The 60,948-nt window shown below is 36.8% G+C and overlaps 4 protein-coding genes and 1 pseudogene across 4 annotated transcripts in view; 1 reads left to right on the forward strand and 4 right to left on the reverse strand.

Annotated features, from left to right (window-relative positions):
- The window catches only part of LOC149844680 (protein MIS12 homolog), a 4,616-nt gene extending 1,405 nt beyond the window's left edge, over positions 1-3,211 (reverse strand). The window contains exons 1-3 of the mRNA XM_089985861.1: positions 3,090-3,211; positions 2,921-2,978; positions 2,085-2,204 (exon numbers count right to left, since the gene is read on the reverse strand). Of these exons, the coding sequence (XP_089841987.1) occupies positions 2,085-2,204; positions 2,921-2,978; positions 3,090-3,211 (300 nt within the window). The remainder of the gene's footprint in view (positions 1-2,084; positions 2,205-2,920; positions 2,979-3,089) is intronic.
- Positions 3,212-7,953: 4,742 nt separating this feature from the next.
- On the forward strand, positions 7,954-8,796 carry LOC149844681 (putative pentatricopeptide repeat-containing protein At3g23330 pseudogene; annotated as a pseudogene).
- A 12,906-nt stretch (positions 8,797-21,702) lies between these two features.
- On the reverse strand, positions 21,703-29,052 carry LOC149844682 (protein disulfide isomerase-like 5-2). The gene is made up of 5 exons (XM_089995080.1): positions 28,700-29,052; positions 25,902-26,005; positions 25,316-25,686; positions 24,606-24,913; positions 21,703-22,277 (listed from the first exon to the last, which is right to left on the reverse strand). Exons 1-5 carry the CDS (start codon positions 28,910-28,912, stop codon positions 21,969-21,971), a joined length of 1,305 nt encoding a protein of 434 aa, XP_089851206.1. The 5' UTR covers positions 28,913-29,052; the 3' UTR covers positions 21,703-21,968.
- A 4,278-nt stretch (positions 29,053-33,330) lies between these two features.
- Positions 33,331-38,859, reverse strand: LOC149844683 (calcium sensing receptor, chloroplastic-like). Its single transcript, XM_089995084.1, has 6 exons — positions 38,524-38,859; positions 37,519-37,764; positions 36,113-36,317; positions 34,346-34,487; positions 34,133-34,264; positions 33,331-33,751 (listed from the first exon to the last, which is right to left on the reverse strand). The coding sequence occupies exons 1-6, from the start codon at positions 38,779-38,781 to the stop codon at positions 33,502-33,504; spliced, it is 1,233 nt and encodes a 410-aa protein (XP_089851210.1). The 5' UTR covers positions 38,782-38,859; the 3' UTR covers positions 33,331-33,501.
- Positions 38,860-41,292: 2,433 nt separating this feature from the next.
- On the reverse strand, positions 41,293-51,594 carry LOC149844684 (golgin family A protein). The gene is made up of 6 exons (XM_089995093.1): positions 51,184-51,594; positions 47,877-47,999; positions 45,434-45,610; positions 45,266-45,347; positions 41,881-41,945; positions 41,293-41,769 (listed from the first exon to the last, which is right to left on the reverse strand). The coding sequence occupies exons 1-6, from the start codon at positions 51,463-51,465 to the stop codon at positions 41,392-41,394; spliced, it is 1,107 nt and encodes a 368-aa protein (XP_089851219.1). The 5' UTR covers positions 51,466-51,594; the 3' UTR covers positions 41,293-41,391.
- Positions 51,595-60,948: the final 9,354 nt, after the last annotated feature.

Genomic DNA, 60,948 nt, shown 5'->3' on the forward strand with positions numbered 1-60,948 from the left:
ATCACAGTTGTATGTACATTTATGCAGAAGTCATTGACCACCATTCACACAGAAGTCAGTTCATCTGGTTTTCTCTAACTATTCATATCAATGGTCCATCTACAAGTACTTGACCTCAAGAATGTTATATATAGATGAGAAGAAGCCAGGTGCAAGTTGAAGGAAGGTCATAAGAGGGATCAAGCAATGATAGATATTTTAGCTTTATATAGGTTGAACACTGCAATATGAAAAGCAATGTTGTCCAATCTGAATGAGAATAAAAAAAAGGCCTGATGATGATAATGTTGATGATCTTTCACCCAAAATGCAAAGGTTGAACTTGGTAACCTGTCACCTTGGTGAAACCATTAGAAACCTAGCCAAGCAACCCAGTTGAGGTCCTATATTGTTGGGTGCTGAAGTGGCTGCCCTTAGGACTTAAACCTGAGCTACATAGTTGACAACCCAATTACCTACTCAAGCAGTCATGTAAAATCAAAGAGATGTCCCTGTTTGCTTATCTAGCAGTAGACTCAAACCAAAAATGTGGCTTATGAACACATCGGAGTTTTAAACTAGCCACATCTCCATCAAAATTATGGGATAAATATCTGACTGTTGATAGACCCTGATTAGACATTGGTCAGCCCTACACTGCCACATCTGATTGGCCAGAAGTTACAGCACCCACTTCCTAAAATTTTCACGTGTAAATTTTGTGAATTCAGGCTTATGTCCAGCTAAGCTGAATTGAACACAAGTTCATGTCCGGCATAGCCACATCCATCCAAAATGTAAGCCAGCCACCATTTTTTTATAATTCACATATATAAAAGATGTCCAATCCATCTCCAAGTCGAATATGCCCTATCAAAATTGATTCCTGACCCACCCAGTAACATCCTTAGACCATCTCACATATTGAACAAGGCTCTTGTTAAAGATCCTTGCATCATGACCACCAGTCAAATATGACAGCATTCAAAATCAAAAGGTAGCCAGCTATGACACAGGTATATGCAATATGACAGAGGTGTTTTACAGAAGGGTGTGAAGCTGTGACTGGGTTGTGTATGTTGCAAGCATGCAAGACACACGTATAATATACATAATACATTAACTACAAATGAAGATCTGTACCTCAATGTGCAAAGAAAATACACAAAATATAAATTGTTAGAAACATAAAATATATCCATGTTATATATTATGTATATGTCACACCACCAAGATCACACAGCACCAACACCCAGAATTACCAATATCTACATGGGTAATTTGCGCATTTAAAACGCTCATGTTACATAGGTAGCCACATTCTCCAAACTATGCCACTTCTTAGCCCTTATCCAAATCCACCAAGCAAAAAAGACAATGTTGCAATCTAATGTGAATGCATCTTCAAGCTATCATGTACTATGCCAAGATGAGCAACAATGAAAGATGATGTGTGCAGCAAAGGAATTATTTCCCAATTCTGGAGTTGGAAATAGCAAATACTTACAAGGCAAAAGTTTTCCCTTATTTATATGTTATGCAAGTCCCACAAATGTTATCAGACCAGATAAAGGTCTTATCTCTTAGCAGGGCGCTCATGGACCACAAGACCTATCCAACAACTATAGCTAGCAAGAAAAACAAACAAGGTCATTTGAACTATTCTTTTTCACACAATAAAGTTATTTACCAGATGATTAATATATAATCCCTCAAGGCCAGTGACACAATCTAATGCCAAAGTTCAAAACCTAAAGATTTCTAAAACTTCTGATATATCTTAATAATAAATCCATCCAAAGATGTCAAATTCCAGTTAAGAGTTAACAGGCTCAATATCTAGAGCACTAGTTAACAAACATAAAAATTCAAGTTTCCAACCCTTAGCTAAAACTAGAATGACCTTTTGAATAACATGAAGAGAAATAAATGGTGAAATCGCTTATTAAGGTTGGAAAACATCAATACCCAATACACCAATTCTCCTAACAACATGTGCAACTACTTAAAAGAGTCAATAGTGATAACAATAGTATCATTATAGAAGGCATGTGGAAACTTAATAAAAAAATTGGGAAAAAAAGTTTCCAGTACAAGTAACATACGCTTTTGGGCAAAGAAAACCCTTCCGGCACAGAAAAACAGTGGGTGAGGCAATACTTCTCCCATATATTCAAGTGCTTGTATAAAGATGATTGTATTAAGTGCTTAATCGCTGAAACTCCCTGCAAAATAAATAATTGTAGAAGGATTACCTCCAAAAGTAATGAAAGATATGATATTAAACAAAACAAAAGAACTGCATATCTTTGTTAACATGATAAATTACCATATCTTGGGTAACACAGCCATCTAGACAAAGCATGAGATACAAACCAACTGAAGGCCTATACGAATAAAAGACCAACTAGAGCTTCAAAGCAATTGCAGTTGAAAGTGCAGAGTGTCTAATCGATAGAGCAATTGTAACTCAGTATATAAAATGTCTGACATATAAGTCCAACACCCATCTAGTACCTCTAAAAGGCATGTTCCAACAGATATTTATAAAAATGCCTTTCTGATCAGAATGTACTCATATTCATCTTTCTACAGCGCAACTCTGCAACAAGACTTAATCCAAAGCAATTTGTTCAAACAAATTGCCAACAACTACACATTTTACGCTTGTAATTAAAAATTTTCTGTTCCAAGGGTTCGATAATCAAATCCAAACAGTTCAGCCTCCCAAGAGGCACACATTTACAAATGGTACAGTTGGATAAAAATGTGAAACCGTGTTGCAAATCACCAACTAAGCAGTGAGATTTTACTCCAGTTAACGGCTTATGAATTAGCATACACAAACTGCTATTTGAAGGAGATGAAAAAAGCACAATTACAAAGATGAAACTGTGAGGACAGCATCATCCCAGTCCTAGAAAAAAGAACAAAAGCATACCTTGTTTAACTCGGCCAATTTAGTTTCATCGGTAACACCCAAAATCCGAGCCGCTTCCCTGCAGAACCCACCAACAAAACAACCGGCGCATTTTGCAACAGATTTTTATCCAAGACCAGAAAATTTTCAAGCTCAAGAAAGAGGAAAAAAACACTTGCAGAAGGGCTACCTTTTGTAGAATTCAAACCCACCATCGACAACGTCGTCAACCGAATTGAGAACCTCATTGACAAAAAGCTGCGGGTTTAGATTGAGAGAATCGAAAACGGCCTCGTACTTGCTCCCCTCCATAGCCACTAAAAACCTGCGTTTCGCATCTAACCATTTGAATCAACAGGAAAAAGAAACCACAAGAGAAAAGAAGAAGAAGAAGGAGAAACGCAAACAGATTCACCAACCCACAAGAGTACAGTAAGCACAGAACATGCAAAAGAGCAAATCCAGTGTACCCAATTTCTCAGAACCCCGAATTCACAATTTGTGGGTAATAGGAAGGAAATGGATGGAGGGGTCAATCAACCAAACATTCCCTAATCACGAAATCGAAATAAACAGATCTCATCAGAAAGAGGCTAGTTCTTACTTGATCTCGGCGACCGCCTCTGGAGCTCAACGAGTTTGGGTCCTCTCGGAAAATTCAGATTCGATTGCATGAAATAGACTGCGGGAATGTACGATGAGGGATTCGAATTCTCGGAAACAAACACGCCTCAGCATCACACACACAGGAAGCAACGAAAGGGCGGGAAATGGAATGGTGTGCCGTACAGTTTGGGATGGTTAAGTTAAACCAGGGTTAGGAAAGCTGACAAGAATGAGAAGGGGTGGCAATCGGGTCGGGTCGGCGGGTTGGCGGGTTGGGTTGGCTCAACATGAACACGACCCGTTTATTAAATGGGTCGGATGTGGCAAACACGAACACGACCCATTTATTAAACGGGTAACCCGACACGACATGGTTAACCCGTTTAATAAACGGGTCGGGTTAGGGTTATATATATATATATATATATATATATATATATATATATATATATATATATATATATATATATATATATATACGGGTCGGTGGGTTTACGGGTTCGTGTAAACGGGTTGACCTGCCCGCCTAACCCGTTTATTAAACGGGTCAAACGAGTTGGCGGGTCAGAGTTAGGGTTAGATAAGTTAATATATATAAACGGGTCAGTGGGTTGACGGGTTCGTGTAAATGGGTTGACCCGCCGCCTAACCCGTTTATTAAATGGGTCAAACGGGTTGGCATACCCCTAACACGAACACGACCCGTTTAATAAACGGGTTAGGCGGGTTGACCCGTTTACGACACGAACCCGTTTAAGCCAAATCCTAGCCTGGCTAAGAAGCGGGTTGGCGGGTCGGGTCAGATTTTGCCACCCCTAGGTGTGAGGGTATATCTGAACCAAATCAATGTACCAAATAGATCCAAACCAATCCTATTTTGATAGACCCATGGCCCATGGGTTCAGGTTGGGTCTAAAATCTAGACACGATTTTAAACAGGCCGGATTTTTGGTAAAAAAACATACGAAAAAATAATTGTATTGTACGGATACTTTGATATGATTCATTAAAAACCCTATAATTTTCAATATTCTCTTAATGTTCAAAATCTTAAATATCTAATATTGTTAGGACCCTTTTATCCTTCATGATTATGAATTAGGGCTTTTTGTGATAAAATTGCACCGCTCATCGGCTAGGTCCAACTCCTACTTAAATCTAGAATCATGATTTTTTTATGCGAACCTTAGAAACTCGCATAAATTTATTTGCAAATTTTTAGTGAAACTGAAACCATCAAAATCCCAAATATCCTACTTTTTTGTATATACGTCAATATTTCACATAAAATTATTTGCAAATTTCTGGTAAAATTGAAACCACCAAAATCACAAATATCTTATTCTTTTGTATATACGTCAATATTTCACATAAATATATTTGTGAAACACCTATAGCAAATATCTTACTTTTTCACATATACTTTTCACTTAAATTTATGTGTGAAACTCCACTTAAGGGTATGTTTGATGCACCATTCCCAGCGTGATTCGGACAAAAATCTCATCAGGTACAGTGATTTCCAACAACCGTTGGACGTGACGGACGACATCCATCGCATCTTTGTACCGAAGCAGGTTATATGTCCCCCCCCCCAAACAGGGGAGTTAGCTACATCTCATGTTCGGGGGTCCCAAAGAGCACCACGTATGTAAGCATGTGCGTCTCGTATCCCCATGTTTGTCAGCATTAATTAGCATTGGAGTTTGATGCGATTGCAAAGACTTAAGTACCCTCTCCTCCATTGGTGCCAAAAAAAATGACGATTCTTGAAAAGGAGTGGTTGTAAAGACTTATGTGCCCCGAAGATGATTATTTAAGACCCAGTCTCTGCACTGCAGAATTATCCGAGAAAGAAATCTCCCCTGGAGGAGGCCATGAACATCAACCCTCTCACTCTCTCTCTCTCTCTCCCTTCTCTTTTTGCTTCTGTGCACATCCAGCAGAAGATCATACATTGCTCCATCAAGCACCGACTGACCTGCACATTTACTGTTGTGGAGCCTGATTCAGAGTTTTTACCCTTACAGGAGGAAGGTTTGGGGGCTCCTCCCAGCGTGGGTAGCATCATTCAACTAAATGAGTTGTAGATCCTGATTCAGAGTTTTTACCCTTACAGGATAAGGGTCTGGGAGCTCCTCCCAACGTGGGTAGCATCATTCAACTTGAAGAGTTGTGGAGTCTGATTCAGAGTTTTTACCCTTACAGAAATGGGGGTCTGAGGGCTCCTTCCAGCGTGGGTAGCATCATTCAACTTGAAGAGTTGTGGAGTCTGATTCAGAGTTTTCACCCTTATAGAAGGAGGGTCTGAGGGCTCCTCCCAGCGTGGGTAGCATCATTCAACTTGATGAGTTGTGGAGTCTGATTCAGAGTTTTTGTCCTTATAGGAGGAGGGTTTGAGGGCTCCTCCCAGCGTGGATAGCATCGTTCAACTTGATTCGTTGTGGAGCTTGATTTAGAGTTTTTGCCCTTATAGGAGGAGGGTTTGGAGGCTCCTCTCAGTGTGGGTAGCATCGTTCAACTTGATTCGTTGTGGAACCTGATTTAGAGTTTTTGGCCTTACAGGAGGGTGTCCGGGGGCTTCCCCAGCATGGGTCCCGGGTGTCATGGTCAAAAAATGCACAGGATATCGTGGTGAGAAAAACATATTTTTGTTCCAAGCATGGTTGGAAGAAATCAATAGAAAATCCAACAAGGAGCATGCCAGAATCAAGATATGGATGTCAAGCGGGATCCGCGCCGGGAGGAAGCCCCCGGACCCCCCTTCTATAAGGGCAAAAACTCTAAATCAGGCTCCACAACTTATCAAGTTGAATGATGTTACCCACGCTGGGAGGAGCCCCCAAACCCTTCTTCTGTAAGGGAAAAACTCTAAATCAGGCTCTACAACGAATCAAGTTGAACGATGCTATTCACGTTGGGAGATGCCCCCAAACTCTCCTCCTATAAGGGCAAAAACTATGAATCAAGCTCCACAACTCATCAAGTTGAATGATGCTACAGTCAGTGTGCAGGTCAGTCGGTGTTTGATGGAGCAATATAGGATCGTCTATTGGATGTGCACAGAAGTAGAGAAAAAAGGGAGAGAGAGTGAGAGGGTTGATGTTCATGGCCTTCTCCAGGAAGAACTCTTTGCCTCCCTTGATTTCTTCTCTAGAGAGAGAGAGGGTTTTACAGTGTTTTACGGAGAAAGAAGAAGAAGACTTTGAAGAGTCAACATCATCCTCGACTTTCTGGATGGAGGACATGTTTGTCCTTTTTTAAAACTGTTTGTTTTTTCTTTTTTGAATGAAGGGCATTTTTGTCATTTTCTCAAACCATCACTTTATGAGAATAATAGCAAGAAAGGGTACTGAAGTCTTTGCAACCACACAAGATTCCAATGCTTAGTGATGTCAACATACACGGGAATACGAGCCCCATGTGCTTGTATACGTGGTGCTCATTCAAAGCCCCGAACACAGACGTGGGATTCAGTGAATCATCCGAGGGGAACATACACCACCCTCTCTCTTTGTACACATGACTTTTTCATTTCACCCTCTCTCTTGTTATAAAAGTAACAGAGAGACAAGGGGAATGTTCATCTCGATGGGCATGCCTCATTTTGTCTCGATGAGTGTGCGCTTGTTGAGATAGCATCGATACGATTAGCAACTTGATGAGTTTTTTAAGAGAGAGAGAAGAGTAAAAAAGAGAGTTTCATTTTCCAAATCAGATGTAACGAAGATGTTTATTGAAGCCATGGGCCCCGTTGGTGCACAGTAGAGCAGTGCAGCACTCATGCGAGCTCATTGTTTCCTACACTGTATAAGGATGTGACCCATCATCCTCTAGTTTTGAAGACCTGTTCTTCCATGTCGGCACCGTATAAGGACGCGGCCCATCAAACACCAAACAGATACATACCCACATCACCAAAAATGCCCATCTATCAGAAAATCTCTTCGTCCACAATGGTTTGCTGTATTTGTACTGCACCTGCGGCTATTGGGATGATGTGCACCAACTATTTGATAGAATGCCCCACTGAAGTTTGGTTTCTTAGAACACCATGATTGTTGGGTATTCGAAAATTGATTGGAAAAATTTCATTGCAGCAGTTAAAAATGGAGGACGAATCAGTGCAATGTTGTTGTATTGTCTCATGTTGGATGAAGAAATTCCGGTAGACAATTTCACATTTATGACTTTGTTAAGAGCATGTGGCTCTTTTGGGGGTTTTAAGGAGGGAATTCAGATTCATGGTGATGAGGTTAAACTGGGATTTGAGTTTGACGTCTTCATGAGGAATACTTTGATTGATATGTATGCGAAATTTGGTGAGATTCAGAATGCCTGCATGTTGTTTGATGGATTTCCTTAGAGGGATTTGGTAGCTTGGAATGCGTTGATAACTGGTTGTCAGGCTGAGAGATATTGACTAGACAGAGTCTTTGTTTGGTAAGATGAGTGAGCAGGATATTGTGTCATGGAATGCGATGATAACTGGATATTTGCAAGGAGAGCGAGCTAATGAGGTTTTGGATATATTCCACCAAATGCAGCTTGCAGGTGTGTGTCCAAATGTTGTTTCTATTGTTACAGAAGTGTCTGCATGTTCCTTGCTTGGGGCTTTGAGCTTAGGCATGTGGTTTCATCTTTACTCTCTTGGACATGGTTTTGGATCAAATGAATATGTCACTGCTACGCTAGTAAAGATGTATGCAAAATGTTGTGACATTGAAAATGCAATTTGTTTTTTTAATTTGATGCCTCTAAGAGATGTTGTTTCTTAGGATATAATGATTGAAGGCTTGGCCATGTATGGTAGAGGTAAAGATGCATTAGAACTTTTCTCTAAGATGAAAAATGAAGGGGTTATTTCTGATGAAATTACCTTCATTAGTGTGTTAGGTGCTTTTAGTCATGCAGGTTTGGTAGAAGAAGGCTTTGCACATTTTGATTTTATGACTAAAGAGTATGGAATTCAACCTAAAGTTGAGCACTACGCATGTCTGGTTGATCTTCTTGGCCGAGCTGGTCGATTGCATGATGCACTACAAATTATGAAAAGCATGTTGATTGCTCCTGAAGGTGTTGTGTGGTCTACATTGCTTAGTGCTTGCCGTATTCATGGCAATGTTGAGCTTGCAGAGAAAACTGTCAAGACCACCCTTCAGATGTACCTAGAAAATGCTCCAAATTATGTTCTACTCTCAAATGCTTATGCTGCCAGGAGTAGGTGGGAGGATGTTGCTAGTGTAAGAAGGCTGATGAAATTAAAGGGGATCGATATGAAAGTAATTTGATCCATTATCTAAGGTTGTCCAAGTTGTCTACACATCGTCATCAAACAACGAACATTTGGAACATAGCATTTGAGTACGGTCCAAACAAACGTTGGACTTGGAACAGTTGTTACGGAACGAACAGAACCAATATTATGTTCCGTTCTTTTTATTTATTTTGTCCAACCCTAGATAAGCCATCAAACATACCCTAAAAGAACCAACAAAATTGCAAATATCCTACTTAAATATTTGTGAATTTTTTATTATATATAATTTTCTCAATATTTATAATTTTATTGAATCATATATATTCGCTTTTGTACGAGAGTTTCTTCTTCTCATTTATATCTATAAAGAACTTCTTTGTAAAACCTTTATGATGATTTCTGCATTTTGAGGTAGTTGTGCTATCATTCTTGTGACCGACTTTTTCATCTACAGGTTCGAAAGATGAGTTTCATACAATATATGCATATGTATCTCCATGCGTATTTTTATTTAATATGACAACCTACAATTAGGAGTGTGAACAGATCCAGCTTGCGATCATTGAATATGTTTATGTGTATTTGTGTTTGGTTGTTGCTATTGATATATTTTGTATGTTTTATTATACTTTTATTGAGTTTTCCAGCCACCAAATTCATCGTTTAGGGTTTACAATGTTTACGGTTTTTGTCATAAAAATATATATTGTTGCAGATGATTTCTTATTATTTGTTTATCCTTTAGTTAATATTTGTTGTTCTTGTATTGGTGTAATATGACTAGGGTTCATTGTACACAAGCATTGAAAGAGCTAAAGTACATTATCGCAGTTGTTATAGGTAGTTAATGATGGCATCTAAAATAGCTAAAGTACGCTATCGTAAGTCTTATTACACTAATTGAAAATCTATAGTAGTCTCCAAAAATGTTATTTTTAAAAAAAATGCGACTTTGATGTTTCATAAAACTGGGTATGTGGTAGGCTTATTGAGCCTCTGGTATCTCCAAACTTAAACAACCAAGAAATATGGATAGATATTGAAGATGATGATGGCGTAGAATCAATGTTATTTATTATTGATGTTTACTTGAAAATATGCAAAGTTAATGAATGGGCAATTAAATAAGGAGTGTTTGATCAATAAAATGATGTGAATCTCGTAGAGAATGTTGTAGGTACCACCTATCGAGCCGAATCCTTTGTCGATTATCCAACTATCTCAAACAGTGGACAATATTAATGTTGTACATGATCAATGGATCACTGGAAATGATATTTTACCACTTGGGCAAAGAAGTGCCAGTGATCTTCATCGCAATAATTTGAATGACTTGCAGCCTTTTCGGGCATACAACAATACTAGGTACAAGTTATAATTTTGATGTAATTTATAGTTGAGATGTAGGTGTGATGATGAATATGATATTTTAATGATTAATCATGAATGTTGAAAATGTAAGAATGATGTATGCATGGAAGCAAATGAAGCGATAGATATAATAAATTTTGTTTTAGTTGGTATAATTGAACAGTCAATTAGTGGTAACAACGATCATTAATGAGTATACAATGTTGATAAGAGAGGATGAAGATAACGATCACATGAGACAAATAACAGCAGGTGAAAGCAATACACTAATGAAATTTGAGAATGTGAACCCTTGGTTCTCGTTTAATGGGTTCTTATACAATGAAGAGCAATTAAAAATCATTGAAATTGAGACATTTGATTTGTATGAGCAATTGCATAATAAAAGGCTTAATGATTTTGAACAATTATAATGGCTATCAACACATTCAAATGATCGAGAAATTGCTTTGGGCGAGTTTTTGAAAAATCGTGTGATTAAGACTAACTATAAAACAAATTTTTTAAAGAGCTACAATAATAGAGTCAATATTGTATTCACGAGGAAGAACGCTCATATAACGGTTGTGTTGACCCTTGAAGACTCATTACACAAAGGTATGTGAAGCAAGTTTCTTTCAAGTGAAGAGGTAAGACAACGAGTATACATGTAGTGGATCACTGGGCAACCTTGTAGAGAAGAAAGTACATTCCAAGTGGATTTCAAATGTTATTCACAAACGCATGCATGATAACCTAAAGATAGCTCTAAGAGAAATCATGAATGACATCAGTCACAAGGAAGATGCAAAGGTTACTTACAAACAATCAAGACGTGAATGAGCACATACTAAAGTTGCATTGTATGGTTCATTCAAAAAGTCCTTCAAGATGCTTCCTACCTATTTAGATCATCTTATGAAGGCTAACTGATGATCTCTAGGGTATATTAAGCTTGACCAAAAAGATTGATTTAAGTATTTGTTTTTATCGTTCCGGCCAAGCATTGATGAGTTTTTTAAAGAATGTCCTCAAGTTCTTATGGTAGATGGTACGTTCCTAAAAGAAAGATATGTAGATATATTATTGTCGGCTTATATTATTGATCTTTGTGGTGAGATGTTTCTAGTAACATTTGCAGTTATTGATAAGGAGTCAAATGATTTAAGGACATGATTTTTAGATATATTAAAGCATAAATTCATACACTTCGAAAAGTTTATAGAGAGAGAAGTAATGACATTTATCTCAAATAGGCATTTAAGTTTAAAATATATTGTCCCTTACACATGGCCCAGTGGCGGAGCTGGGGGGCAGGACTGGGCTGTAGCCCAGTCCTGCCTCTCGAAACAGTTAAAAAAAATAATTTAAAAGCCCAGTCCTAGCCCAGCCTTGATTCCATATGAAATAGATTTTTATCCATTTTTTTAGCCCAGTCAAGCCCTAGCTCAGCCCTGACTGCAGCAAATAGTTTGATTTGTCCATATGAAATAGATTTTTATTAATAGTTGTAGGCATTTTTTATTTTATCTAAAAAAAAATTCGGGGGCGCTGCCCCCAAACCCCTGACTATCACACCATTTTTTTTTGCTACACCCATGTTTGCCCCCCCCCCCCCCCCCTCACATGAATCCTAGCTACGCCACTAACATGGCTTATACGTCGTGTTAAATTTTGCATAAAGCATTTAATGGAGAACTTTTTGAATAAATTTGGTTCACCACTAAATGCACTTTGGTGGAGTGTAGCTCAAGCAACCACCAAAAAATAATACAATTATTTTCTTGACAAAATTAAGGAACAAAGCACATACATATACAATTATGTTGTCACTGACGTGCATCCAAAATATTGGACTATCACTTTTCAGCGAAAAGATATGGCTACATAATATCCAATATAGCGGAGAGCTTCAATTCGTGGATTCTTGTCCTACGTGACAAGCTCCTAATTCCACTTATTGAAAAGCATCATCTCATGTTGATGAAACTTTTTTAGAAAAAAAAATTATGATGCAGTATGTGACAAGCGTGGTATCGAAAGTAAAAGAAAAGCTAGAAGAACTGAAGAAAAAGGCAAAACAAATATGTATGCAAGTAGTGCATTGCCTCTAACAATGAAAGCTGATGACTGATCTCACGATTACAGTATTGATTTTTAGAGACGCTTGTGCTCTTGTAATGAATGATAGGTTAATGAAATTCCTTATGAACATGCGATCGCATGCATTTTGTATGAGGGCAACCAACCAAATGATTACTGTGACAAGTTCTTGAAAGTTGAATCATATTGAGCTGCATATAATCAATATCCATTCTTTCTAATGACGGATAATGTCTCACACATTGCTCCACATACTTTTATAGTTGTTTATCCATCAAAAGTGGTTTATAAATTAAGATGACCTAAGGTTAATAGATGAAGAACAAAACACAAAGATGTTGAGACATACAAGTGTCGTGTATGTGGTGAAGTTGGCCACAATAGGAGAATGCACGAATAACAATACATATAGTGTTGTTTAATGAATTGTTTCTTTGTGTGTATATCCAGTGTTGTTTAATGAATTGGTTCTTTGTGTGCATATCTAGTGTTGTTTAATTAATTGCTTATTTGTGTGTATATTTAGGTAGTTTGAGATGTATAATCATAAAAATTTTGTGGTACAAGGAGATTCAAACAAGCCCAAGGTTCGAATAACATGGAAATATCTATCGTATATTAGATATAAGCAATATCTTGAATCATGTGTGTATATGTGATTAATCATATACAATTTATTTTTTTGTTAAAAACAGATTAATGAGAAATAAAAAGTTATATAACAAAACACCCCAGATTTGAAAGAGTATGGGTTTGGAAAGGAAACTCTCTTGGCAAGTGGCATAAGTTTTAGTTTTGCATGTTAATTTATTTATTTTTTGTTACATTTGCACATAATTTTGTTTATTCTTACTTCAAGTTACTCACAATATGGACATAAAAGGAGACATGTTTTATGCCCCTAAAAAATGTTTATGATGCATAAGTACAATTTGGATTTATGATACATGTTAGCATGATGTTTATGTTTAATATGATGAAATGCATATTGAATGATGATGTATGTACTTCATAATGTTTATAATGAAAAACATATTATGCAATTATTATTTTATGATGGTTTGAGCAAGCATGAGTGACTCCTAACCTTGTGTACAGTCAATTGGACTAATATATGTTAGTGCCTTAAATGGGTGGCCGATAATTTCAGGATGGGTTAAATGAAATCATACGTTCTTGTGCCTGACAGAGACTATTGATTTTGTAAAAGATTAAATTATTGCTTAAAGTATGTATGTCAAGAGAATTAAATGAATGATAAAGAATGTATATGTTAATTCTCTTGTAGCTTACAATGAGAGAGTAAACATGTACACTGTGTTCCATGGGGTTTTATTAAAGTACGAAAGGTTATTTCCCAACTACGGATAAAAGAGGATTGTTGTCACTGGTGCCGCTGGGTGGTAGTGAAATTATTTTAGTTAAAAGTCAAGTTTGATATATCAAGATGTAGGTGTTAGGGTTTCTCTCTGATTGATTCGCCCCTCGCTAGAAAATATGAGAAGAGAAGAAAGACCAGGGTAATAAGATACCAATTAAAAAGCTTCACCTCCAAAATAGTTTTTAGAGAATCGGGTCAAATTAGTATGATCATTTTTTGAAATATATATATATATATATATATATATATATGTTAAACCCGTTTTGCACCTGACCTAATGCTAGGGATGTCAACCGGTCGGATTCGAGTAAGATCTATGCATTACTAAATCCAACTTAATCGGATCTAACACAATCAGATTTAGAGTTGGACAAAAAAAGTTAGAACTGTATCCAACTAGTCCAAAACCTGATATTAGCACTTAATTAGATTCATATCTTAGTCAGATTCAAATTTTAAGCATATTTAGATTCAGATTTTAATGAAAAATTAATACCAAATATGAATCCAATCTTAAATCATAACTGGATTTGGCTCTTGAATCCATGCATGATATTTTTTAGGTTGAAATTTTGCCATTAAAATACAGTCACTAAGGGCAAGTTTGGAAGCAAGAAAAGCTCTCATAGGAAAAAAAAATTGCCTATGAGAAGTTTTGATATGATACATTTTTTAAATGAAATTTTTTCACTTGTTTGTGTAGCATGAGAAAAATAAAAGGAAAATGCTAGAAAAATGAAGAGAAGAAGAGGAATTGGTGGTGGTGGTGGTTCTTCTTCGTTGTCTTCTCTCTTATAGTCATTAGCTTGTCGACGGCCCATCCACGGCATCATCCCTCCTTTTCTTCCAGTCTGTTTGTGACTCCCCCACCTACCTTGGCGAGTCCATGAGTGTTGCCTCCACCATGCTCATGTACTTGCAAGGCCCCGATAGTTTGTCCGTCCTCATCCTTTCCGCTGCTCTTTTTGTCATGCCCGAAGACATGAAGCCCTCCAAACTCCACCTCTTTCTCTTCGCCTTCAACCCCCAATAGTGGTGATGTTGGGTGGTGATGACGGTGGTGAAGATAGATGGTGGTGGGTGGTGGTGAAGATAGATGGTGGTGGGTGGTGATGGTAGTGAGATGGAGATAGAGAGAGCCCACAAATTTTTTCTGAAAACATTTCTTCGCCCCCGTGAGGAATGTTTCCTATCAAAAAGTGTACTTTTTATAAAAAGCTCTCTTAAAGAGAAACTTTCTCTCATAGGGTCAGAAGAATTGTACTAATTTTACATTTTATATCACTTTTCCTACATCTTTCCTACTGTGGCATGTTTGAAAGTGAGAAAGATGTAGAAAAACTGATACAAGGTGGAAAAATTGCACATTTTTCATCCCTTTTAAACCAAAAAGAATTTTTCTCTCTAATAGTTTTTCTAAATAGTATACTTTTTTCTAGGAAACAATCCCACGAAAGGAATGTTTTCTACCAAGAGAAAATGGTGTTTTACACTCCCCACTGCATCTCACCACCACCCACCATCTCACCATCACCACCACTATTGCCCATCTCCTAAAAAACCGTTCTTTCCATAATTTTTCACCATCACCCACCTCACAAAAAAACTCTGTCAGATAAGCTTCACCGCCACACACTATAATTTTTCACCACCATTCATCTCAACACCCACTTCCTGGAAAACTGCCCTTAACACTATCCATCACCACCCGCCTCTTGAAAAATGGTACCAGAAATATAACGACCCCAACTCCTACCCCTGAAAAAAGTGCAAATTTTTTTTTAATCAATTACGAAAATCTTTCCATAAACTCGAGGCCTTTACAGTTTCATTCTCAACTGGATAACTCAATCAACCACAAGGGATCTTACACCTCATCTTTTAAACCAAACCCAAGTTAAATCAACTTTATTAATTCAAATTAAATAGTCTGAGACAAGTGCAAAATAATAGAAAAGCAAAGTAAGCCAAAAAGTAAGTCAAAGGCTAGAGCTGCATTGTCCCTAAGTGATTTGTCCAACAGTCATGATGCACTCATAACTCTACCAGAATAATGTCCTCTCACTGGGTACCTGAGGTTGCAAGATATAAAAATATGGGTGTTAGAACCAAAATTCTGAGTACAAATTTCTTTAATGAAACAAATAAGTATAAAGAGTACAGATAAGATTCATGCAATAATATAAAGAGATACTACTGTAATAAGAACATAATTCAGATAAGCATTAAAAATATTCAGCATGCAACACTATACATTATCATTTAATTAATGATACAGGACAAGTAAAGAAGTAGGTAAATATGCATGATCTAATGCATAACAGAAAAATGCATGAATTTGATGCATGAATAATCTTATTATCATTAATCAAGTCATCTTTCATATGCATGTGCCTATTAGAATGTACACACATTTAAGTTTCACTTTTGATTATTACTATTGCCCACAGATACTTAAAATGGGTAAAAAATCTCGAAGTCAAGTAGGGTTTCTAGGGTAACTTAGCACACAAGTTATATTTTATTATTGGGTTCTAAACTTAGCCATCGACCAAAACAGCCTTGTATTTTATTATTTAGTTTCAAACTTAGCCCCCTACCAAAACAACCCTCGAAACATTAGACCACACATCTAATGTCTGGACACCAAGGTCCACCCATCCACAAGTGTTACTTTTCTTGGTATACCAAAACAACAGATGTGTCTATACACCACCCCAGGTAAAGTGGCGGAAACTTCCTAAAATTGTGGTCAGGAGAGGAACCTCAATATCAGGTTCAAGGGCAAAAACAATGCACATAGAGTTTTAGCATCCTTACGGTTTTCCAAAATCGTAACTTCAAAAGTCCCATACTCCTGACGAGACATCTTAGAAAGTACATTACACTGTTTTTTTCTTTATGTCATTATTACTAGTCATTTCATTAATTTATAATTTAACATGCCAAATTAATATCACCAATTCGTATTTCCAAATGCGAGACTCATCATGGAACCGCCCTCTGTGAAAAATACAGAACAGTGCAATATAGAATATCAATATCAATGCGATTTTTGCGATGCATGCAAAACAAGTAGGAGCATCCAAGCTCAAGGCTCACCACGCCTGCAATGATCTCTTTTGATCATCAATGCATCATATGCAAAAATCGAAACAATCATGCTATCAATGCAATGATGTCAACATGCTTTTAAAATGTACACTCATATATGTCAAATAACAACGTGCATGCATTAAACATCCATATGCATATGTTCACAATATTCATGTGCATGTGCTCTCATGTGAACATCTTCACAAACATGCATCCACTCATGAATCAATCTAATTTAAACAGGTGAATATTCATACATTCGTGCATATGTGAAACACACGGTAGTTCATGTATACATGTGCATTTGAAACAAATTTCATGTTGCATAATCCTTAAGCAAGTCACATAAATTCAAGCATATGAACTTCCTCATTCACAGTATGTATCAAATCATCACACATGTAACCAACCAAGACCTTGGAATTTAGTGCACACAATGCACCATGTCAAACTATGTGCAAGCATGCACATTACTCATGGTCCAAACCATTACCTATCTTGAAACCTTGTAAAAATATGCATGATCATGTATTCGCATAAAAAAATCCAGATTGCAAACTTTCCAATACCTTTCTTGTATACATAATTTTGTATAAAGATCCAGTACAAGGATACTAAACAAATTTTTTTTTAAAACATTATACATATTTGTTTCAAAATATTTTTTTTTTATCATATGAAAAGGCCAGTGCCTAGCCGACCCAGTCAGCTGGGCCTGACATGGGCGCCACACAACCTTACTAGGCCGGTGCACTCTTTGTCATGCTACCAAGGTCTAACAGTCAGTCGAGATTCACTCGGCTGGTTGCCAACCATCTCAAACCCCAAACAAGATTTGGTTGAAAAGTTTTATTGAAAAACTTTGTTTTATAAAAATTTTGTTTTTTAAAGGAGTTTGTTGCCCAACAGGTGTGGCAGAAGTCCTGACCTCGAGGCTTAGTTTGGCCCAAGCTGGCCAGACTGCTGCCTAAACAAAACATAGCCCCCCTTTTTTCTTTTTATTGTTTCTGGAAAAAAAAATTAACAAGGCACACTCCCAGCTGAGCCCACTCGGTTGGGGTTGAGATGACCCTGCACAGGTCAGGCCTGTGCAGGTCTGGCAGGGCCCTCCCCTCGTCACTTAGAGGACAGTCAGGCCTAACAGTTAGTGTACAGGCCCTGCCAGAGCCTGTACAATAAACTGCTAGGGCTTGGCAGTCAGCCGAGCCCTGCTCAGCTGGCTGCAAACCAGCTCCAATGCATCCCTTTTTAAAAACCAGACTTCAAAAGAAGTCTTTTTTTTTTGCAAGATCCATGATCAGCACTTTGGTTTGTTCCTCGAACTATGAACACTATGAATCCCAAATCTGGTACTTCATGATTCTTTATCTTTTAATGACCAGATAGGGTCAAGACTCCTAGTCTTATACATTTTTTTTATTGTTTCTAGAACAAAACTTTTAACACACACATGAAACCAACCAACATTTCCTTGATATTGCAAACATGGCTAGTAAAGTTAGTTTTTTTGTTGTAGAACATTTAATACTTTAATCCAGTGAATGCTTATGGAAAAGATGCTTTCAAGTCAATCACCATGTGACGACTATTTTGAAAGTTTATGCACACTAAACTGCCTTCAGTAGTTCAGAATTGTAGTTGCAAGTCATTATATCAAACTTCAAAATATAATAACCACAACGAACACCTCAGTTTTAACATAGAAATGTTCATAAAAATAGAATCAATATTCAAAGACTTCAACAATGATTCGATTTTTTTAATACTTTCCTCTACAATTTGTCTTATAATCAACCAACAACAGCAATATATTTCAAACTACAAAGTAAAATTCTTTGTGATTCACCTTTAGATGAAAATCTTTTATAGATCTAGTTTATGAACGCTTTATCAGCAAGAGGACAAGCTTTCGGCATTAGATGCAATCATTCTAACATAAACAAACACTACACAGTGCTCTTTGGATCATGATAAAAATCTATTTCAATAAAAAAAAAAACTTGTACAGAAATTTTTATTTGAGGAAAGATCAAAAGAATCTCATGGAATTCGACATCCATCAAAAGAAACATCTAAATAAGCATGTCTATTACCAATAAAAAATTTGTTTTAGCATATACAAAACTTTTATTGCATAAAAGAGTGAAATTAATGAAGAACACAATCATGAAGGAGGATCTAAGCATCACCCTCCATGTGTCTTTGCAAAAACATAGATTTGAATACTCTTTCTATGGATTTTCATTAAATTATTGCATGGAAATCCAAATCTATATCAATTTCTCACTTGTTTCAAGAGACAAAACTCATACCTTGAATAAAAAGTAAAGAAAAATAGGGGTGAAAGTTGAAAAATGTGAGTGGAGGGCTGGAGCAGCTCTCCTCCTTCTCTCCTTCCTCTCTTTTCCTCTTTTTTTTTATTTTTGTCTCTCTTTCTTCATTTTTCTTTCTCTTTCCTACCTTTTTTTTACTATATATAGACAAGAGAGAGGGTGAGCCCCCCTCCTTCTCCAGCGCTCTTTAATATGGGCTGGAGAGGGAGAGTTTCCTCATAAGAGGACTCTCTCTCACCTTCCTTTCAAAGAATTTCCAAAACTCTATCTTTTTTTTACTTTTTTAAATTTTCCAAATTTTTTAAAAGTTCCTTCTTAAAACCTCTAAAAGTATTTTTAAGCATGAGTAAGGACTCTATTAAGAAGTTCTTCTCAACCCTAAAATACAAATTTTAGAATTAATAAAAAAAAATTATTTATTTATCTATTTATTGAATATTAATTAATTAATAATTATCTAAAATATTTCAAAAACATCCAAATTAAATTATGAGGCTTTTTAACCTTATTTAACTCCAAATTAAAGCTTTTAGATTAATTTAAAGCTCAAAAATCATTGGGCATGAATTTGAATATGAATCTGGATCCAGATCCAAATCCATCTCCAAAAATCTAAATGGATTTTGGACTTGTCCAAATCCAGATTAATATGGGTCTTGGATAGAGTCCAGATTCATATTAATTCGGACCAAACCCATTAGATCCACTTTGATCCAAATCTGGATCCAAACTGATAAACTGTTATTTTTTAGAAAAACATGATTTTTGAGCCAATCAAAACTCAAATTTGACAAAATAATATACTGTTGCGCTCGGCATTTTGAGACTCATCTAACGACATATTACACGAATATCAAATTCTGAATTTTGCCTAAAAATAACTCAAATATCGCTCAAAATTTTGCTTGAATTTAAAAGTTGAAAATAAAACTCATTCTCGTGTTTTGATTCGCTCGTCTCAACCTAGCTGATGAGGGTCAAGCCCAAACTCAAAAGCATCGGTTTAAGATTGAGGTTCAAATGATTTTTCTTCTATACTTAGCCAAATTTTTGAAAAACCTGAAAATGGCTAAGTATGAAAATAATTTAGGGTTTTTTGGTTTATTTATAATTTATTTTATTGTATTTTAAGGTTTTATAATTTGATTAGAAACTTTTTATTTTCTTTGGTTAGGGCTTTCGTTTTTCTTTGATTAGGGTTTAAATTAGGGATTTTTATGTTAAATTTTATGATTTATTTTTCTTGTCGTTTAGAGTTTTTTTTAGTTTATTTATGGTTTAATTTTCTTCTAGTTTAGGGTTTTTGTTTATTTATGATTTATTTTTTTGTAGTTTAGATTTTTTGGTTTATTTTTTTATAGATTACAGTTTTTTTATTTATTTTAAATTATTTTCTTGCATTTTAGGGTTTTATGATATATTTATGTTTTTTGTATTTATATTTTTATTGTAGTTAATTTGATTAGGTTTTTTTTGTCTTTGAGTAGGGTTTGAATTATGGCTTTTTTAAATTTTATGGCTTATTTTTCTTATAGTTTAGGGTTTTTTTATTTATTTATGATTTATTTTATTACATTTTAAGGTTTAATGATTTAATATAATTTGATTTTTTTAATTAATTTGATTTTAGGGTTTGATATTTTTATGATAAACTTTCATAATTAGATGTGTATGACATTTGATTAAATCATTTATATATAAAAAAATATCAATTCTTATTTTTTCTCAAATTATTCAAATTATAAATATTTTTTAATTTTTATATCCAATCCAAGATCCATAGGGCTAAAATCCATAATAAACATGTTAACACTCATATGGTCAGGCGGATCAAGTCTTACAATCCAAAACTAAGTTATCCAACCCATTATCAGTGTATGTTCGCCAACCCATTATCAGTGTATGTTCGCACTGCATAAAATGTTAGACACAAGGAACTCAGCCTGTTGTATAGTTAACAAAGTTACATAAAGAATGTTTTCATCCAATCCTGGAAAAGCCATCAAACAAGCCCCAATAGAATCAACGTTTACATATGACCAGGTCGGATCTAATCAAACTGACTCAAACTTGGATTTGGATCCAGACTCACATGTAAATTGCTAAAAAACCAAATCCAAGTCCGATTATCATTCAGATCTGGTTTTGCTTACTGAAACCAAATAACAGACAAACTCAAACCGAAGGAACATCCACTAAACCCCAAAGGGGTTTGGTGTAGTCTGATGGGACCTAGGACGCTAGGCAGGTGGTCTTGGTTCAAATCCCATGGGTGTCACCCCTTGCACAAGCCGAAGCATGCCCTGGGGGCAAGGGATGAGCCCACGGAGTTTTAGCTGCCAGGACAGCGATTGGAAGTATGGCAGGCAAAGCCAGCACAGCTAGGTCTCTCTGATCCTGGGGGTTGGTTTCTTCATGAAAATATCAAAATAACACTCAACCAACATGCATGCACGCATACACACGCACAAAATGTCATGATTCAAAACTTTAACTGAATACTCTCTTCTCATGCTTTCTCCTATGCCAGACGGAAATCAGAAATTTAAAATAATTCTATTCAACCAACTCGTGATCAAATCACCAAATTTAAAATAATTCTATTCAACCAACTCATGATCAAATCACCTATTAAAGAGAAAACAGAAAATCATAGAATAACAAATTTAGCTGGTGCTAGATGAATGAGTATATATTTTAGAGAATATGAACAGAGACTAAGTTGGCCTGACCAAGGTTTGAGAATGGCCTGATCAGACCTCATTGCAGCTAGTTATATTAAAAGTAAAATATGCCTCTGATTTTTCTTCCCTAATATTCTTCACTCAAAAACTGAAATGAATCATTCATGTAATTAAGTTAAGATTCCAACGGCACAAAACAATTTAAAAGAAGCAAACGTGAGAGAGAGAGAGAGAGGAAGGAGAGCATGGAAGCTCTTTAGTCCTCCTTGTCTTGAGGTTTGCTCTCTGTCACTAAGCTGGTTGTGCCTTCAGTGCTCGATCCAGCTTGTCTGCTAGGAGGGCCTTCAGCATCATCATATCCACCTATGCTTCGAATAAGCATCACAATAGCGACAATAAAGACGATTAGGTAAACGGTATTGATGCTGATTAATGAATTTATATAACCAATTAGTGAAGGACCAGCAATCGTCTTTTTAACAATTCTTCCCTCCCTATATCCTTTAAGAAAACGACTTATCTGAGATCCATGATCCTCGTCGACAATACTTTCCGAACCTTCAACCTGTATGCAAGCAACCCAACCAAGATCAGTCTTCTCTCTAGGAAACAAAGATGTTTTTCTGTTATATTGGAAGAAAATGACCGAACAACTCAAGCTTGAGTCTAAATTTTGACCATGTTGAAGTCGACTGTATTAATTACAGGAAGAATTGCAATCAGGATATTGTTGTTCTTCCAAATGAGGCAATTGTTGCATGCCTTGATGCATGAAATTCACATACAAGTTTATACAACAATCTGAACAAACATGCATTAGAAAATATATATAACATGATCAAAATCTCATACATAAACTTGGCAGCAGGATTTGACATATTAGACTAAGCAGATAATGTTTTTGTTGGCACATAAACAATGGATATACCATCTTGCACTAGTAATTGATTGTTTTGTGATTAGCCAATATTTAATCCATGGATCAAAAAGTAGCGACAATCTTTCCATGTAATATTTTTAAAATTACTAATTGCTTCATAATGAACTATTGTAGCCAATCAAGGTAAAATATTGAGAAAATCTTCAAATGGAAAAAAGTTCACATGTTCTACGAATTGAACTGTATCTGTTGTCAGTCAAACTGATCAGTACCTGCTAAAAAAGAACTAATGTTTTAAAGTTTAAATTTAACAATGAGATGAATTCAGAAAACCCACAGAAACAACAATGTTCTGAAACACTGATACAAATTCTTTTTGGTAGTCAAACTTAAACTTACGAAACACAAATGGAAAAATCAGATCCATAACTCCTTAGCATATATATATATATATATATATATATATATATATATATACACACACACACACGGGAAGGGGGCCATGCAACCAAAGGAAGGTGCAACATCTATAACCAATGATGATTGGGACGGCTCTCCTTCTCCAATGTTCGAGTGTTTCATCAATCGGACCTTATATACTTGTTTTTACAATGTATTTAATAAGAAATCTGTTTTACATGAAGATTTTATAACATCTAAACATGTTTTTTGAAATATGAAAAATGGATGGCTCACAATTTTACATTACTAAGTATTGTTGATCGTCATTTTTTATCATTTTAAAAAATGCATCTAAATATCGAAAATTCATAATCTAAAGACTAACATATGTTGCTTACTAAATAAATGATAAAAATTCAATATGTAGAGCCCGATCGATAAAAAACCTGATTGTTAGAGAAAAAGCGTTGTCCGATCATCATTGGTTACAGATGTCGCACCTACCTTTGGTTGGGTTCCCCTTTCCTATATATATACAGACACACACACAAGGAAACACCCCCCCTCCCGCCACCCCAACCCCCACCACCACCTAAAAAATCACTGACCGCACATTGGCAGGCCTCTGGTTGGCTAAGTATAGAATCTATACTTGATAACTGAAAATTAACAAATTTGACAAAAAAACTTGCTTTGACGATATGTAAGCTTGAAAATTCTTGGACAAGGCAACTACCATTTAAATGGACATATCCTTCTACCATGGATTATAGGACAAACAGCACTCCCATCATATGTATAAAGACATGTAAGAATATATAAAGACACCGTATGGACACTTCAAACATGCATCAGACAATCAGATATGGCCAATCATATAACTTCAATGTGCCTTTAGATATTTATCCTTTATTTTGTAGTTATTGCTGCAGCTTCTAGGCTTTTAATAATGTTTGTCCTTGACTATGCAAATTTCAATTTTAAATTGGTTTGATCCTTTGATATTTGTTACTCAAAATGATGCAGAATTGTTGAACTTGCACTTTAGATGGCACTCATAACTTGTTGGTGAATGCTCACATGCACGCATGTGCACACACACATTCAAGTTATTTGGTGGTTTTTATCATGAACATGCTGGTTTTTTCTAAACCCATGTATTATACCAAGTGTGTCCTTGCTGTTCTTACCCATGGCTGTGTAAACGTGAGGAGTAACATATGAGATAACTGAAGAAAACAACACTAACAAAGAAACAAAACTACATAAATTCCTTTTACATAGCATTTTTGTCCAAGTTATTTGGTAATTTTTATCATGAACATGCTGCTGAAAATCTTCTGCACAGAGCAAGCAAGACAGTTTTTTAAAACAAATGAAGAAAATGTCTGCTCCAAATGAACAGATTGAATTGTACCGACTTCCAGGTAATTCAAGACAATAAATATGCATGAAACTTTTTTCTATCTATCCACTACATTTACAGGATAATACAATGCAATGATGAGGACAAGCAGTGAATGTTCATAACAATATATGGCATTTGCCACACGTTACTAACTTTAGAATGAGGAGAAAACTCAAACAATTTTTACTCTTACTAGTACTTACAGTATAATATTCTTCATTGCCATCCCAGATGATCATTCTTGGTAAGACTGTCCGCTTGTTTATCTCAAATGTTTCAGCAAAACCTTCCCAGTGATTCCATCCCACATAGGCAAATATTAGGTCACGATTTGCAGATGCAGCAGCTCTCAACATCTTGATCAATTTCAGGGAATTCTCTTCTGAGTCATCATTCATAATGGTCAAAACTATCTTCCTGTCATCATCTTTTAGCAGCTTAAGGGTGTCAATACTGAGGGGTAGACAAAGGGGGAGGAGACTTTGTTTGATGTAATCCTCCAAGAACTTATCTACAAATAAATAATAGAATCTAGGTGAGCATCAACTACATTATTCATCTGATAGTCTTCAAGATAGCATGTTTGATAGAACCAGTACAACTGTTGATACTGCAGTAACTTTTTGGAGGTAGTGGAAGAGAGGAAAGAGCCTAAATATGGAAATTGATCTCAAATGCACCATCAGCAACCTACCGATTTTGACTTATAGCAAACAGAATTAGATAATCTAATTCTGAAAAAAAAAATAAAAAAAGTTTGAAAAATGAAGTGAACTGTTTCTGGAAAATAAATGCCTACAACGTGAGCAAAAATGAGGTTATAGGACAGTAGAGCCATGCACTAACAGTTAACTCATGAAACATATTAACTGTGGGAAAAAATAGTTCAACATCGTGCAATGCAAGTCCTCACCTTCAAAGGGCCCATAGAAGACTCCCAGCTCATTATAATTAGGATGAAGGGAAACCAAGGCAGGAACCTTATCAAAATTATACTTTACCATAACATCCTCTGAAAATTTCTTAGCTACAGAAAACCAGGCTTTTTTCTTATATTTAGTGGAAAACCCTTCTATTAATGATTCATTAAGCCCAAAGCCAATGAATATAGGGAAATATGTCCCAGCTTCTGTAACAAAATTGCTGATAGCATCATCAGATTCAAGAAGTGAAATATCAGGTGCCACAAACTTCTTCAGGTACCGCACAAGCAACTCTGCGTTGCGTGGACCGGTATATTCTATTGGCAATCCATGCACGAAAAGTTTCAGAGTTGGGAACCCGCTGTATTACAAGAGACTGTTGTTAGATGCAATGAGTCCTGATGCTCAACTTAAAAAAATGCAAATAACACAGAAATGGGAAAGGAAAATGTGTTAACAGCTCAAGGTTTACACAGAAAAGGGTCCAGCAGTAAATATAAGAAAAATAAAATCACTACTATTTTAAATATGAAACTGGAAGTAATAGAGTGAAACAATAAGTATGAAGCACTATACTCGACTTCGTATTTTGAAGCAAGACGAGTGTATTTGTCAGCATTTAGTTTAGCAACTGCAATTGGTCTGTCCAAACCTGCCAATATCGGTGCAGCAGCATCTAACTGCCAAAATTATAGTGGAAGCATCAACAAATTTTCATACATGTAAATTCACATTTCATATAAATAACAAAAGCATACAGGTAGGCACAAAATCAAGATTTACATATAGTAATAAGAAACATACAGTATGCAATAAAAGGGTAAATATCAACATAAAGAAACGGAAAACTGAATAAAAGATAACTATTCCAGAAATGTGTTTAAAAAAAAGATATTTAAAATAAATCATCCAGATAGCAAATAAAACATGAATGATGAACCTAAACGCCAGTACGAAGCCCCCCCCCCCCCCCCCAACACCACCACCACATCATGGAATAAACAGACCTTACATCCTAAATGCTCTTGTATCTAGAACCAATAAGGTAAAATAATTCCTCTCAAACAAAAAAAAAACTCAAAAAATAAGGTAAAATACTTAATAGGGACACAATCTGTGGAGATTGTATGTAACCTATTAAATATGAGCTTTCTAAACAAATTCGAACAAGAAGAAAAATAGCCATGTTCTCAGTCTTTCCATTCTATAGCTCAGCAATCAGTTCACCAAGATAAAGAAGACATACTTGTTCAAATCAGCTTTCTTTGGTGCACATTAGCAAGTTGATCAATTATTGTGCCTCTAGTGATTATAGCTTCATAAAGATAAGCTGTTGGTTCTATACAACATTTTTAACCACCAAACACAATCAATTTTACAGAAATACAAGCAACATTTACTAGTTGTTCTTAGGAATATCAAAGGCCTCTTTTAAATGTGATCTCCACATTTTATAACGTAACTAAAATACAAATACTACAAGGCACCGAATGGTTATTAAAAAATTATGACGGACAAAACAACTTAATGATCTCATTAATGTCCACAAACATATGTGCATATGTGCTTGTTACTTAATTTATAATTCAGTTCAGTATTGCCATTTGAAGCTTCAACTCATACATATGCACGTGTGTGTATTATTCAAGCTCAAATTTAGTTTGGTAATGTTTTGAAAGATCACCCCCTACACAAATGCACAAGTGAATATAAGGACATCTAGAATTAATATTTAATTGCTTCCCAAAGGTAAGTATGATGTTTCTTGAGGCCAAGATGTTTAGGATAATGGCTTGCCATTACTGTTCCAGCTCCAGCACCTTATAGGGTTGGTGGAAAATAGTTAGATAACCCTTCTCTTCTGGAAAGGAGCACAATGATAGCATCATCATCCTTATATAGGATCAGCATATGTTCTTGAACCTTGGTTTCAATGCCCTCTCAATATCCGCTTAAACTCCCATTTTTCCTTTTTAACAAAGTAGAAAACATTCTTGCCCGTCATTTCTTCATTGTGGTTCGTTTCTATTTTATGATAATGCTCATATTCTTGGTTGGATTCTGGAAAACCTTTTTTCAGTCTGTGCAAGTAGTTTGTTAACAACCTTATGCATGCCTAACAATGTTAATCTATGACGCAGTTATGCCTCCTTCAGAGCCTCCATTTAATTTAACATTATAGGTTCAATATTGGAATACTTTATTGCAACAAAATAACTTAATAGTTCCTTTCCCATTTGCTTTCCTACTAAACGTCCAATTACCAAGAAAACCTCCATTTTTTTCTCCATAGCTCCAATTTCTTGTTTGCACATTCCCTAGCTTGGCTTACGTGCAAGAGTATGTGCAAGAAACACGCAACAAAAAAGGAGCTCCCCTATTATACACAGAATCGGGAAACATATGCATGCTTGAAGCAAATACTTGATGTAGCCTGCAAACCCTAACAAGAAACAAATTTGTCATGCTAATTGTAGTTACAATAATAGTTTTTGGCTTTAGTTTTTAGCTTTAGTATATATGCTTTAAGTAATTCCAATGCTTCCACTGTAGGAACAGCAAAGCCAAAAAAGGAAAAAAAGAAACAACGAACATGACCGAATGCATAAGTGTAGTGTTCTGGAAGTGAGCTCCATAGATAGTATTATGGTAGTTATTTCTGAATGCAACTTTCAAACACTCAATGAAAGTCTGATCCTGGTCCAGGATGAACTCTGGTGGCATGATTAACACATGCAAGTCGGATGAGAGAAGTGGTGTTTCTAGTGGGGGACAGATGAGTTATGTGAAAGAAATCAAATCTACTACCTTCAAGTATTTGTTCAGGTATCAAATACGACAGCCAGATTGGAAAAGTCACAATTCTTAGCTGAGGGTCAGATTCAAATCCTACCAGGGGTTATCATCCAGCTGTGATTACCCAAAGAAGATAGGGAATAAAAATCCTTCTAAAATCCAGATATATCATTTTCTCCATGACATTCAAAAACAAAAAGAAAAAGAAAAAACAGGTGACAGATGGTAGAAATGAGGACTGCTGAAAAAGGCACAGTAAAATCTCCCAAACAGGTGGGGGCGGGGTGGGGATGTTGGGAACTTAACATTCGATTGCTAAGTTACTGAATTTGAATTTTATATTCCAAAATAAAAGAAAGAGGGGAAAATCCTAATCTGCCCATCGGACATAAAGTAAGTCACACAAGAGCAGACTCTCTCTCTCTCTCTCTCTGAGATCAAGATCGACACAACTCAGAACCGAAAAACCAATAGATCATCAACTCATAACAACAAAACTAGAAGTACCTATCAACAGAAACGCCTTAAACGTCGAAAAGGAAACAAAACCCGCATTAATTTAGAGAGAGAGATGTGACCTCGGGAGAGAGCCGTTTGCAGTGGCCACACCAGGGGGCGTAGAAATCGACGAAGACGTAATCTAAGGAGGAGATGGCGGAGTCAAAATTGGACTCATCGAGCTCCAAAACGCTACCATCTATCCTGAACTGATCAGCAGCGGCGAGAGCGGCCACGCCCACCAGTTGCAGAGCAACCACCACGAGGGCAGCCCGTGAAGATCCCATCATCATCAACACTACTTTTGTTGTTACAGGAAACCCAACATTCGCATCACCGAGACACCAAAAGCAAAAGATGAAACCAATAATTTCTTGTTCTTCTTTTTCTTCCTCTTGGCAGATTCGAGGATGCGTTTTCACTTTCGGAGAAGTCACCGAAAGGATTGATGCTTGGTTTTGGTACGTATGGTGCGTTTATTTAGTGGGAGTTGGTAGCCGATAACTGCGGGATCCAGTACCCGATCACCGCTACTGTTGTCAGAATCGGTTTCCGAGCCGAATCGTTTTTTTAAGATTCAGAAAATCGGATCGAATCGAATCAAATTGTTTTGAATCAATATGTTTAGAAACAATGTTGTCAATGCTGGTTTCGGACCTTCGGAGAATCGGCCGGTTCATACTCGATCCGAATGGAGCTGAATCAGTCACTTTTTTTTATTTAGAAAAGTCATTAAAAATTTAAAATTATTAAAATAAGGGCTGATTCAACCCGATTCGAGATGACATGGATGGGATAGCTCATCGATGGGTGTTGACTCGTGTGCATTTGTTTGTGGGTGTTGACCCATGGTGCCCCGAAAGTGGTAAATGTTATAAGACAATGAGTGTGCATGCAATAACATTCATACTCATGCATCTCATATCATATATGTCATACTTAGAATTCTAACACTATGACTAACTTAGAATTCTAACACTATGACTAACGTGATGATCCCTCTTCTGCTTAGTTGTAGATTATCGGGATCGATACATAAGAAAGATGAGGAGTGAGATCATGATGGTCAACACCTCTTGTGTCCTTGTGAGATGTTGTGGTTGAAGGTCAACACCTATGAGTGAAGGGTTGACTCTTTCTTTCTTAGGATTTGAGTTTTAGCCGCAGTTAGCTTTCTAATAGTCCATACTTGTAATGCTAGTCTTGTAACTCGGGTTGAGTATTAAATCATACTGAGACATGATGTATCTCATTTATTTATTGTTTTGTTTTTGAGATGCTCAATAGGAGGCAAGCAGATGCTACGCATACCTTGACTTAGGATTGTTTTGGGGAATTGTTTTTGGTTTTTGAATTCTTATGTGTACAGATGTATTTAGCAAACTTTTATTATGAGAAATGAATGTAAATAGTTTAAGTCAAATGTTGTATGATCGGGAAAAATGTTTTGGGTATTGACCCAATGCTAAATGGTATTTTAGGATTGACTTAAGGTCGGTGTTGAAATAATACATGTGAACATTGTAATGTTGACACATTATAATATTGACCTAAAGCTAGTGCCATATAAGTATGTAGCAAAAAAAATGGGGTTGCAAAGATGTGCAAAATGTTGATTTGCCAAAGGGAAAAAGTGTTTTGAGAATTTTGGTCCTGGTTTTTTAACTCATGTTTTAAAGGAAAAAGGGTTTTGGAAAATCTTTTGTTGTGCGCTTGCCTTTTGAAAAAAAAAATAAATAAGTTTAAAAAAAACTGGGTGTTACATGTTAAACTTGATCTAAAGGAGCTTACATCTATGTATTTTTCTCTCTTTTAATGTTATCATCAATTTTTAACTTATTTAGATTATTCATGACCCAAAAACATATGTAACTTAACATAGTCAGCTTGCAAAAATTATAACTTGCAACATTATATCATAATTCTACAAATTGTGATGTGTTGAAAAGTTTATTTAATTCTTTAAATTCTATCATTTTATATCAAAAGCAAATTTATCTTCTTTCATGTTGAAAATTGCATGAAAATCAAACAACTCTTATTTTAGTATATTTTGTCACCTATTTAAATAAGCTTTATCTTATGTGTTGTCATAATTAAAATTATGTTAATGATGATTTAATGATTGTTGATGATAATTATTGGCTTTGCTTTTAATTACAAAGTATAGATTATTTGAAATTATATCTACTTAAATATGCTTAAATGTTTTAATCAATGATATACAGTCTTGTCAGTGTATTAATTTAGAATATCGCAATACAACAAAAGGGCTTTACGTTGATTGATGGGAGGGGCAGTCACGGTATTTATAAGATCGGTTTAAAAACTGCAAACGGACTTCTTTCCTTGCATGTGCTCTCTCCCGCTCTCTTTCCTTTTTCGTTTGGGCATACTATTTGAAAGCTTGGCCTCCCACCTCTCTCTCTTTGCAGTATAGAAGACGATGCCATCACCGAGATCGTTCCTTGCTACCTCAGGAGGAAATCGACGGTGACTCAAGGGCAAGCACTCGGCAGTTAAGAGTTCTGTGTGGCTCTATCTCTATAGGTGGTTTAGGGTTTCTTTTGAAAAGATGAATGAGAGGAATGATTCTCTCTCTCTCTCATTTAACTCTCATTTTTAGAGTGTTTGTGTTCCTGTAGGTTCTTAGCAGTTTTGGGTATGTCATTCACCGTGAGCCCTCTCTCTGTTCAGAAGGAAGTTACCATAATCTAACCAAGAGGATCTTGAGTTCACGACATTTGCTTCATTTTAGATCATTTTAAATTTTCAGTTATTTATTCTTTTGTAGATTTTATTTGAGGATTGTGTTCTTGTTTTATTTTTTGCTGATTCAGTTGTATTTTTGTGCTTGGTTGCGATTTTGTTGAAACCAGAAGAAGGGTTTGGATACTAGCCAAAGCTGGATTTTCTCTAGGTAATTATGAAAATAAATATATTTTGGACATGTTAAATATAAAAATAGATGCTTAATGTACCAATATGATAGTCAGCCAAAGCTAGCCTGCAGGGGACAACACATATAAAAATAGATTCTTAATGTACCGATATGATAGTCAGCAAAAGTTAGCCTGCAGGGGACAACACATATAAAAATAGATTCTTAATGCACCAATATGATAGTCAGCCAAAGCTAACCTGCAGGGGACAACACATTCAGTTGTCAATTGTGACATGGTGCTTCAAATCTTTCTGGACCTTATTTGTGTTTCCTGTATGTTGTCTTTTCTTTTTTTCTTTTTAGCTTTGTTCTTTTTTGTGATGTAAACAGAGTGGCACCTCGTTACATGGTTAATCTTTTGTTGTGTTCTTCCCATCATCAATACATTTTCTTTCCTTTGGTTGAAAAAACAAATTGATGAGAGATGACATTAGGATATCTAATCTAATTGCTATATTCAGATTTTTTAAGTTTCCCATATGTTTATGTGTATTCATGATCAAATAATTAACTTTGAGCATCAACATCATAGCTAAATAAATAATCTCTAGCGCAAGCTCAAGCTCTCCTTAAATAAATAAAAATTATATTGTTTTCATTTTTAAAAAATGTAAATTTTCTTGTTGAATGAGCCAGCTCAAGCTCAGCTCGTTTAACTCGGGCTCATCAAGCGCTAGAGCTCAGCTCTCCTTAAGAAGGAACCGACCTTGAACTGTTGGAACCTTCTAGATTCCTCAATCAGGTTTTGGTTGTCATGAACCATAGGGCATGCGCCAAAAGGAGGTCTTAAACGTCCAACCTTTGTGTCTTCACATGCTCTTTCCTATTGAGCTATTCCAACCCCCTCTCCTATTGGGGATCCTTCCAATCCTCTTATCAAAACCATTTTTCTAGTTCAACCCTTTTCTACCATGTCCATGGCCTCATTTATGAGCAACCCTGAAGATTGAATTTATCTCACTAACCTATAGATAATGCCCCATGAATTTCGTAACCACCTCTATAACCAGATATTGGTTACATATGTTACCACTGAATGTGGGTGTTGTAAACTCCCATAAACCTCTAACTGCACTAAGTGAGCCCACCATGCTTGTGGTTCATAGAATTCCTTTTGTGAGACTCTATGGCCACAATTTGGATCTTAGCCATGAATCCAACATCTTCCACTTGGCCATAAGGGACGAACAAGCATTTCTTATCAATTATCGATTTCTCCATGTATGCTCATCTTGATTCTTATTCAAAACAATCAAACTTTCTCAATGCAAGTCATGTTATACGCATTGCAATAAAAGTTTTAGTTTTGAGAAACTAGTGTCCAGCCTACACTAACCAAGTGGTTAGTGGTGAAGCCATCATGGCCCTATTATTTTGGCCAACATGAACAGCCCCTGTTTGACTGGTTTGGCTTATTTACCAGCCTTATATCCGAAGTACCCGTCAGAGCAATTCCTACACCTTGGTGATGGACCAAGACCTTTACCATTGGTAGATACATATGTAGACAAATAGTGAATGGTCACCATCACATCTGAATTGTATGCCCTTAGTAGAAGAAGGATCATGTTCTCAGCACCTCCATGAATGTGATCTGCATATGAACTATTCACTGGTTCTCATATTTCGTTTAGAGAGTTCCAATTTCTTCTCAGTCTAAGCTACCGATTCTAGAGTCATATTATCCTGTTCACTTTGAAAAAAGTTATGAAAAGTTGAAAGAAATTGCATTTACCATCAAGGTACAAAGGAAAGCAAGTTCACTGAAGAGAAACAAAACTTCAGATTCAAACAATAATATCTGTTTTCTGTTGTACATTGGATTGCTTGGCATTGGAAAGCGCTTTCCAGGAAGAAGTGGCCCAAAAAGCTTACACTTATGGTCATTCACAGGGGACGCATGACTGGCGTGCATTAAATTCTTCAAACAAGAACTTCTCAATCATCCACACCTCCTGGAAGAAGCTTCCTAGTTTGTTGGAATGACGTAGTACCAAAACTTCTGACTGCAGCAGGGATAACTCTTGATGGAGATATAACTTCTGCAAAGGAGACATTGTATGAATCTGTCCCAAGACGACTTTGCAACCATCCTCTGCTGCCAGAGAATCCATCAGCCAGGATCCAACAGTTCTTGAAACCAAGAGAAGTTAATGATTTTGCCACAATTTTTGACATGTCAGTATACCTGTACAACCAACTTAATGTTAATAAAAGTGACTAAAAGCATAACCTTGATCACAGACTTTTACATTTATGGTTCTATAGAAATTTCAGAAATAAAAGGAATTAAAAAAATAAGCAAGTTGCAAAAATTAGACAACAAAAAATATGAAAATCTTGTAATGTGTTGGAAGATAAAGAAGAAACAAGTCTTTTGCAAAGCCCAACTCTCATGAATGTGCACCTCTGAAAAAACAGGGATTCTCTCAATCAAAACTTTTACAAGTTGAACTGGCATAAGAAATTCCCTTTTTTCTCAATGCATATTCTCTACGAGTTCAACTAGCACCAAAAGTGTAGGAACTTGGTATCAGTGGCAGCTTAAATTTAGTAACAGTAAACTCACGAGTCCATGATCACGATGTTCGATCCTTTGTTAACTCTTTTAAGGTATGAGATCTTTAGAGCTGCTATTTGAGCTTCCACTTTCTTAGGATTTCTCACAATGCTTCTTATCTTAGCTGGAAGTTCTTCTAACCTGCCTTAGATGATTAATAACAACCATGAATAAATCTACCCATTAAAAGTTCGGCTTAAATCATTAAAAAAAGTAACTTACGGTACAGAGATAAGCTTATTTTTAGCACTAGATGGTAAGCGAGGAATTCCAGCTTTATTTTTCTCCTTCTCTGAGCGGATGTCTATAAGAAGCTGACCTTGTGAACAGATGAGGTCCAGTGCTTGAGCAGGACTGAGCTCACCTTAAAATATAAAGGAACATAACAAGCATTTAGCTTTTAAAGTAAGAAACCAGAAAGATGAAAACTGATACACTGAGTATCAGGATAGTAGGCAAGTGCATGCATAACATTCAGGCCTACATGAACCAAATTAGCCCCTAATGCACCTAATTGTAGATTTCTGGAGAATACAGTCAGATAGGGCCTTAGAAAACAATGGCCATTATGGGCTCACTGAGTGTTCTAGCCAAATACATCCCCCCACATACATGATCTCTTCACTGATAAAAATTGAACACAAGCATAATCTCTTATTCAAGATAGCAAGACCAAGCATAATCCCCGATTGACGAAATCTCAAGTTAGCCAGACAAGCATAGGTGGCATGCCATGTTCATTCTAAGTCAATTTTGAGCAACAAACAAGTCCAAGGAATCATGGATAGTAAGATGGGTACCATTCTTAAAACCAAAAGTGCTAAGATAGATCTAGCGCCGGAAGGAGTTGGAAAAATCAGCATGTCCAGGAGAGCTTCTGAACAGGTTCAGATTTTCTGAGACACTTGTTTGTAAATGTAGTTTATGACTACGGCTCTAAATGCTCACCTGTACATATTTCAACTTGCACTTCCACCTTCTCCATCTCAAACAAAATTGCTTGTTCTCATGTGGCAGCCAAATGTGTCTCCACAATGAGTTTGCAACCACAAACCCCATATCAGTACATAAAGAAGAGCATAAACCTAAACAACACTCCAACATGATTAATATGACCAGCTTCACCGAACCGAAACCTAAACCCAGACCCAAATCCAATTCCAAAGTTCAAGTGTCATGTCTCATATGGGTCTTGCCTATAAAAGCAACTCTACCCTATATAAACCATGTGAACTGTGAAGATCCCTCTTTTATTCAATCTAGGACTAAACATTTGAAAATGGTGTAGTTTTCCTCCAATGGCTTAGGAAAAAGATGGATAATAGGTGGACAACTTAGGTACAACCCACGTAATTGAGACAAAACCCTAACACTTTTACCTTGAACTTCCAGTCCATCTGCATTGAGTGATGCATCTCATTGTGTAAAAAAAATTTGGCATATAAGATCCACCAAGTTTGCACAGTTTGAATTCAAATAACAAATTGGACCAAATAGGACTCTGCCATCAACGGAAGGAGCAACTTGCTAAAGGAAACAAAGACCTATTCTCCAAAGTATTTGCTGTACTTTAAATTCTCTGGCAGATAAAAGTACCAAAGTATAGGGTGCTCAAAACACAAAGACAGACTTTTTATAGAAGTTCCAGATAATCTCTAGATGAGAGTAGATTTGATATTAATAGTCATTTTCCATGTTATTCTTTTAGAACTCTTGCATAAACCTATTCATAAACCAAATTCTTCATCTGTGTCATGACTAGTGATCGCTCTTTGTATTCCTTTTACAATGTTTCCTGGCTCTCCTATTCTTACAATGAATATCCTAATTGGAACTCATGTTTACATGTGCACTCAAATTTGTGGGCCGTGTGTGTGTGTGTGTGTGTGTGTGTGTGTGTGTGTGTGTGTGTGTGTGTGTGTGTGTGCGTGTGTGCATGCAAGCATAAACATTTGTTGTTTCAAGTTCATATTTTAGGGCTTCCAATACCTTTGTAGCCACGCAGGGTGAAAGAAATTGCAGAACCAATTGGAGGAAGAATAAGATATGACAGAAAGACTGCCCCAACTGCAACTAAAATTGCTATTGGATCTGATGAAGACAATGTCTCTACCGTTGTTGATGCAATGGGCTTTGCATGGTCAAGGAGTCTGCTCGTTTGTTCTGCTGCACCACCAGCAGTTTCAGCCACAGTCTGCATTCAAAATGCCCTTTAAGTACAGAACTTAAAAGAATGAAAAATCAGACTATAGAAATATCTGCAGCAATCAACCCCAACAGGCAGAAATCCGTGCAGAATGTCAACTATCTTAATGATATATCTGCTTCTCAACTAAATTATTTTGAAGGTTACATATTTATTGCTCATTGACTTTGACTCTCTCAATAATGAAATTCCATCATCGTCTTCTCAAAATGCATTAGAACATTCCATCAAGAGAAAATTTGAGAAATGTCCAACCATATTTTGAAATCGTGGCATGCTGCCAATAAAGCTCTGTTTGGAAGCCGAGAACCTGAGGTGATGTGGTTTCCCCTATGTGCTCTCATTCTCTCTGTTGTTTGGGAGCAGTGGTGTTGCCAAAACACTGCATTGAGAATGGAATGGGCAGCCTAACACCACATTTCAACACCATTAACACGAGGATGTTTTTGGCAACTCCATCCTCGCCACCACATTTTACCAACACAGAAATGGTGTTTCCATCTCAATGAAAGGCTCCCAAACAGAGCCTAGATGAAAACTGTAGGCATTTTTCATAATCCAACCAAAAAAAAATGAAAAAACAACGGATCTATGCAATCCTACAGAAATCCATTCAATCTCAACAACTATTGTAATAAAACAAATCCATATATCATATCATAATTGCAGGAAGCTTCTTCCTACATGGAGAAACTCGTTTCCCAGGAAGCTCACTTGGGAAGCGAGAAACTCTTAGCTTCCCGGAAAGGAGGAAAAGCTTCTGGAAACCGTTTCCAAAATATGGGAAAACCCAATTTCCTTTAGTGAGAAGCCTGCTTCATCTTCATTTCCCAAATCGATTCCCCCTTTGCTCTCTCTTGCTTCTTATCACTTATGTTTTTTATATTAAAAATTTATAATTTTTCTATAACAAGCTTTCATGTTGGTTTTATATCGTTTTATATTTGTGTTTACCTCATTTCTTATTTGCTTTCATCTGGCCTTCGTATTGCTTTATATGTGTTTCCTTTTCATTTTTCATGCACTTGCATAATTTCTTAATAACAGCCTCCGCTTCATACTACTTTTTAACACTAGAATTTCTCACTTATGCTTCACTCATCGCATATCGTAACCATTTCGTTTCCTGGTCCTATGATTCAGATTATCCAATACGAGCATTGAGCAAAAAAGAAAAAGAAGAAAAAACCTTTGCTGCACTGAGTACTGGCTTGGGATCAACACCAACGCTCTGCAAAGCGGATTCAGCCTGCTTGGTAGCTTCAGAAATCACAGGCGAAGCTATTCGAATTGCCTCACCACCGGCCTTCTGAATATAAGGGAAGGCCACATCAACTCCTGGCTTAACAGCCTTTAGGAAGCCATCGAGAAGATCCTTAGACACCGCAATTGCCGTTGAAGCACTCTCCTGTGCTTGCTCTACTGCACCCTCCACCTAAACAAAGTAATTGGTCACTCATTTTTTATTGTCAATCTAACCACCGTTCACTATCTTATCAATGAACAGATCTTTTTATTTCTACCACTTGTATATTTCATATTTCTCGAAAATGTGATTAGAATGGTGGGATTTTTCCTTTAGGAAAAAAAAAAGATGGATTGGATTTGGTAGGATAATAGATAATATCAATAACTTGATATTCAGACCTTTCATTCTTTCTTATAATGCTTTTTCTTTTTTAATGAGAAACCATTCTTACAGTTCAGACGTCCCGTCAGGGGCTGAGAGGTGCCACGTTGTGCCGTGGCCTTGTCTCGGTGTCTGTGATGTAAAACTCAATCCGTACTGTGATCGGGCTCAGTACTTTACAAAGTACTCGAGCCACACAAAACATTGATTTGTATATGAGCAGTAATTTTCCGTGTAAAATACAAAACACAGAAAATTGCTACGCCCTCGGTGATTTTCTTTGTTTTGTGTGACGGGAGTACTTTGTAAAGTACTCGTGCTCGACCATCGGATCTGCTATGCCACTCAACGGGGATACTTTCCTCTTTGATTCCACCTTGAAGCAAGTGACGTGCACCCGAATATATGTTTTTCAACTTGAATGCCTTGAGCTGACCTATCTGGCTCAGTGTTCCGAGCCCTTGTGGCCTACAATCTATTGATTTGAGACCACCACCCAACTTTTTTCAGAAAATTTCCTAAATTGTTCCAAAGAAACTAGAGAGAGAGAGAGAGAGAAGCCACCTGTGTAATGGAGGTGATGATGTCATCCTTGGTGAGGGCGTTAGCGCTGGGCACCGAAACAGCAGCAAGAAGTGCGTGTGCTGCTGAGGAGATGGTGGTGAATTTCGAGAATCGGTTGGAGTTGGAGCGAGCAGGAAGAAGGGTGAGGGTGGGAGTGCAGCTGCTGCTGTTGGCGGCACTGGAGAGCTTGGGGTTAGGAGGCTGTGAAGAAGCAAGAGAGGGAAGCACCGCCGCTGCAGCTACTGCATGGAAGGCCATGGCCACCACCACCACTCACCTCAGTAGCTCACTTCACTCAAAGGTGGAAAGCTGGTGGTGATTTCAAATGGGTGGTGGGCAGTGGGAGCTTTGGTTGGCACACGGGGAGGGACTTCAAAAACTAGGGGCGGATCAGAGTGCAGCCGCTACAATGTCGACACGTGGCTTCCGTTGCGGGGGCCCCACTTCACATCAGACGTAGGTTTGATTGCCTTCGTGAAGAGCCGAGTGTCTCGTGTCGTGTTACCGTGAGATTATGAGTGTCCCGTGTCGTGACGTGGAGTATGAGACACGCATACTGACCGTTTTTTAGCCCAGTGTTTTCAAAATCGAATCGAATCGGCCCAAATTGGTCGATTCGACTCAAATTGAATCGGCTTTTTTTTAGTTCGATTTTGGGGCCAATTGAAGCCCGGTCAGTCTGAATCGACCTCTGTTATATAATTTCTTTTCTTTCTCATAACTTTGTAGGTATCTTACAACGAGAAACTTGCTTAGGAATAAAATAAAGGTTGACATGGTATAAATAAAAGGAGCTAAAAAAGAAAGAAGACCAATGAAGACTTATGAGGAGTCAGTTAAAAGTAACATGAAGTAAAGTAACGGAAGTTTTAGCTTTAGATATATAAGAATAGAGAAATATGACTGATAAAGCCAACCCCACGTAGCTGAGATAAGGCTTGATGATGATGAGACTTGCTTAGGAATAAGGGTTGTTTAATGACTAATGAGTCCTTCTATATAGTAATCCCTGAATGAGTGTTGTAGTTCCCAAAAGACACCTACCATGCAAGTCACTGGTATGATTCAAAGGGGAATTGATCAATGAGTAAGACAGGCTTTCACTGTCTTAACAAGCACCACCCTAGATGGGCCACAGCGGGAAGAAGAAGAAGGGTGAGAAGAAGAAAATGAGGGGAGAGAGAATGCGTAAAAATAAAAGGAGGGGGTCATTAGGGATTAAATAAAAAAAAAATAACATATTAAGTGGCTTTAAGCCACTTGTTAAAAATGAAAAGAAAAGTGGGGGCTGAGCTGGGCGTATTTACACCAGCTTCTCCAATGAAAAGACGATATTGCCCTTTGAAAAATATCAATATGCCTTTTTTCATGCCCATATGAAATCCATTATTTACAACCTTGCCTTAAGTCCCAAAAAATATAAAATTTTAACCTAAAAATTTCATAAATACCTCACATACATAAACTAAAATTTTACACTTCTTACAAAATTTTAGGGTTGTTACAGATTCCCACTGGGTGTGCGGGTGTCTTTCACTGGTGAGCTCTTCAAGGGTTTGGGCATCAATGACCCCACCCAGAGATTACCCGCTTCGGCAAGAAACTTCTTCATAAAAAAAAAAAATCAAAAAAATCCTCAGGTTTATGTTGGAGATGATTCAACTAAACCTCTAACGGGAATCAACAACACATTCAACATGCTCACTACAAAGTCCTAGGAAAATGCCATCCCGTGATAAGATTCTCGGTGCCCTCAGTTTTTTTTTTATAACCTGAAAAAACCGCACCCGGCCCGGCACCAATACTTGATCATGCTGGCTCAGCCTACCATACCTACTGTCGTTGTGCCGATGGCGTAAAACTCCGAAGCTAAGACTCCTACCCCAGGGCCTATGCTGCCTGTTGGCTTGCACAGAATGGAGACGCCCATGAGAATCAAACCTTGAATGCCGGTCTAGCAGCCAAGGCCCCACCCCACTAGGACGAACCGCCTTGGCCTTGGCATACAAACAAATTTCCAGAAGCTGCTACATAATAACATCCGACCAGTGCTTATCAACTGGAGAGACTTATTTTCCTTGTGGGACCTGCATAAGTTGTGAGTGCAGATCAACAATGCGCTTAGAAATTGTGTGGTTTAAAAGCACGATCACAGATGAGGTCGGCCCCCACACACTCTGGCATCGCAGTGGCACAAGGGCCCTACTGCTACCATGCCAAACACGACCATTACAATATATTATTAATTTAAGTAGTTTTCAACGTCTTACATTACCATAAAAATCTTAAATTGATTTAAAAATTAAAAAAAAAACATGTCCCCGTGTCGTACTTTTGATATTTACCGTACTTACAATAAAACTCCGTGGGCTTACCCCTTGTCCCCATGGAGTCCATGCTTCAGCTTGTGGAAGAGGGCGAAGCGAGTGTCTGTGACATGGCTTGAGTGTGTCATGAAAACAAACACTGAACCATTTTGGCTGTGTCCGTGGTGACATGAACAGACACGCCAATTCAAACACTGACACGTATGGCTAGTATTTTAATACTTTGTAATGTTTCAATAAAAATGCATTTTCATTATTAAAATATTACAAAATAATTTTTGATTGATTAAGAAAATAAAAAAAAATCCGTGTCTTCATGTCCCATTTCCAAAAAAAAAAAATGCGAGTCAAACTTGTTAACTCCTACATCTCAAGATGTCCTATCGACAAACATACCATAAAATCTATCATTTCCAGATATATGTAGCACTTTTACTGACAAAAGAAAAAGGGAAAGATGAAATTTGTCATGATTTCTCAAAGGTTTGCAAACACAATTTTCATACACTGAATAAACGCCATATCCAAACCATCAAAAGGATCAAGATCGTCTGCCCAGCTTTGCAAATGAAATTTTGATGAAAACTAGCAAGTGAAGGATCAAAATGTACAGTACAAATGCAGACCTTGCTAACATGAGCTTCTGCTGGTTTGCACTTGGCAGAAAGCTGCCTCTAACGCGTGAATTCTTGCCTGCAACATCACCCGCAAATCCAGATGGTTTAAGATGGTCTCTGCCATAATTGGGTTTATCCTGCAAGGGAATAGAAGATGTGGAAGAAGCAAGCCCAGATCTTCCCACCCTATTCCTGGTTTTATTAGTTTCTGCACTTCCAGTATCAAGCCTCTGCTGAATTCCGATCACCTCCAACTCAAGTTCTTTGGCATGAATGTCAGTAGCCAATTCCTCTGCTTGAGCCTAGAAGTTTGGAAATGGTAGAAAAGTATAAATACAGAGATGCTAAGCACTTAGAAACACTACCAATATGAATAACTGAAAAGTAAGGATAAGCCCGTTGATTGAACCCACTTGTTTTGTTGTTAGTTGTTCCAACAAGCTATGAAGTTGCTTTTCCAAGATCTTCTCCCTTTGTGCTGCGTAACCAGACCCAGTATGGTAAGCTTTTCCATTCAATCAACAACTATTTCTTTTGTATATAATTGGCAAAGAAAATGTTAAGGATGAAGACTGAAATATGTGGACAATGCCAAACATCACAATATTAAGAGAATTTTCCATTCAATGCGTATATGTGATTGTATGTTGTGCATATGTGCGTTTATGAGTTTCTGGGATGGGTTTGAGTTGTGCGAACCAGATAATGCCAAGCAAGATTTAATAAGACAATCGTCTGTGCCAAAACTTTTCGAATTGTGATTGGGACTTTATCTGCTTGGCACAAACAAGGGAATTTTAACTGTGTTTTAGTAACTTGATGAAAAGAACTTAAGATAAAATGCAAAAAGAGAGGTCGATTAACACTTGACTATCAAACTACTTGATAAGTAACAAGAACTTCAAATCAAATGCAAAACAAAAGGTCAATAGATGTTGATTCAAATTATTCGCTGGTAATTACAGTCTTCACAGTCTACGGTGGTTCTTGCTCTACCCACACAGAAAAAGTAGCACCTTTTTTTTATAATATTAGCAGAACAGTGTTTTACTTAGAAAATGCAACAGAAAAGGGTTGATAATTTCTTCAAAAGCACCAAAAATAGGAAGGAATAATTAGGAGTTACCAGACATTTACAGTATGAACAGTTTGCCCCAAGCGAGGAGACTGATGCTTTGTGGAGAATAGATACTGAATAGTTAGAACACAATAAGGCGCATGTTGGAGAAGACAAAAGAGATTTGTGGACTTAATCAAAAGGTGATAGCAGAGGCATTGTGTGGATTTACAAAAGAAACCTTTGTACCTAATTCCAAGAAAGGGGTCCAGATAGGACTTGAGGAATCAACTAAGATGCTACATTTTTCACTGCTTACCATCAACATGCTGCACTGCTCAGGATTTGTTAAGAAAAACGGCACCCAAACCTGAACTAAATTTGTCAATCAATTCATTATGGGTCTATGCAAGAGGAAAGCCAGCCCAACCAACAAAAGATCACTCTAGGATTGGCATCCAAAAGCTCATTATGTTACTGCAACACAAGACACCAAGCCTGCTACTATTAACATCACAACCAACATTTTCATGACCACCATCACCACAACTGCCACCATCATCATTAGAATCAACCATCACCACCACAACCACAACCAACATTATCACCATCACCACCACCAGCAGTCACCACTACCTCCACCATAATCATCATCAACCACAATACTACCATTTCTACCATCATCAATTGCGGATGACAATAACATTATCCCAACACCACCACCACCGCTGCCATTATCATCATAGTCATCAATATCACTTTCTTCTCTCTCTCAGTATGTCTTGAAACTGGCCTTCTCCATCACACAATTGATCATGGCTGCTTGGTGAAAGGTGGAAAGCTTCAGCCAGTTTCAAGTCAAGCTCACCTTAACATCTTCTAGCTATCCATGACAAGAACATGGAAGAAACCAAATTGGATGGGGCGTGTCCAGGTTCCTTCTCTCAAGTTGTGTTACTACTTACTAAGAGATCAGAGGAAGGAGGTAAAAACAATCATTATTCGTTAGATATTAGAGCATACAGGCACCTAAATAGACACCTTACATTGTAAACAATGATAGAAAGACCAAAATACATACCTACATATAAATAAAGAGCATAAAGGAGAAAAATGGCATAAACAATCCTGTACACTATAAAAAGTAAAAAAGATGTCCTTGTCCATGGTAACACATCCCGTGTACTAATGGATAATGGATAAAAAGAACAGAAGCCCAGAAGTACAGAACTTCATCACTAATAATCTCTGTCACAGGGATTCAGCCAGCCAGGCGCCGCACCCGCATCGACGCGATGCGACGCGGGTGCGGTCAAACTGATCATGGGTGTGGTCAATGCACTTAGGATCATAAATGTCCAATTTTTGGACTTAAAAAAAAGGCCAATGAAATGGAGTGGGAGGGGGATTAGGGCAAAAAGTTTTTGCCCTCTCCTCCCGACCCCGACGCTGCAACCCATCTTTTCCAACACCCCGATGCGGCGACAAGGTATTACTGTCTCCAACCCACATTCTGGCGATGCCTCCTCTCCGTCTCCAACCCAGGTATGCATTCTCTCTCTCCGAATCTCTCCTTCAATCCCTCTCTCTCTCTCAATCTCTCTCCCCTCGTCTCTCTCGCTCTTCTCGGCTACCTTTCTCTCTCTCTCAGTCTCTTTCCCCTTTCCCCTCTGTGTTACTCTGTACCTCTCTCTCTCAATCTCAACAAAATGAAATGCCCGAATGAAATGCAGTTTGTTATATATGCTTATCAACCTTACCTTGATTTTTTATTACCTTCGAGACTTTTCAGTAGCTATTTTGGCATAATTTTTATTTAGAGTTGTTTACGTGGTTGGCTTGTAACAATCTGTATTTGTTCTGTTTTCTTCCTCGAGATTGTCTTTGTATTGATGTTAATCATCAATTTGGATTGCTTTGAACAGTTTGGTCCTAGATTGCTTTCGGTCAATATGTTTGATAGTGGACATTCTTGTTTTTCAATCTCAGTTTTTGCTCTATATAATGAAGATGAAGGCATGATTCTTGGCAGCCTAAGGATCTGTAATTTTAGTTTTATTCCCTGTTTACTATTTTTTCTGTACTTGTTGGTAGTGGGTTTTGTGGGATAAGGTGTGTGATACCACATCACTCCCCGAACCCCCAATGTGAATCCTGTTTTTTCTTTGATGTACTGTTATACTAATATCAATATACTTCTCTTTCTCTCAAAAAAAAATAGAATTGTAGATTGTTAATTTGATTTATTGCATGCAAGATGATGAATTGATTTGATGATATTATGATAATTGTTTTTTATTTCATTAGTGTTACTGGTGTTAACTGTTAAAAACTTAAAATATATATATAATTATATATATACCCTCCCGTACCCCCGCACCCAAGTTTTTTTAAAGTGCCGCATCGCCGCACCCGCACCCATGTGACATAGCTAATAATAGGTTTGATAGTTGATGATTAAGACACTCAAACAGAGGAAGCTGCTTCTCTCAGTTAAAATGTATTTGTTACTGCACAAAATTTAATTTTCAAATCATTATTTCCGTTATGAATGAGTTGACACAAAAAAATTTATAACCCAATATTGATTCATAGAATAGATTGAAAAATGCCCAACTCTACTCTTTACTGAAATATGATGCATGTTATGATCATCAGGAATAATGAGATATCAAATAGAAAACAAGAACACACCAATAGCATGAAATACAAACTTATGATGCAGACCAAGCCCTCCATACCTGGTGAAGGCTGCCTAATTGAATCTCGTTCAACTGCTGCCCATGTGTTCTCTAAGTTCTGAACTTGTTCTTCTAAGGAATTCTAACAACACAAAGCAATGTGAGTAACCTTCCAATAAATATTATTATGATACTTTTACAGAGGATATTGTAAGATTAAAAGCCAACCAGCTCTTTTTTCTTCTTATCCAACTCATCTGAAATGAGTGAATCTGACGGTTCAGTTCCCTCCGCGGCTGTTGAACCACTTACCACATCTGTCACCTCACCAGTATGCCTACTCTCCCATGTAGTTTGCATTTTGTCCAACTCATCCCTGAGAGTATTTTCAGAATATTCCATTTCCTGAAAATTAATCATCAGAAAATAAGATATTTATGGCATGATACACAGTTACTCAAAAGAAGATGTGGAATCACAAAGAAAAAACCTTGGGTGCGGGGGTGCGGCAAATATATATATTATATTATGTAATTTTTAAGTTTTATCAGTTAACAACATTAACACTAATGAAATAAAAAACAATTATCACAATATCTGATTTAACTGAGCCATTTGGAGTTTCACAATCTGAATTAGTTCATACTTACACATGCATGGCTTAATCTTTGAGCCAAGCATATGACTAATGGCAGGATCAACCAGGTAGCATCCTTCGTAAATGTCGTAGCACTGGCCCGAAGGCCGCGCAACTGTGAAGCGTCATCCGTCGATTCCGACATTGAAAATATCAGTGCAAGGAGAGCTGTTTCGACTCCCCCACCTACCTGAGCCAACACATACCGATCATCCGAAAGCCCACATAGCAGCAAGGGAACCAACAACGACAAAATGTTGCAGCCACGACAACACCGGGCCCCTCCCTGACATTCTAAGAGGGAGAGAAGGAAGACGGAGAGGAGAGGAGGCGAGCAGAGGGAGTCGGAGAGGAGAGGAGAGGAGGAGAGCAGAGGGAGTCGGAGGCATACCTGAAGAGGTCCGGCGGAGCGGTCGGCGGCGGCGTCAGGGTTGACGGAGAGCAGAGGGAGTCGGAGAGGAGACAAAGGGAGGATTAGGGCAAAAAAAATTTGCCCTAATCCTCCCCTCTGCAGCTCATTTCATCGGGCAGATTTTTTTTTAAATCTAAAAAATGGACCAAAATAACCCTGGGTGCGTTAACCGCACCGGGTGCCGCACGTGCACCCGCGTCGCGTCGACGCGGGTGCGGCACCTGGTTGGCCGAATCCTTGTGACATAGCTTGGTACAAGTTGAGGTATTTTGTAGTTGTAGAATATTTAAAATTAAAAACAAGATTTTAGAAGCAAACTCCACTTGATTCGGAACTCTGTGGAGGAGCCAAGAACTTTTCAGTATTTTCTGTTTTCATTAATCCAGTTCCCTTTGGATGGATTGCTTGTGTTCAAGTGAATTTTTAGGAATAATCATAGTAAATTATCTGTTGGAGACATATCACTCATGCTTTCAAGGTATCGAGGCTTTCTTTAAATGGAACAAGGGGTCAACAACTTGATTAAAGGAGATAACTAAGGTTAAGTATCTCTTATTTGTGAATTTGCTTAGTGTTAAATAACATTTGAGTTTCTTGCTTTAAGATGAATAAATGGCTACATTCAATTGATTCCTGCTAAGTTGGATGAGACCAATTATACATTGTAGGCAGAGTTTCGAGGACCATGATAGAAAGTAAATGACTAGGAGGATACCTGAATGGAGCCAAGGTGAGAGATTTTGATCATGAGACACAAATCAAGGAGTAGATGGTGAACAAAGTTAAGGTTAAGTCATAGCCTTGGATCACTCTCTTCCATGGTACCTCATTACCTTTTGTTTTTTTCATTTAAACCACTTTCTATGGGGTGATTAGCATACCAGGTACCAAAATTCATAATGTTTAGTTTCTCAAAAACCAGAAATATAGTAACAAGCACATAGAGATGCATATTAATAAACAAAATGGACTGCTCTGGTGTTTACTTTCTATCCATTTCAGGACCAATCATGTAGCAATGAAATTGATCACAAATTCATATACACAACAGCCTAATAGATAATAAATGCATAAAGGCTTTTGGACCTGAGACATTCTCCATGCTGAAGAAAGATGAAGTGCCAAGGAAGAAGGGATAATGTTCAGAAACAAAGATCTCGATGAATTGATTCTTCCTCTATAGATAGATTAATTACATTAGGAATTGCTACAATTACCTTTATGCTTTTTGCATTATTTTCTATCTGCAGCTCATGCTATTGAGAAAATTACAAAACGCTTGACACAGAACATGTAATATTACAGTAATACTATGCATCACGGACTTTGCATGATGACCAGAATAATATCAAGGGTTAAATGCCGAATGTACCCTTGTACAGCTATGTCTCACGAAACATACTATTGCTACCATATAAAAATGAAAGCTTAAAAAGCTCTATCATGATATAACATTTTTCCAACAACCCACAAGAAGACAATATGGAAATTGTAATGAAAACCATGTAATTAAAAATGAAAAGTTTGTTGTGCTTTAAATGTTGCAAAAACATACAGATAGTCTGCATTAAGGACTGTTAGAAGGTGACTTGAAATCTTTTGAATATATACGTGGTACCAACCTTTAGTTTGTTCTCCAACATATTTGCTTCTTGCATCTTCTCCTGAATTTGCTTCTGACCAACTGATATTGCCTTCTCGTATGCAACATTTTCCTCTTGTAGTGACGCTTCTCTCAATTGTGTCTGGTGAAATAAAAGCAAAAACCAAAGGTTAATGTCTATTAAGGAAAGCAAGAGTGCCTAAATGAGCTCATCTTTTCAGCTGAATAGTGAAGCATAGCTATGTGGGCCAACAGAGAATCCTGATAAAAAAAACTTATCATATCAGAGCCAATCATCCTCTTTAATGACCTTTTTATAGTCAAGGCAAGGGATGGTGTTAGAGCAGGAGTTACAGTGGTAAACGGTGTATTTTGTGGAATTTGTAGAACTGCGACTCTATTTCTTTCTGAAGGCTGTTGCCCCTTCTTCTCTATTCCTCTCATTGTAAACATTCATATCATCATATGGTATCAAAGCAATACCTTTCCAAAGGACCATGATAGACCCCAATAAGACCAAAGACTGCAAGCTGCTCTTGTTTTTCTTTTTCTTCCTTGCTATCCACTTGAATCATCCTTTCCTATTCCCTTTTCTTCTTGATCCTTCCACTTCTCTTCTCCTTCCAGATTACCTTTTCTCTTACACTTCAATCTTTCTCTATTCTCTCTCTTCTAAACCTTTCAAAACAAAGTTAGATTTGAGTTCCTGGTTCATTAGAGGGCACCCTTCATGTTTCTAATTAGATTGCCAAGACTATTTTTTGGATCTGGTCACAATGCATTTTGTGTCTTTGATCAAGATCATCATCTGTCACTCTGACCAATCAACTCTGATTTGATCTTTCTTCTTGAATCAACATATACATCAGATCTAGACCAGCAATCTAACCTTATCTCAGAAGTGATTCTCGAATCCGATCTGCCATCATTCTGCTAGGTCCAAACAGAACTTCTAGGCTGACATTGCACCTATATGAGCCCATCTGATTATGTTTGCTCATAATTGGATTTTCTGCCTATTTTCACCTATCATCCATCCCCTTCAGTTTTGCCCCTGTTCCTACTGACAACAGCCTTAGTGGTAACCTTATCATAGTACCTACTAGCATCAGCATTAAGATACCTATCATGGACATTACTTCCTCCCTGCCTTCTACAATAAGTGATCGACCCTTTTTGATTTTTTTTTATTTGTTCCAGTAATCTAAGGCTCTTCTGTTCAGTCCACAATTTCTTTAAGACTTCACCCTCCTCTAATTTGTTCTTTTTTCAAATTATTCTTAACAAACTTGATTCCACAGACTTTCTAATTGTCCTTTCCATTAAAAAACATAACCTTATTGGTCACCTTAATAAATCCACTCTGATGCCTCCACCTTTCATCACATCTAAAGGAAATGAGAAAACGCAAAGACCCTGTGGAGTAAACTCAAAATTTTAAGAAGACTAACTTTGGGCTTTGAAATATGAAATATCAACAGCTGGTGACATATATCACGTCCATTTTCTTTCAACAAGTCCTTCAACTGTCTCTGGATGCAAAATTTGAGAAACATGTGACCACTTGATTGCAGGTGCTCCCATCTTGTCTCATGCACCTCAATTCCAATATACAAAATTTGAATTAAGATGGATCATCTGTGGAGGATTTTTTTGTGTAGAGTTGCTATGGACTCAGAGAAACTGGCCACAATTGCTCATGTTGCGCCTGACTCAGATATAGTGTCTAACTGTATGATGGGATTTGATCTAAGTTTCATAGAATAGTGTTAGCAATTATCTATAAAAACTCTCTACATATGTTTGATGCTTTATGCCCTTTGCTTCTATGGTTTTAACCTATGTTTCAGCCCAATATTAAGAGCACCAGAGCCTACTTCTGACTTTCCAGCATGTAATTGTGGACGAGGACCCAAGAATGGAGGCAAGAAGCATTATAGAGGTTTTGGAGTGGCCTGTTATGGTTTTGCAGATCCCTTAGGAGGGAATAGGATCCTTCCCACTCCAAATATTGGCATAAATGCTGGAGCTCATTGTTGCCCATATTATAAGATTTGTGGGCATATTTAGTAAAACTGGAAGTACGTTACAAAGAAACAACTATTTCAAGTAGATACTGCCAAAAGAGACTACACGGTCCATATGTAGATAATATTCATTGTCTGTACTCAATGCAGGTTGGGAGCAGCTCATCATTGCATGAAAGTTCGCATCTAGCAATGTATCTATATGGAAAAGCGGATGATGGTTGCAGAGAATGCTGAGGTCCTCACAATGCAATCTAAATATGTCAAAACTCCAACTTATAGCCTATTTTCTGCAGTCAACATTGCATGTCCCACTAGTGAAACTGACAGTCGCATTTTGGAATAAGTCAAACCCAGTTCACATAGGCTGCATTTACAAAAACAATGGAAACATCATGCAGTTCATATATCAGACTAGGAATCCCACCCTTCAGCCGTGAGATGTCCTTCATACCATACACATCATGCTGCGACATGATACACATGCACACCAGGAACCACCTCCAACTAATTAGTGCACTAACAGTATCAACATTAACAGGTTCAGTGGCAGACATTTGCAGTTACATTTTCTCATCACAACTACCCACATATATCTCAAAGAGGGATAAACCCCAAATATCCTAAAAAAACAATAAGAGCAAAATTCCTATAAATCCTAACTCCAAATCCTTAGGAGACCATCAACAACCATATTAGCTACAGATCACATCGCTTCCACGACTTGGCAACATTTTTTTGGTTCACCACGAAAATTTGGTCGTCGGTCTATACCATAAGTCAATCACACATTAAAATCACGCAATCCCATTTTCTTTTAGGAGGTACCAACATGAATTTAATTGCTACTATAAATCAATCACACATTAAAAATCACGCAATCCAATTCCCTTTTAGGAGGTACCAACGTGAATCTGATTGCTACTGCAAATCAATCACACATTAAAATCACGCAATCTGATTCTCTTTTGGGAGGTAGCAACACGAATCCAACACCGTAATAAGCAATTCACATTCCGATGCAACTGATGCTTTCCCTTAGTAGACTTTATCTGATCCGATCCCAATTCATTCAGAATGAAAATTAACCAATTCAAGCGATATATTTCCCAGAGTTGGTGCTAGGCTTGAAAAAAACCCAACAAAGAAGAAAAGAATTCACCATCCAAATTGAACCCCAAGAGAAACGGTCGCGGCAATATCATAACTCAGCCGCGTAATGATGTGAAAAGAATGCAAACATCATGCAGAAGAAGAAGAAGAAGAAGAAATAGCCAGGGAAGAGTGGTGGGTACGGACCTGTTGGCGGGTGTCGGAGTGGGCGTCCACTTGGAGGGCGAGGGCAGCGTTGGAAGCGAGGGAGTGGGCGTGGAGGTGGGGGAGGCGCTGCGAGATGTGGGGAGGGGGAAGCCTCAGCCTCAGCTGGTCGATGCTCCGCTGCAGCGCCCTGGCCTTCTCCTCCAGCTCCCCCACGTACGCCTCCTGCTGGGGCGTGAACGCCACCGGCCTCGGCGATCCCAACTCGTTGCCGTTTCCCCCGCCGCCGACCACGTCCGCCGCCCACGCCAGCAATCCGGCCATCTCTCTCTCTCTCTCTCTCTCTCTCTCTCTCTCTCTCTCTCTCTCTCTCTCTCTCTCAGATGTTGACCCTTTATCTTTAACGTTGATGCTTATTTTCGGCTCTCAGATGTTGAAACCAGAGGCAGGGAAACGGTAGTAAACGATTGCACATGAATGAATGCGTTTCTTCATCACCATCCCTTCACTGGTGTAACTGGGTCGGGTATACCCGACCCGAACCGATGTCCCGAACAGATTATACCTTACGTGAACCAATACTGGTGGACCCATGGGGTTTGTGTCGGTTCCAAAATATAGACCCATAGTGAAATTGGATCGGGTCTTAGGAATTATAAAAACCCGAACAGACCCCGACCTGATTATGCACCCAGAACCTAATGGCTCTCCATATTTTAAAATTAAACCCACTCGAGACTATATACTTGAACCGACCTGTACCTGAGCCTACTTCATACCCAATCCATCTGAAAGTTTCTAATTGATAATTAATATTATATATTCGATTAAACATTTAAAGATGTTGATAAACTTAGAATTAATATGCATTGCAATTTAGTAATCTAAACTATGTTAACACCCAAAATTTTCTTGGGTTTTCTAACCAACTTATCATGTTGCTCCTGGTGCCTAGTCTTGTCATGACTCATTGAAAATCGAGATTAGCTTGTTCACACTCACCGAAAGTCAAGTGTGAATTTTGGAAATGCTTTGTTATTCATCGAGAGTACGAAGCATTTTAGGAAGAAAATAATTCTTCAACTATCCTCTTGATCATCTCCAAGCACACTCAAGTATTTTTTAAAAGGGTATTTTAAAAATTCATTTAATAAAATGTCTTTTAAAGAATATTTTCAAAGGTTTTCGAGTTTTCAAGTCTTTTTAAAGAAAATTACCAAACTTTGACTCATAAAATAACATCCTCGACCTCTTTCAACTAAAATTAGAGGTTTCAAGCTTTACAACAAGCCAAAAAATACTTTTATTCTATATCAGTGTGAAGAGTTATATCCAAAACAAGGTTTTGGATCTTGAAAATGACTTGTTTAAAAAGTATGGTCCACTTTTAGGGCATTTTTTTACCTGTTAAATGTTTGAATTTAGTTTTGATCTTAAAACAAAGATTGTAACTAAGGATGTAAGCTTTCAAACATGGTAAACCGTTTGTTAAATTAATTTCTAAATCTTCGTATATAAGTATTTTTTTGCAACATATCAGATAAGGACTAAACCAGATAATGTTTTAACCTAAACTGGGTCAGACCTTTTTGGGTTTGCACCAGTTGAACATATTGGAGCAGACCCAAGTCTGGGTCAGTTAATTCAGCTGGTGTAGATCCAAGGGATTGGATTTGATTTGAATCTTGACCTAATCCAAAGGCCCTGGCCCATTTAGGTCTATGTCAGTTGAGTAGATTCAAGCAGACCCAGGTCTACGCCAATTAATTCAGTTGGCGCAAATCCTTTGGGTCTGACCTGAGTTTGGATCCAAACTTAAACTAGTTAGCCCATACCCAATTGGGTCTGCATCAATTGGTTTGATTGGCACAAACCCAAATGACCTATCTGGCACTGGAGTTTGGGCAGACAGCTTATAAATACCCCCTCATATACCTCATTTTCACATATTCTGAGTTTGGGTAAGCTCCTTTACTTGAGTGTTTGGGCTTGGTTGAGAATCGAGAGCGTCTACCTTCTTTCTTCCTTTCCTTTGCGTCAGAAAGCAACCCCTCCAGGTAAATTTTCAACTTTCTCCCTAGGCTAGGTAGCTAATCTAAGTTGCTTTCCTAGCTAGTTTTCCTATGTCTTATGCTATATTTTTCACTTGCTTTGCCACCAAGCCTGAGAAAGAGGTGTAGATACCCCAAATTTGTTAGTTATTTCATGCTAGGAGTCATATACCAAAATCCAATACTTTTAGTTTATTTTAGGGTAGTTTTAACTTTAACCTTTTTTTTTTGCCTTTAAAATTACATCTTAATATTTTTTATCAAAAGATGAATTAAACTAGAGGATCTTAGCTTTCAAATGAGCAAAAAATCAAGTCAATTTGACATCATAGTCAAAAGTTATGATCAAAATAAGGTGATTTATTCAACAAAATCTTATTTGAAAGTAGGTCCTCTGAGCGAATTGTTTTTACCAAAATAATTGATTTTTTTATTTAAAAGATAAATTAAATTTGATGATGTTAGTTTTCTAACTCACTAAGTCAAACCTTAATCTGATATTAAGATACGAAGTTATGGCCAAAACAAGTTAGCCTATCATAATAGAATTAAAGTACGACCCAATTTGAAACATAAAGATATAAAATTCTTATATCCAATTTCTCTTAGAGATAAGTACTCCTAATCATTTAGGGATTGCTCTCACACTAAACTTGGCTAGTTTCAGGTTGCTTGCTAGGTAACTCCAACCAATAGGACTCAATCTAATAGTAGGAATCAATCAGAAAGGGACCTTCAAATCATCAACAAATAGGGTCATGTCATGTCATCAAAAGTTGGATCTGGTTCTTTGAATCTCAAATCCATGAGATTAATATCCAAACTCGTCAAAACAATCATAAATAGAGGCCTAAGCAGTTTAACATCTTGAAACTAAATAAAAACAAAGTAACTTTGTTGCACCTAACATCTCTCATTTCTAATTATTTGGATCATATTTTCTTATCCAAAACTATTTTTTCAAATAAAATCCATCTTTTTTATTTTCAAAATTTAGGGATCCATTGAATGACAATCATGGTGGGACTGCTTGCTTAGTCATTGAAATCAACGTCTTTGGGATCTTAGGAATGCAAAGTAATTAGATTTACTATTTTTTTAATATTTTCATATATCAGATCCCCCCATATCCAAAATTTAATTATCTTATTTTCCTATTTTGATTGTGCCCCATTGACAGGGTCATGTATTTTTGTTTGTAAGTTGTATTACCACATTCTAGGAGTAGTTGAAAAATAGACAACCGGAACTACGTTTTTTATTTTCAGCACGGATTCATATTTCACTTCTAAGGACTCAAAAAATGCATGGAAATCGAGAAAATAATAAGTTTTCTATAGACCTTCTTTTGTTCTTTGGACCATATCAGAGCATTGTGATTTTAGAAATCAATGTTTTCATAGCCATTGGAAAGTTGAGTTCTAGGTCAAAAATTTCTCTATATTGAGTTAGAATTAAAAACCCTTCTACGGTCATCATTTTTGGGTTGCAAAATTGGGGCAGAATCCATGTAGTTGGTAATCGCTGAATAGTCTGTCTTCCAGAAGCCGTATCTTTTCAACCATGCATCATACCAGGGTGATTTTGGTGGCTTTGGAAAGCTAACTTTCTAATAATTTTCAGTTCGTTTTGCTACTTTTTCTAATTTCTAGTTCTTGTTCCTAAAAAAATAGCCTAAATCAGTCAGAACAAGTGTCCTTACACTTGTTTTTATCCTGCTTTAGGCACATTGTCGAGGTTGTATCTCAACACTCGCTTATTATTTTCTAGTGAATAATGTTTCGTTGGAAAGGTCTCTGAGTTCTCTTTTCATGTTACTTTAGTATATTTTATAGATTTTGCTGAATTATGTGCTCAATGTCAGTGTCAAAGTTTGGTACATATCTTAGATTGCAAATTTTTTTTTATAACTCCCTGACTTTGGATCGGACTTTGTTTTTAGGTATTGGAATCTCGCGATTCCACCACCCTTGAGTCTTTTATCATTATGGTATTATTATTTGGGTGCTCTAGTGCTTCGTTTAGACCTAATAAAATCTTTATGTAAGGGTTTCTTTTGGATCCAGTTTTTTATCCTATGATCCGTAATCCCACAAATTGAATCTCATTAGAAAGCCATTTTTCATGAAAGTGACTTTGGCTTTACAAAACTTTTGATTGAAATATATATATATATATATATATATATATATATATATATATATATATATATATATATATATATATATATATATATATATATATATAGGGGGGGGGGGGGTTGTTTATTTCTTATTTCATAGGTTGAAACCTTAGTTATAATTGGGTGTTTGTCTGCTTGTTTTAGATTAGAAAATTTAGTTAGAAACCGTTGTTGGAGAAAATCAGTTTTGATCCAAGGAGGTCAAGTACTTGCTCACATGTACCAGGAGTCATAGCTCGGGTATATAACAAAATGTCCAGTAAGGTGCAAGATCATACTTATTAGAACCATGTGAAGTGCCATCACAATTTCGTGAAGCATACGAGGAGATCCATAAAACCTTGTTTGTTGAAATCTAATTTGTGTGCTATGTGATTTTTGTGGTCTCTTATGTGTTCATAGAACCCTAACCAAAGGTTCTCAGGAAGGATTCTCACATTGAAACTTCTAAGAACCATTCAAACCAGGGACAAAGTTTTGAGATCCCTAACCCAAGCTTGCAATATGAGTCTATAGCCCAGGACCCACCTAGACAAGCTGATAAGAAGGCTAGAGGTATTGGGGAACTACAAAATGCACTAAAGGACAGTTTCAATCTCGGATTGGTCCTTACTCATTCACACCAAACATATCCTTTTAAATAGTTGGATGAGGGGAAGGAACAAATCCAGAAGATGAGGAAGATAGGGTTTAGTACAATCATGAAGTGTCACACAAAGGTAAAGGAAGAAGTCCAAATTTTTTTAGATGAATCTACTCTCTAAGAGTTAGAAATCTCCAATGTTGCCTTGAAATTTAAGATGAAAGAGATTCAATAGAGATTCAAAATTCAATAGAGGTTCACAAAAAATGAAATATTGTTCAGAAATTTACAACAACAAGAGCAACAATTAAAAAAGGAAGAGTAATCATAATATCCTTGTCAAGCAAATCCAGACAACCCACCATTCATAGGTCATAGCTCCTACAGTCCAAATCCAAAATCTTTCACCCAATGAATACAAAGACCAAGTTTGTAGTTTGAAAGAGATAAACAATATGAGTCATCAGAGTGAAGTGCCAAAGGTGAGCAAACCCTATGAGATTTAGGACTTTATTGTAGGCCAGAGCAATGAGTCGTTGGGTCTCATATCGAAAAAAGTTGTCAAGTTTAATGGGACAAAACCTAGAAACCCATGTGGTTATGTTCTTGGATGTCTATTTTGACTGTCTAAAGAATGATCGAGCCTTGATTTGATGGCTTTTTGGAAGCTTAGAAAGAGATGCCCTATCTTGATTTTCTACTTTGGATATCTACCAAATCAGGGAGTCCTAAATTCTAATGAATTTGTTCATAGAGCGGTTTTGGTACAAGATTGTTGTCCTACCAATGATCAATCGATTGTATGATCTCAAGAAAAAGAAAAATAAAGATGCCTAAGACTATATCAACGAGTGGATAGATGTATACCATCGAATAAAGGATCCAATACATGAATCTCTTGCCCTCACTATCATTTTAGAAATTTTCAATCAACCTCTCAAGGGTCTCTTGGCTACTCAAAGGTGTGAAACCTTCATGGATCTGATTGATAACATTGCTTGGATGGAAGACAACTTTAAAATAGGAGTGTATGATGGGATTCTGGTTAATATTGGGTCTGAAAAGGGTAGGTCCAATAAGGAAGAATTACCCAAGAGTCATGTTAGTGTGACTACTTCTTGAAGAGAAAAAAGAAAGTTTTAAGTTACCCAAGCAAAACCAAGGGAAAACCCAAAATCATAGATGACCCAAAGGCAGAGAGATCATCAAGATCCAACATACACAATCTTAAGTCCTAGATATTTTATTGTAAAATATGGTTTTTGAATTGCCCAAAGTGTTAAATCCTCCTCAAATAAAAGAAAAAGACACAACAAAGTATTTTGAGATATCATCAGACATTGGGTCATGACATTGAAGAGTGTATCCTCCTTAGGTACATAATCCAATACCATATTGACAAAGGTAAGCTAGTATTGGAAAATGAAGAAGCTTAAGAGGAACTAAGTTGCATTTACAATGAAGAACTCTACATGATGAGCAAAGTTGAACCAATATTGAAATTTTTTGTCATAATTCTCAGAGTTTACATTGACTTTGTTGATAAAAAATGAGCCTCACAGCTGCCTGAATCACCACAATCTGCTTGCACTGAGGTCCACCAATGTGAGACTCAAGTCAAGGAGAAAGAAGAGAATGCTTATGGCCAAGTTCTAGAAAAAGTGATTGTGACTGAGTCATCAATTGAAGTTGCCATTATAAATGAGAAAGATGAAGGTTTTGCCAAGGATCCAAAAGGAGAAAGTCCTATCACGGCTCTAAAAGAAGAAGGTTCTGCCAAGGCTCCAAAAAAGGAAAGTCCTCCCATGGTTCCAAAAAAATCCCATACTATGTTGGAATCAACCCCTGGCACTCCCACTATTGAGGAAGAAGAGGTATTTGAGAATCCCATGAAAGAGGAAGATTTTTAATATGTTGATGCAATCGAAGATTTTGGCTCTACTTTGATTGAGGCATATAACCTTGTTGAGAGGAATTGTATAGATGATGTTATGGAGAATTCAAAAGTTAAAATTTCTCATGTCTCCTTTAAAGAAGAAGAAAGTTTTAGTGATGAAATTTCTCAAGAAAACTCAAAATTTATGAAAGAAATATACAACTTTGTCATACTCATGCTCATCTCAACTTGAATCATGATCAATGTCCATGGAATAACCAAGGTTTCATATATTCAGTTTGAACCTCTGCCTTTGATGTTGAAAATGATGAATTGAATCACATGTAATTTGCACTATACATAGAAAATTTATGTTGGGTCAAGAGAGCCAAAAGGTCGACATAAATTTTCCATAATGTGGAAGATCAACATCATCTGCCGTTTTAAATATCCAAGTCTAGGACAACATCGAAGCAAAAGTCTAATTCTCAATCCCTTGAAGTATCAATGTTGGAAGGGAGGAGGACAAAATTATAATATGGGTCACATTATACCTCAAGAGGAAAATGACATGGACCTATCCTCATAACGTCTGCAACACACCTCATTCTTCATATTGGCTAAGAGAGTCACATGAGGTCAAATTACACCATCTGGATCATATTTGCTTTCAACCTCTTATAGTCCAAAGTCATGCATTCATCATTCTCACATCTTTTGAAATTGTGATTTCTTTTGATCATCTTTTGTAAATAGTCATTTGAAAAATCTAAAAAAAATAAAAATAAAAATCCAAAAAATAGAAAATAAAAAATTAAAAATTAAAAATTAAAAATTAAAAAAATCAAAAATTTCAAAAGTACCATTTTTCTAAAAAGAGTCTTCTCATTTAAATGAATTTCCCCAGAAGTTATGAGAACTTCACATGTACTTCATCTCACTTTGTGCATCATTATCAGTAGTCAACTTCTTTTTCATTAATGTGTATTAGAAACTTGGAGGTATTGCTTTTTATGAGAAAACATAAAATAAATAAGCTTGCAGTGAAATAGAAGGATAATTTTTTTTAAGCTTGAAAATTACAAAAGATGAATAATACAGAGGCATCTTGAGTATCATGTTCTATAGTTTAAGAACATGATGACCTACTTAGAGAAAAAAAATTAACTAAAAGATTGCAATACCGCTTTCTGCATTGGCTTTGCTTCTCATCCCTTCCTTTGGTTAATCTCGTAAACTTATACATCTTATGCTATGGTACCTTATGCTTTAAGTCTTGTTTTCAAAATCCTTAAAAAAAACTAAGTTGGTCATATCATTTTACAAAGCAAAACCTACCATTTAAGCCTTATTATGGGCATTTTTTTATGAAGAGAAAGATAAAAAAGTTCTAAAAAAGTAAAAAAAATGTCTAAATACAAAAAAAGGAGTCATGCCATCTTAGTGGTTTCCCTTAAAGTCATCACCCAATCTTAAGTCTTAGTGGTGATGATAAAAAAAAATTGTTGAAGAATAAAGAGGCATTATTAAAAAAAAATGAGAAAGCTCTAAAAGTTGCAATGTTTCCTCTACAATTTAAGATCTCGTGAATGTGATGCCAAGATGCTTTACCCTAAAAAATGTCTATGTCTTATCCTAATACTTTTGCCTAAAAGTTTATCTTTTTTTATGTCTTTTAAAGAAGTATATGCCTTTTGAAAAGATTGTTAGTCATCTATTTGTACAACCTTATGCAACAAGACACTTGTTTCATCTTTCATCTGCCCTCGCTCAACAAAGTCTTCTTGCTCATCTCACCAAGTTCAAGGGAAAGCTCTAATATAAGATAAGTTAATAGTTTAGTTTTTGGCCCATGGTCATTTTGTTAAGACCTCTCTGCCTATATAGACAAACATCATAGAGAGACCATCGTATTGAGCTACATACATGCCTTTAGCTTTAGAGTGCACAATCTGTTATCAATGTCTTTGTCTTTTCACAAGACTTTTTTGAAATGCACAATATTAAAGTCAATCCTTTGGTCTTTCTAAAATTGGTGTGTCTACTTTCTTTATTATTGATTGAGCTTCACATGCTCGACAACAAAGAGGGTTATCTGTAGACACCCCAAATTGACGGAGTCATTTAATGTCAAGAGTCATATGTCAAAATCTAGTATTTTGGATAATTTTAGAGTTATTCTAACTTCAACTTCTTTTTTCTCCTTCAAAATAGCATCCTAAGGTTTTTACCCAAAAAATGAATTAAACTAGAGGATCTTAACTTTTAAAAGAGAAAAAAATTAGGTTAATCCAACATCGAAGTCATAAGTTATGACCAAAACAAAGTTTGAGGAAAAGAATTAAACAATTAGTGGGTCATTCCCTATATTTGGAAGCTCTTATTATGGTTCAATTGTTATATTAATGTAGAGATATGTAGAAGTATAAAAGTTGCTAAATATTTTTACAAATATATACACAAGGAACATGAACGAATTGGATTTTTAGTTAGAGATGATAGAATGAGGTTCATGATTATCAAGATGGAAAATGGATATCCTACGAGAGGTTGTTTGGCATCTATTGGGATTTAAATTATATGATATGTATCCTCTAGTGTATCGACTCTCATTACACTTACCTAATGAACAAATTGTTACCATTATAAGCCATGATTCAATCAGTAACATTGTGTTAAATCCTTTGGCTTCTAAGAGCATGCTTACTTAATATTTTGAATTGAACAAGAGAATTAGTTATGTTGGTGTTATGAGATATAAGGCCCAACCTGACAAGTTTGTTTCGGATAAGAAGGATAAAACTTAGGTGCCAAGAAAAAAGACTATGTGATTAGCATAGTTCATTCTTTAAAGCCTATTAAAGAGGAAGTATACTACTTATCATTGTTATTAAATCATGTTCTATCGACTAAATCTTTTAATGATTTGAAGACTATTGGAGGTCACATGCATAGTACATTTAAAGAAAGTGCAATCGTGTTGGGCTTGCTTCAAGATGGTATCATTGTGATTAAATGCATGGAGAAAGCAATTGAATATGAGATGATAAAGGCTTTTTAACGACCCAAACCGGGGCCTCTCGAGACTGGGTTTGTGGACATTAATTCTCAAAGG

Source organism: Nuphar pumila, chromosome 2 (genome assembly GCF_984573655.1).
Source record: "Nuphar pumila chromosome 2, dmNupPumi1.hap1.1, whole genome shotgun sequence".
Lineage (NCBI taxonomy): Eukaryota > Viridiplantae > Streptophyta > Magnoliopsida > Nymphaeales > Nymphaeaceae > Nuphar > Nuphar pumila.

Coding starts and splice junctions, on each gene's coding strand:
- LOC149844682 (XM_089995080.1), bottom strand. CDS start 28,912: ATGATGATGGGATCTTCACGGGCTGCCCTCGTGGTGGTTGCTCTGCAA. Junction 24,914..25,315: donor CTTCTATGGGCCCTTTGAAG/GTGAGGACTTGC, acceptor ATTTATTTGTAG/ATAAGTTCTTGGAGGATTAC. Junction 22,278..24,605: donor GCAATGAAGAATATTATACT/GTAAGTACTAGT, acceptor GCTTGCATACAG/GTTGAAGGTTCGGAAAGTAT.
- LOC149844683 (XM_089995084.1), bottom strand. CDS start 38,781: ATGGCCTTCCATGCAGTAGCTGCAGCGGCGGTGCTTCCCTCTCTTGCT. Junction 36,318..37,518: donor CAGTACTCAGTGCAGCAAAG/GTTTTTTCTTCT, acceptor TTTTGAATGCAG/ACTGTGGCTGAAACTGCTGG. Junction 34,265..34,345: donor AATAAGCTTATCTCTGTACC/GTAAGTTACTTT, acceptor CATCTAAGGCAG/GTTAGAAGAACTTCCAGCTA.
- LOC149844684 (XM_089995093.1), bottom strand. CDS start 51,465: ATGGCCGGATTGCTGGCGTGGGCGGCGGACGTGGTCGGCGGCGGGGGA. Junction 48,000..51,183: donor ACTCCGACACCCGCCAACAG/GTCCGTACCCAC, acceptor TTATTTCACCAG/ACACAATTGAGAGAAGCGTC. Junction 45,348..45,433: donor ATAAGAAGAAAAAAGAGCTG/GTTGGCTTTTAA, acceptor TTGTGTTGTTAG/AATTCCTTAGAAGAACAAGT.